The 64,922-nt window shown below is 39.0% G+C and overlaps 1 protein-coding gene across 1 annotated transcript; it reads right to left on the bottom strand.

The window, feature by feature from the left end:
* Nucleotides 1–34,612: 34,612 nt before the first annotated feature.
* olfm3a (olfactomedin 3a) lies at nucleotides 34,613–61,282 on the bottom strand. The gene is made up of 6 exons (XM_063483719.1): nucleotides 61,052–61,282; nucleotides 42,242–42,385; nucleotides 41,682–41,837; nucleotides 40,657–40,876; nucleotides 35,879–35,985; nucleotides 34,613–35,600 (listed from the first exon to the last, which is right to left on the bottom strand). Exons 1-6 carry the CDS (start codon nucleotides 61,169–61,171, stop codon nucleotides 34,923–34,925), a joined length of 1,425 nt encoding a protein of 474 aa, XP_063339789.1. The 5' UTR covers nucleotides 61,172–61,282; the 3' UTR covers nucleotides 34,613–34,922.
* Between the last annotated feature and the right edge of the window lie 3,640 nt (nucleotides 61,283–64,922).

Raw genomic sequence — 64,922 nt, 5'->3', positions numbered from 1 at the left:
TCATATGATTCTGTTACATATTTTAAAACAGAAATCATTTTCCAGTGTCATAGAATGTATTTTTAAACATGTATCGCATATTCTTCCACAGCTGTTCCAGTATTGAGTGGGGAATATTGGATGCTTGTTTTATGTATTGTTTATGTACCCAGAATGTGCCTCAAATCCTGAGGCAATAAATGCAAACTGCTGACTAAAAGTTTAATAGAAATGTCAACACATCTTTAGAATGTGATGATGTTGTTTGCACTAATAAGGAAGCAGGCTTGTGAATTTAAAAAAATGCACAAGTGGTTTTGCATATTTTGGCCCATTAACTAGAAATTGCACACAGTGCTGTCAAACATTTTCCAAAGCATATTCCAAAATTCTCTGTTCTACCTGCTTGGCAGTCATTAGCTTCCATTAATTTGAAATAGTCCATAATAAGTAAACAAATAAATAAATCCACACCAATGGCAGTGAGCCATGCAAGGAGCTGGAGTGAGCACTGTGAGAAATTTGGTCAGAGTTACACAAGGATGCTTGACCTTGTCAACAGCAGAATCTGGTGATCCAGTCCCAAACCACTCCATTGGTGGTTGAGGACTGGAAAAAGTGGATGCTGCACTGGGCCATTATTTATGCCAGAAGAGGCTGTTTGTAAAGGTGACTTTTGGTCACCGCTTGCTTGATGTTATGAGAGCACAAATTATAAGTGCACCGCATCTATCAGCTCTTGAAAGTCTTGAACTGTTGCTGCTAAATGCTCTGCCACACAAAAACAACTATGATAATCTGTTTTATATACCTCTGCCAACTGCATAAGCTGCATGTTTGTCCACACACATATCCAGTTTTGGGTGTAATTAGTTCCAAACTAACGTGTTACTGTGATCATATCTTATTTTTTTTCAGTAATGCAATACTTTAACATGTTACTGTACTAATCTCAGTAATTACATTACAGTTACGATCATGTTTTTACTTGTGTTACAAAAGCTTGTACTTATCTGAAAAAAGATAAAGAAAAAAATCAAACACATATTCCTTTCTCATGCTGTGTACATGTATTGTAATCTGCTGGTTTAAGTTCAAGTGCATTGGTCTATAACTTTTGAGCAATAGAGACATGGACATTACTTTTATTTTCATTACAAGCAAGGACAAGAGCATGATCAAATACAAAGTGTGCATATCAAAATTTGGCTCTTTGCAATCATCAGCAGCCAGATGCTGAACTCCAACAGGCCACAAAGGCAGTAATGAGCAGTCAGGTTTGCAGGACTGCAGCCTCTGTTTCTACCTTTACATGTTTCCAAAGTACACACACTTTGAAGTCTGGTTTGTTTGGGCTGGTATTCAAATTTTCTATGTGTTGTAATTTTTTTGTTCATATGCAAATACTAAAAGAAAGATTGTATGTGTGTCTTCATTAGATAGGGCTCTGTTTTGGTGTGTGTAGCTGCAGCCCCAGGTTTATATATATATATAAATGTGTTTCAGGTCATTTTTCAGATTAATGAGAAGGTAATGTAACGAGAAGTGTAATTCATTCTTTTTTCCAATTAGTAATTAAGTAATGTACTGCATTACTTCTTTTGAGTAATGACCCCAGCACTGCACATGTAATAGATGCAGTAAAGACTATGAAGGAATTCATTTGGTGAAAACGATTCAGTGTATGATTACATTTTAAATGTCTCCACAATCTTCCCCCACGTTCCTCAGTTATTTTCTTTTATATTGTTAATTCTCTAAAAATCACTTCAGTAATTCAGATTTTTGGAGGCTTTACTGGAACACCTGGACAATACATTGTTGGGTAATGGGATTTTCACTGGCAGAGTTGGTTTTGAATGAGTAACACACTGTTAACACTTAGGTCCTCTTTCTACTGTGACAGAGCAGCTGGGATAGTTTCACCGGGTGAAGTAAACGCAGCAAGGCTTTTTTATGCACAGCTGTCTCAGTGACTCTTTTAATTCTAACTGGATTTTCATATGATGCTACATTCTTTGTTTTTTATTTGATCTGTATTGCTAGATTAGTATCGTTCCCCCCGTGCCCTCATTATAAACTTCAAAAATATGTGCCATTGAAAGAAAAAAATTGACCAGCATATGAACTGTTCACTGCACCTTGTAAACATCCACGAGACTCTCAAGATTACTCTGGATTTCGTCACACTTTCTCCAAAAAGTCAAAATGCAATTAAGTCACTGTTAGTGTATATATTTGGAGAATCCAAAAGTCTTGCTTGAGCTTACTGCACTGAAGCTATGGCAGCAGCTGAGGCTCTGACCAACATGCTTTATGAATTCTGCTGTGCTGTGATAATGTCAGCAAGAGTAGAGTACAAAGTGAAGCTCTGACAGCACTGATTAGCATGCTAATTGTTAGCCTTTCCTCAACATTTTAGCTGAACTTAGTTATACACAACAGTATAAAGACTAATCTGAGCATCTGATTCAAAGTGCTCGAGTGCTGTTGTCAACACTGTTAACCCTTGGGGTCTGACAGTAAGAGCTCCCATCTAATAGCCCGAGGCTGTTCTGTGCCTGGGGGTGGGGGATTGATTCAACTGTACTGTCCCTAGCCACGACATAAAAAAATGTCCACCCATTTAGACTCACCCATGGTTTACTCAGGAAGCTGCAAACTCACAGCAGACACACACTATTGATTTTTTTCACAAAGATGAAAGGTGCATGGTATGTCTTTGGGGTGTGGGAGTTCATCACACTGGGTTCTTCTACTTGACACACTGTCAAAGTGTTTGACACTTATCTTCAAGCCAGGATATGGTTATGAATATAAAGCCCACAAGGCTGGGCTGCTGGTGCAGGGGCATATTCCAGTTAAAGCAACAGATATGCCTCATACCATGACAGCCAGAACAAGTGAATACACCTAGACATCAACTACAGTCCATTAATATGGTATCCCTGTAGTGTCGTGTTTTCCCAAGTTTTTATTTAGTTTTTATTGAGTTTTGGGGCCTATTTTTATTTTATTGATAGTCTTTTCTTATGCTTCTAATATTTTGTGTAATTGTTTCCAGGATATTTCCCCGTCTTTTCTTCGCTATGCATAATTGTCTTTGTTTTACTTCCCTTTCTGTGCTTTTGCTTCCTATCTGTCTTTCCTCCTTTGTGATTCCCCCTTTTCTCATTTCCCAATCTCTACAACCTCTTCAACCTATTCCTTTTCTCGACTCCTCCCTCATGTCCTAGATCCTCCCACCAGAGATACTAGCAGAAAGGCGAGGAAGCGACATGAGGAGAGAGAGTAGTCAAGGCCACGTGTCACGGCTAGTGTGGCAGGGCAGGACTCAAACGTGGGACTTTGTCTTAAAAAGTTCAACAGGTTATTTTACACAAGCACAAATACAAAAACAAAGAAAGGAGTAATGATGGTCCAGGGGCCAGGGAGGAAGGTAAAATCCACACAGAAATACTTCTCAATCTCGGGGAAACTCTCACCATGCACCAGAGAAGGAAATAGAGTAGTTCGATCCAGGTAAGACTGAAAGCCAGCCACTACCTTAAAGTGGTGGAGGATGAGTTCATCAGGAACAGGCGGGTGACAAGGGAGGGAACCCAGGTTGACTCCCGCCCTCAAGCACAGACACAACAAGTAAAACACAGAGAGTGTAGAGGACAGACAGAAAAACACAAAACCTGGGTGGATTGCACAAAGAGGACTGGAGGGTCTCAACACCACAGGCATTTAACAAAATGAGACACGTTTGTGTCAGAGCCAATATTTGAAGCAATGTAAAAGAACTTGTAAATGTGACACTGGGCACAACTGCATCACAAATAGTCTAGCCAACAAAGACTGTGTGTGTCTTCTCTTCACCGTCAGTCCATTTGTCATAAATTAACTGTAAAGTATTGTAAATGTCATTGTGATTTTATCTCAAGTTTGTTGCTCTCTTAGCAGGCAGCTAATTTAAATGAAAAAAATGGGACTAACGTACTCTGCAAAACCTGCCAGTAGTAAGCAGTACACAGGCAACATATGCAACAACCTGCTGAACATAATGAAAGATTTGGCAAAAGAGAGGTGAAAACCAAAACAGAGCTGAACTAAAACTCATCTACTAATGAGCTCAGATGAGCTGTAATGCCTGTCATTATGTCCTTATGTCACTATGTACTAAATACTGATGTAATTGCTTTGATACTGATGGATCAGACCGAGTACATATTGGAAACAGATTTTAATTACACACATGTAAAGTTTTGTTTGTCAATTTCTGTTAGAGGTCGTGGGGTTCTGGGAGTATTGTTAGATCCATTCTGTCTTCATTAGGAGTTAGAGGTTACTGCTGCAACATGGGTAAATTTGCAAAATTCTGCATATGATAACTGCTCGTATGTAATAAGGTCAGAAAAAAGACTCCTACAAACAGCTGGAAGCAACAAACTAAATTTTCCTGCTGGCCAGACAAAACCTGGTCGTGCTGTTTACTGCCATTAATCTGACCTGCTGCAGACTATCTTGACCACACTAATTATCTTTTACAGAGGTTTCTGTTTGTAACAGATGTGAAGTTGTAGAGCAAAGTGACTGACAAAAGGTGCCAATTAAAGGCACTCCAAGTAGGTTATTTGCAGTGTCTGCTATTTATGGACAAGTGCCTCCCTCCTCTTTTATATTCCACTGTCTTTTTTACTTTTAATAAATTTTTAGCTCCCTACCTGCAGTATTTTAACCTGATCCATAAACATAATGCTTTAAAACATGTCACATTTGCATTACAAATGATATGGCCCTATTGCATTTTGATGTTTGATGTTTCCGTTTGCAGCTTGTTTTTGCTGCACTGTAGTTGTTTTCCTGCGAACAACCACGGCATTTGCCTGGATTCAAACCCTTGACCTGTTGCACGGATGCTGTTTGAGCCGTGGGCAGAGCTTTCACTGATTGCATATTTCTGTACTAATTTGAATTCTTTTGAGGTATGAGGTATTTTGTAATTTCCACCTGCCAGCCTGACCATATGCTGAATTTCTTTTCTAAACGCAACTTTAATCTTTATCTAAAACTCTTGCTTTAGATAACTGCAGACTTGTTAGACGGGTTGTTAGAAATGTAAACTCAATACATCTAACACTCTCGGAAGCCTGAAAAACCTCACGTTTTAAAATTGTTTCTCTTTTCAGGTTTAAAAAAAGCTATAATGAAATACCTTAATTTACCTACATTTGAAATACTTCAAAGATGTGCCTTCATATCTCATCAAACCAAACTCCTCCCAGCATTATTCCAGAGATAAAGAGAGTTTGACAGTAAAGGTGACCTGTTCTCCCAGTGAAGTCAGATTAAAGCTTTATGTATATAGGATGGAGGTGACCTAGCCTGGAGCTAAATGATCTGTGCACATCCCAAAAGTGATTGTTATCCAGCAGAGAGAGGAACCTGTGGCTGAACTGTCATTTCACACGATTTTTTTAAACCGAGCCACTGAACAGAGTAGAAGCTAACATGGAATGTGCAAATGAAAACCATTCCCTGGAGTTTCTAAGCATCAGTTCCTGCACTACCATGGGCAGCTAATGAGAAGGTTCAAGTGAGAAATAGCTTGCATGTACTGCCATGACCAATGTGCCATTCTGTTTGGAGTTGCCACTGATAGGGAATTGCGCACAGTGAATCCATAATGACACGATGCTCTGTTGTGGCATACCATTATAACTGTATGCTTTTTAAAATGTTTTTATCACAAATAGAAGTCGCCTGCTGTTCTCACACAGCTGTCGCGTGTGAGTGTCTTTCAGAGAGACTGTACGCATAGCAGTATGCTATAAGTTGAATCAGATCCTTACTTTTTCATGCACACCAATCCTTCGAGGATTGTCAGATGTGGGAAAGAAAGGAAAAGACAAAGCGTTGCCTAAAGGCAAAGCAATGCCTGCCTCAGAAAAGAATGATGGAAAAGGCTCTTTCTTGTTTGTCTCATACCTTTAGCTTCCTTGCGTGTAGTGTGGATTCTGTTGAAACTACACAGGTGATTTATTAGCTTGGAAGATGAAGAGATGCTTTTCTCTTTTTGTTTTTTGAAATCCATGATATGAGATGTAGTAACTCCTGAGGCCTCTGATGCATAAATATACATAGTGGGGTTTTTTTTGGCTTACAAATGGAGTTTGTACTATGACCCACACTGCTTAACTTACTGTAGATGTTCATTTCTGTTGATTTCAGCTGTATCTGTGGCATCAAATTTATTTTCCTGTACAAGCAGCTTCAAAATTTTTGGCTTAAATTAGTAATTTATATGAGAAGGAGGACTGGTGAGATGATATTTGAGCTACAGCCTCAACACCTGACGTGCATAAAAACACAAGAAGGCTCTTTCTTCAACTCTGCATTTGTTTCTTTCTCTTTCTAAGCCGTGCGGCTGTTGTAGCATGATAAGGGAGCATAGACCAGGAGAGTAATGATTTTTCTCTAGCTCAGAAATTCCTCTTCTTTTATGGCTGACCCTTAAAAATGTCACTTCAGCCCACAATTCTCTCAGTCATTTCAATCTTCAGCATATAGATTATCTTAAGGGGAAAAGTCTCAGCTCCATAATAATCAGGGAGGAGTGGCACTTTAAGATAACGTTCATACTGAGCAGGCTGGCTGTTCGATTTCCCCATATACCCTGTTTGGGACCACATATGCTGCTTTGCCTCTTGAGCTCAGTCCTCAAAACCTGTGCTGTGATCTTTACTGTAACTGCTCAATATGCACCTCAAAGATGTACTAAACGTTGTTTATTTAATTCCTGGACAAATGATCTGGAGTTGGGTGTGTATATGGGCTAACTTTTTTTTTTTTTTAACTGTTACTGCCCTTTGCTTGCTTTATTTTGTGTTCTCACAGTCTGAAAGTGCAGCTCTGTTACTGAACTTGCTATTTTGGTTAATGCAGGAAGCATACGATGTAAGGTGAGTCCACTGAAGTTTGGATGGAAGGCAATACAAAACTCTTTCTTTTCTTTTTTGATGGTCAAAGCTGAAAAACCTCTATAGGAAACCCTTAGAATTGCAGTAATTTCATATTTGAAAATGTCACAGTCACTTTATCATATACAGTCTAAGGAGCTTGGATAGAAAAGCGTCTGGACTCCCTTAATTTGCTTGAAGACGTTTCACCTCTCATCCGAGAAGCTTCTTCAGTTCTAAGAGCAACTGGTGGAAAGTCACAGATTTTTAAGCCCTATGTGAGTTTTCCCCAAGGGGGTCATGGACCCCCTATTGATCCTCTACCTAATCACACAAGCCAAGGAGTGAAAACGGGTGTGGGTCACAATCAGCCAAGGTTTGGGGTGAAACTATTGTGAAACCTAGCCCCACCCTATTATGTGATTTCCAAAGGTCAGACGGCCCAGGCTGTGAGTGGGTGTCAAGGCGTCTGGGAAGGGATCTCAAAACTGGATTATAGATGACAGACAGTTGGTGTCTGTTCAAAGACGGTCGTTCACAGTGGACATAGATGGCTTCTTTCACTCCTCTTTCAAACCATCTGTCTTCTCTGTCCAAAATGTGAGCATTGGCGTCCTCGAAAGAGTGACCTTTGTCCTTTAGATGCAGATGGACAGCCGAGTCTTGTCCTGTCGAGGTGGCTCTTCTATGTTGTGCCATGCATTTATGGAGTGGCTGTTTGGTCTCTCCAATGTAGAGGTCTGAGCATTCCTCACTGCACTGTATCGCATACATTACGTTGTTAAGTTTGTGTTTAACCTGAGTGTTTGACCTCAGGATTTAATGCTTAGGATTTAATTTATAGTCAAGTCAACACACAGTTCAAGATCAGATCTGTTACAAGAATAAACAGTCTGTCAAGTGGCAATAAACATGAGTAGGGATGGGAGCAGAAAGAAGAGGCACTTTTTTTTTTTCTTCCTTTCAAAAGTAAGTTTTTCTTTCCCACTGTGACCAAGAGGAGGGGAGTGTTGCTTGATTTTTTTTGGGTGTTCTTTCTATTATTGTAGGGTTTTTACCTTACAGTACAAAGTGCCTTGAGGCGACTGTTGTTTTTATTTGACGCTATATGAAGAAAATTTGAATCAAATTGGAAGCATTTTATGAAATTCGGTCTGTAAAATTTCCTTTAAAATATTTTATTTTAGAAATATTTGTCATTACCCTACCTGCTGCTGATAAGCCAGGGTCTTCAAAGTACTCGGTCTTTGTAAGACCTCATCAACTCTGTTTATCAGCCAAAGCTTAGCTTGAAAATTAATGTTTTGCCCTCCTTGCTGATCAGAAGACACCTATAAATCAGAAAAACAATGCTAAATGCATCACATCGCACACAAATGCAGTCTAACAGATAATAAAATAAAGGATACTCCAGCGATTCACCACTTAACATTTCTTAACAACTCCCATAGTGGTAAACTGTTACATTGGGAGAGCTTTTTTGAGCTATTTATTGAAAAGCCCATTGTAACATCTTGCATAGGTGTCTTGCTTCTATAGTGGGTGTGAAATTTTACAATCCTGTAATTATCATAAAAAGTCACAGCAGTCATTTAATGCAGCGATGTTAAACGATCAAACTGGAATCACAATTTTCACGGTCAATAAACCCACTCACAATTCCACAGTGGATTCAGAAACACTTTTACTCACTAGGCACAATAGGCACACGAACAAATAAACCTGGTTAATTGGTGCCAAATGCTGACACACTGGAGAACAGTTACATAACACTGAAACACTGGGTGCAGCTGAAAGCATAAAAAGCTTTGCATGCGGTGTGTTGCAGACAGGATGTGCTGTTTAAAAGTAAGGACAATGCAAAACTTTAAAGTCAAATGAAGTTAGTAAGTCATTTTGGTACTGGCATGAATGTTGCACATCTTAAGTCAATTCGTATGTTTTTTCTGGGCTATATGTGAAGATCAAGGACATTTTGAACGCTTAACTCTTTCAAAGCATGAAACATATGACATTTTGCCATTTTTCGAATCGTCTCTTTTTCTCAACACCCGACAGTCACCAACCTGCCGATGCTGTTGGAAAAAAAAAAGCCATGAAAGTGACTTCAGACTGTCAACTCCTCAGTTTAGGAAGAGCATGGGTGTTGTTAGGAAGACAATTCAGCAGAGACGGGATGATGCCACACTGATGCAACCACAGTTAGCAAAAAAAGGGAGTCTTTTTTTAAAGAAAATCTTCATCTTTACGAATATGATGGGTGATCTTTATAAACCACATATACAAAACTACGAACATATTACTGTTTGTAACAATTGAATATCAAAGTGATGTTTAAAGAGCAAATATCTGACATCAAAACAACAGTTTCGCTAACGAGCCAACTATTTAACACTGAAAAACGAGTTCAGCCTCTATGTTCAATACATTCAGCTAACAGCATCCAGACACTGAAAAGACTGTTACAATTCACAATTTTAAAATATATATCAGGGATTCTTAAGTTTAATATGAAAGTTTAGCAATAAAAAGTAAAAAAAAAAAGCCCCAAACAAAAGCAGAAAAAACTTCTCTGCTTTTTTTTTCTCCCATTAAATAAACTCTTCAGTTGATTACTTTAATTTCCTCAGTGTCACTGAATTAAGCTCTAAAGGGTTACCATTGTCAAACTGGGGTTCTCCTCCTTTAAATCTGAGTTACTGACGATAAAACTGTTAAAAATGATCCCACATTTAAAAAAATAAATAAATAAAATACAGCCTTCCAAGCAAGATAGGGTCACTTGAGTCATTATTTGAAAATAGACAAACTGAAGCTCATAAGTGCACAATAAGCATTTATTTTAAAGTAACTTTTAAAGTTTGAAATGCAGGTTGTGCCTTGTAAGCACTTGTAAGAATTTGAATGTCATGAACATTTGAAAGGACAGGAGCACTAGGCCAGAAAGCAATTTCTTGCAAGATCTTATGGAATTTCCAGTGTGAAGAAAACAGAATAATCAGGCGAATTTCTGCAAACTGCAGGTATTTCACTTTTTTTCAGAAAGTTTGCTCCTCAGTTACCTCAGATCAGCATATTTTTGCATCCTCCAAGAAACGCTCACGCTCTGAGTTTACAGGTCCCAGGAATGCTGGAGTACAAACAAAAGTTTGGCACTTCTGGCTTCCTGTCATCATTATCATGTTTGACTACGGCCAGCTCTGAGCAGACTAACATAAAAATTATTTAAATACTGCTTCCATAGTCTTACCTGGGAGGAAAGCTGAATCATACTGGCAGGTGACACAATGAATCTTTTGAGCATCCATCAGTATTTAAAGAAGCACCTGCTCTAAGTGGGCTGCTCCACCACTCCAGTCCAGATTAATAGAATGACTCCCACTGGACTTTATTTTATGTTAGGGGGCAGGACAGGTTTAAATTGTTTATGATAAGATAAAGTAGGTCTTAAATTTAGCCAATATCACGTAAACAATAATGAAATTATTTTTATTACATGAAAAAAATGGTTGCGCCTCTTCATCTAGGTCCATTTCAGTTTTTAGGTTTCTTGTGAATTTATTTATTTTTATTCTTATCACATTTAGTCATTTTTTCCCTGGATAATGAACAACCCTTTAGGTTTATGTTATTGCCAATAATTGAAGATATTGTTACAGAGAAATCAGTTATTCACATTTCATTTTATGGTGATTTAACAATAAGCTACTTTTTTCCCCCACATAGGTGAAACTGTGATTGTTGCCATCTTAAAATAAAATTTGCATCCATTCGCAGCAACTTTTTCTGTGCTTTGTCATCATCAGCATGTGAAAAACAAAACACTCTTCAGCAGCATTCTGTGTAATTCAAACAAATTGCTGCAACTGTGTGTCCTTTTTCTCTTTTCACTATCACTTCTCTTCTACACAGAAGAGAACTTGCTATCACTCTCTATCATGGAGACCCGAGAAGTAATTTGAGAGAATATAGGAAATCAGGAACTGCAATAGAAGTAGACGAGGTAGGTGGGGTAAAAATGTGGCTCGACCAAGAAAGTAAATTACAACATTTCATCACAAAATGAGCTCTGGGATGCACTGAGGATCCCAGACTGATGAAATATGGCAAATTGAGGAATTCAGTGAGGAATGAGAGGATTCACTATTGTAGACCCTAACCTGAGGTCCATAGCCCAACAGACAGCCTGTGATCTCGTTATATTTATTAGAGATTGAGGCCGCGAGTGCTTGGAAGCTGACGGGAATTTTTCATGTTTATGGTCTAGACATTCCTTTAGAATGCCAAAGCTGGTACAGCACCTGCATAACCTCTATTGAGCCCCGGGTCTTTTTGTTCGAGCCAGCATCTTCACAATTGGGTTGTTTTGTGGCAGAGGAGGAGGAGAAATGAGATAGGGACAGAGGAGAAGGCAAAGAGTGCCGGGCACAGCAGCAGTCTGTTGTGCTTGTACACAAGTGAGAGAGCCTTTTTGTTCTTTTTGGTTCAAACAAAGAGGGTAATTTTTTTTTGTATAGGTGTTGACTATCACAGAATCCACAGATATACTGCCAATCTTTTTAATCTATCGAAGACATAATAATATACAGCATCACATTCACACAATATAATTTCTGTAGCTCAGAACTCAGTTGTTATAATTACAGTATGTCGTACATTAGCATTCGTACTAACAAGCAGGAGTCCTTGGAATTTGTATAAAGCTGGATAATTTCAACCAGTTTTAAACATCTGTTCTCTTTTTGATCCTTATTGTCATGTTTTCCACAGAACAGTGAGGACGCAGAGCAATGCACACAGTGGGTTCGTACAGTTAAATTTCAGATTCTCTGATACGTCTCAGTTAGATTCATTTGATAACTTTTGTTCTATACCCAGACACTAACCTCATGGTCGTGTTGCAGCAGAATAGGGACACAAAACTGCTGCTCTGACAACCCATGGCCATTTTTGAGACCATCCCTATCACTGCTTGCTGAAATACAATGCAGTCCTCTAAATTCACTCCGTGTTTTCCCATTTGTAAAAATACCAAACTTGAGTTGCTATACCCTGTGAGCTTAATGACTCAATTCAATAGATAAAATGCAAAAAATGAAAATAGAAGATCTGAGGCCGTTCAAAAAGGAACCAAAGCTCAAAAGACTGGCTAAGGGTGTACGTTGGCTTTTTACTGCAGCTTAAAAAAAAACAAACAAAAAACCTTTTATGGCTCCAGTAAGATTTGACAGACCGTAAGGCTTGTATAATGGCAATTATGTCCATGCCAAAATGTCTAGAATGGGCACGAGCATGACTAAAAGATCAAACCGTTAACAATCTGTGATGTTGTTTTATGTTTCCTACATTGTCATGAATCCTTTATTATTTCTGAGCCTGCAGAGTATAGTAAGAGTGACGTCCGGACACAGCTTAGGACCTCACACCGCAGCGTTGCACCCTTCTAATCCTTGTTACTACTGAACACATATTTGTCACAGAAACTCTTCTGGTACTTTGAATTCAGAGGGCAAATACTGACAAGCATTGACGGCACGGCATGGAAATATTATTATGAAGACAAAACAGTATTAATCGGCCCCTTAAAGTGCATCCTGCAGATAGCGTCTGTGGTTTGATTTGGGTAGAGAAGAGTCCTTGTATTCTTATTTCCTTGTTGAACTGGATGCTTGCTGCTCTATATTCCTCTCAATTTTCTGCCTTGTGAGCTCCCTCAGTGTGTCTTCTCTTGTCTGAGCTCTTTGGTAAACCATAGCTTGTTGCTGTAGCACACATGAATGCAAATGAGCTCGCTGAAAACACAGGCGTTTGCAACAAGAAAATTATACAGCCCACCGCATCATGTTGTATACTAGTAAGCGAATGAACAGACCTATTAAAAATGGACAAACTCAACCTTTTCCATGTTTTCACGGACAGTCTTCTTTGCGTTTCTATGTTTCCACAGCTTATTTATTTGCAGCTTTTTTCTAATATAAAATCTGCAGCACAAACTGTAAAGATGCATCACATTTATTATTTAATTATTAAAAAACCCTCTAGTGTCAGAATCTGTATGTTTTGAGCCTATTTATCTCCTTTAATAAGACACAGGTCAAGTCCAAATACTTGGATGATGTTTTTCTGTTGCCATCGTCTCTGCACAGAGGGTCAGTTTAGTATTTTCACATTGTGGGCAAAGCTTTCCAACTTTGCCTGCTCGTACTGAATACGGCAACCCTAGCTGTCATAACATTTACTGAGGTCAAAGCTGTTAAATCAGAGGTTAGTATAATCGAAGTGGTTGCGGTTTGGGAGGAAGCCTTGCTCTAAACAAATCGGAGCAGGAGAGCAAGTGATTTTTAGAATGCTTCACTATTTATGTACTGTATGTGGGAGGAGCAGGCTGAAGGAGACAGGCTACAAGCAAATGCTACAATACAGGGACCCAAAGCCAAGTGATTTTGTTCTTAAAACCCAGAATATACATGAGAAACATGCCACAAGAACAAAACATACAGCTGGAACTGTGGACGTTTCATTAGTGCTTGTGCTACAGCTTCCCCAAGTCTCCAATCAAAACCATTGCAACTTTAAACATTGATCATAGAAAGGCTAGTTTGGAGCAGCTACCTTCATTATATGATGCAATTTTGCACGACTATTTGTACACGCAGATTTTTGCATTTTTCTAAATAACAGCAAAAATGTGACTGTGGTAAAAATCTTTTATGCTTTTTCATAACGACAGTTTTTGCATTTCAGAAAGTTACAGTGGGTCACTGTGTTGATTTGATCTGATTCAGTGAGCTCATTGCACATTAGCCCCTGAACTCAAACCACAAAAGGAATCTCCTTTTACCTTCTTTTGCCAAAATCGTGATGACAGTGACTTTATACAATAGTGGTTTCAGCTGAAGAAGCTATGATTGCTTTTTGGACTTTTGCACCATGCAGAATGTTATGTCCAGTGCAGCATGTTGCCTTTTGAACTTTCTTCTTTGTTTCACATGTGCTATTGTTCTGTCTTATTTGCATACCTGTGGGGATCTTAATAATGGGGCTTTGTCACTGAAATTGTTATCATCAAGCTCTGGCTGATGGGTGGTGCTGGCAGAATAAATGAGCTAGGTTTCTGAATAAAGAGGATTCACAACACCGTGATGTAGTCATGCACTGAATGTTAAACTCTAGTATTTATCAGGGGTAGTGGGTAAGATGTGTAAGAATAACTCAAATAGCCTTGATGTGCACTTTGTTCTACTTGTTCAAATGGAAATGAAAACTGTGGACAAGTGCTTTTTGTGGGAGAGAGAGGACACGGGAAGATAGAGTGTTTCCTTACACGCTCCTGACAGATTGTGGGGCTGGTGTAGAAAAATGCCTTCAACAGGCTTCTCAGGTGATTGACATATTTTGACTGGAAGTCAAAGCATTTAACGAGTCTCTCGGCATATAAGGACTTTAAAGAATTAGCACAGGATGCCATCGGGCCATGGTGTCCAAGTCCAGTACTGATACAGGAAAGTTACATGCATGCATACAAAGTTTCAAGCTGATTTCCACAAATAAATACAGTTATGGACTCTGAATTCACATCTATTGGATCTTTGGATTAGATTCACAATGACAGCATTACAGCCTAGGGAGATGTAATGCTTCAGCATGTTAGGTAGTCCAGCATTATTGTATGCCATTCTGAGTTGATGCATGCAGAAAAGTTCAAAGGTTTTTAGTTTTCAGGGAAAAAAGTATTGCGTGTGTGTGTGTGTGTGTGTGTGTGTGTGTGTGTGTGTGTGTGTGTGTGTGTGTGTGTGTGTGTGTGTGTGTGTGTGTGTGTGTGTGTGTGCGCGCGTGTGCGTGTGTGTTTTTAATCTCTCTCTCTCTCTCTCTCTCTCTCCCTCTTTCCCTCTCTCTCTCTATATCTATATCTATATATCTATCGAGAGAGAGAGAGAGATATGCTAAAAGGTTTCTAGTGTGAATTCAAATCAAGTCTTTCTCTCTCTCACACTCTAACCAAGTACTCTTTAGTGCTTAAACCAAAGTAGCTGGTAGAAGCAAAATCAAGAGTAAGTGGAAATAAAATGATCAGGGAGTAGAACCAAGCAAAATCTCAATGTAAAACAGCACCAACCAGGGGACAAACTATGGTCTCTTGACTGACTCTTGATACCCATCAAACCTCCTAACTTGGGCTTTGCAGGTCTTTAAAGTTGATCAAAAGTACCAACACTAAAAGTTTGCAGTTTCTTCCTCTGGAGCATTCAGGTGCATGTTAACACAATGCCAGTGATGACTGACATTAGCAAAGATCGGAGAACAATTCACCCTCAGGGTAGACCATGCAATGACAAATTGGAAAGAACCCAAAGATCTAAATCTCAAACTTTACAAACCTCAGTTAGAATGTTAAAATTCATGCCAGTACAATTAGAAAAAGACATTGAAAAGTATGGCTTATTTGGAAAATGGCTCATTTAGTGTCGTGTCACCCCTTCACCTACTTCTGGTTCCTCAGGTAAAAGTAAGTCAGTACTATTAGAGGCAGTGTCTTCAGCTTACAGGGCCATCTTCTTTGGAACCAACTCCCAGTTTGGATTCAGGACACAGACACCCTCTCTACTTTTAAAATTAGGGTTAAAACTTTCCTCTTAGATAAAGCTTATATTTAGGCCTGGATCAGGTGACCCTGAATACTGACCCTGATTCTGTCGAAGGTTTCTTCTTGTTAAAAGTAAGTTCTTCCTTCAAACTGTCACGAAATGCTTGTTCATAGGAGGTCATCTGATTATTGGAGTTTTCTCTGTTGTTACTCTGTTATGGCAGGTTCTTTACCTTACAATATAAAGCACATTGTTGTGATTTGGTGCTATAATAATAAAATAAAATTGAACTGAAGGGTTACCAAGAGAAAGCCTATTTTCTCTAAAAGGAAAATGGCAGCACATCTTAGATTTGCAAAGTTGGATCTGAACAGACCACAAGACTTCTGGAACAATGCCCTTTGGACAGGCGAGGCTACAGTAGAGATGTGTTGCCATAATGCACAACACCATGTTTGTTGAATACCCAACACAGGATATCTTTGTAAACACCTGATAAGCATGGTGGTAAATGACAGATGACTTGTATATGTTTTGCAGTTACAGGATCTGGGTATTTTGCAGTTATTGATTCAACAATGAACTCCTCTGTATATCAAAATATTCTAGACTCTAATGTGAGACCATCTGTCTGCCAACTAAAGTGTGGCTGACACTGGGGTCATGCAACAGGACAGTGATCCCAAGCACAGCAACAAATCTACAACAGAAAGCCTGAAAAGGAAATGTGTGTCAGTGTCCCACTGAAAGTCCAGACCTCAAACCTGCTGAAATCCTGTGGAGGGACCTTGTGAGCTGTGGACTGCAAACCTCAGTGAACTAAAGCAATTCTGTAAAGAAGAAGGGCCAGGATTCCCCCACAATGATGTGAGATGCTGATAAATAATTACTTCAAGTTATTGCTGTTAAAAGTGGTTCTACAGCCTACTGCACAATGGCATGTACTGTATTTTTCACACACAGCTTCTGCATTTTGGCTTAATTTTTGTTAAATAAACAATGACACAGTGCAATATGTTAAGTGTTGTTGTTATTATGTCGTGAATTGTAAATCCTTGAAACTGACAGATGATGCATTTTCCTTTTACCATTACTATAAAATACATCAAAATATCAACTTTAAAACATTTTTTCCTGTTTCTTATTCATATGGGGGGTGTTAATATTAGCTCAAAGCTACATCAATGTCTTTTTATTGGGCATTAGATGACTGTGAAAATAAGATTTCTAGAATTCAAAGATTCTTCTTACATTTTAAAGATATATTTCAGCTGCTTGGATCAGCTTTGACATCAAAACAGTTTAAAGGAATTATATTTAAAACTTGATGCTTATTGACTTTTTTACGCTTTTTAAAGTATCCTTCTATAAACACAACACAGAAGGAAAAAAGTCACTTTTTTAAAGAATTTGAAAACTTGTTAATTTCATTTCATCACTATCACTGTGAATCACCACCATTATCATTTTTTCTGACATTGTTGATCTCAGTCAAATCCCACCACTAATCGGCATCATTTGAGCTCTCCTTCACTAAGAATGCATCTAGAGGGCAGTCCCAGTGGCCGACTGTGAATTTGGCTGCTGCCTGAGTAAATTTTATACTAATTACATGCAGATTGCAGCAGTAGGTTGGATGCATTTAAATCTGGTACTAAATATTTCTTAAACGTGTACAAAATATTAAGGTTTGCTCAGAAGAATAGAAGCTGGAGACCTGTACTACCTGCCCCGGCCTGGTATATGCAGTAAGCAAGTAGGGCATGTGTCTAATGTAAGACATGTTTGTCAGGGAGCCTTTCCTGTGTTCTCAACTGCGAACTTTTGTTTGCTTATATCAATTAGAAAAGAAAAATATCAGGCTTCTCTTCTAATTAAGAAAGAAACAAGTTAGGATATGGCTTTCTACACGAGGAAATGAACACTATTTGCATTGTTGCCACCCAAATTTGCATTTATAGTGTTTCGGTAAGCTTATTTAGTTGTGTGCTTAATCATCAGGGATATTTCACAGGAACAAAGGGCTCATTAAACTCATGTAAAGCCTTATATCAATACTGTTGGCTTTTATCAAGGCAAACAGGAAGAGAAAACATCTCTAGACTTGAAGTTTTGATGAGGTTGGGCTCATGCAGACCCATGACTTCTCCAAGCTGGAGAGTTTCCAGAATTAGTGAGATTTATGACAATAATTTGGCTGATACAAAAGTGGACACACTGGATGTAAATAACAGCTGGAATGATTAATTTACTCCAAAAAGTGACACACGGAGCAGAGTGTGCACAGAATGGCAAGTAGCATGGTGAATATATTGAGTCACTTTTCATTATCAGTGGAATTACTCTCTCCTCTGTTATTATGAGTGCGATAAAGACCAGCCACAAGGTTGCTGAACTCATCCAGTGCTTTTCTGCAATGCCATGCTTTGTAATCAGATGGCTAAATTACATTAGTGTGGGCAATTGCACTGTGTAACTATAAAAACAATGACAAAATGAGAGCAGGAGTTTTAAAAAAGTATTTATGCCTGATGCTCATTAACTGTAGAGGAGTAGCGCAGTGGTGACTTTAAATCTGAATGACCGAGCTCCTCACCTTACCTATGAGGAAAACTGATGTCTGCTGCTTGTATTTATAATCTCATTCTTGGGTCATCTCTTGTGGTTATAGCTAAGGATGGGGATATTGATCGACTAGTAAACTGACAACTTTGCTTTCATCTTTTTCTCTCTGTTCACCACAGCAGACCAGTACAGCATCCGCACCACTGGGGACGACACACCAGTCAATCCATCAGTCTTGATTTTCATTCCTGCCACTTCAAATAAGCTGTGAACCACTCCAGTGCAAGCTGGAGGTTGGTAACTGTACCAACAGTACCACATCATTTGCAAAAAGCAGAGATGAGTGTTTGAGCCCACCATAAGAGAAACCCTCTACTGCTTGGGTAGGCCTAGAAATTCTGCTTATAAAAATTATAACTAGAATCAGTGACAAAGGCCAGCTCTAGCAGAGTTACCCACACCCATGTGATCCAAACTTTCAGTGCAACTGCACAGGGATCAAATGGTCCACAATAATGGGGATGACTAATAGATGGACTCTTCTTTCTAGTACACTGGCAGAGAATTTCCAAATGAGGCTAAAGAGTGTGTTCCCCTTGTAGCTGCAGCACACAGTAAGCTAATGTAAAATTTTACTAAGTCTTACTAAAGCTTTTAAAATTTTTACCTCCCAAACTACCTTGAATTAGGAGTTAAATGGTTTAAAATACACCCTTTCACAACACTGCAAAACATTTTACATATTTAACTCATAAAGATGGGTCTGTTTCTATACAAACTCCTAAAAATGTAGCCAGGTCATAATTTACAGCTTGTAAAATTGAAAATGCTATGCTGTGTGTTGTTGATCTAGCTTGTGCACATTTTGCTGTTAGATTGAGCTGAGACATACAGGCTGAAAGATAACAGGTCAGGCATAACTTTGAACTGTAATCTATCATAACAAGACAATGCAGTTGTTTTTTTTTTGTTTTTTTACACAATGATCAGATGTCACGGTCTGAATGGAGAATGAGCGGAGGACTCAGGTGTGGACACTGATGAGGAGACGAAATTACTTTAACGAAAAACAAGCCTTTATTTGGGGCTGATAAGAGAGCATACAAAAATTAAACAAACTAGTTGAGACCAGATTAAGAAAACTATGTATAAACTATTACAAGACTAGAGAGACTGTGAAAGTGATGAACGCTGAAAATACTATAAACCAGGCAGGGACACTATGAAGTCTAAACCTAGACATGGGGAAGGGAACACAGACGACACCACACTGAACACAGGAAGACCGAGGGTTTAAATACACACACAGGTGATCAGGGGAAGTGGAGACACATGAGGAAAACAGCTGACTGGAATGAATATAATGGCGCCACAGTGGAAGCGAAAGCTAAGTACATAGAACATGGAAACAAGACTTCCAAAATAAACAGGAAACATTACGAGACGCAGACGTGACATAAATTTAACCAACACCACAGAGACATAAAGCATGACGGGTAGACACGAAGCTGGGAGACTTAGAACAGGGGAGAAGACGCAAAAGGATCTGCAAAGCAAAGGACTGACACAGCAGTCTAGGCACCGTAGCACTTAATAAGGTAAACTAAACTCAAACCAGAACACGAACAGAAAACAAAATACAATGAAACTCAAACACTGGGTCACACGACCCAGTACCGTGACATCAGTCTTTAAATGTTGCATGCAGCCAGACATGTCTGTGTTAAGACAGGTTCAAGAAAAAATGTAATTAGCATAACTGTCATAGTTATTAAGCTATTTGTTATTTTTAATCACATCCCAGGCAACCGTCTTGGGTTTTTTTCCTCTCTCAGAAGCGTTATTAATTTCATGCCCAATTCCCTGTTGTTGCTTTCTGCCCTTGAAGGTGGTCCAAAACCTGATTCCTACCACAGAGGCTCCGCTGGGTTTCATTTCATTTGCAGATGATATGATGTCAATCATACTGCAAAATATCCTGACTAGTAACGAGCAGCTCATCTATGAGAGTTTATTTGATTTGATTTTAAGTTATTACAGACAGGACAGACATGACTGGGGGATAGGAAAGAGAGAAAGAAAGAACGAGAGGGAGGGAAAGAAAAATAGAGTGGAAGAGGGAGAGTGAGAGAGGACACTTAAAAAAATCACCTGGATCACCTGTTGAGAGGGGAAAAAAATAGAAAGCAAGCAAAAAGAGAGGAACACAATACACACAACATTATTGCAATAACCTAAATAAATGTAAGTAACAGTAAATATGCAGCACGCAAGACCGATAGCACGCAACGTGCTTTGAGGTAGCAGTCAAGAAAGGTGTAGTCTGTATCTGTGAACACCCGTGTGTACACCTGTGTGGATGAGTGTGCTTGTATTCAAAAGGTTTCTCCATGTAACGATCTGCTAGAGGGTGTGGGGAGCCATAGGCCTATCCCCCAGGGCATGAGGCAGGCATGGAGGAGATCCTGGCCCCAGACATCCAGAGGCCCCCAGAGTGCGAGAGTCCAAGGAGCACCATTGGAGGGGCAACCATGCCACGGTGCAGAAGCCACAGTGGGCTATAGTGACGTGCCCGTGGGCTCTACTGGCAGCCGGCCGTGCAAAAGTGGCCGGCTGCCCCAGCCCCCGGAAGGGGCCAGACTGAGCCACGAGCACCCGGCCCTGCCAAGCAGCCACCGGGAGTGAGCCGTTACATCCCTTAGCACCCAGCACTGGACACCGAGAACCACCAACATCAGGCTCATGTTGTCATGTCTGTCTCATTATGTTTCCTGTTTTATGTTGAAGATTTTGGTGTTTTCATGTTCATTGTGTTTAGTTTTGCTTCCTCTGTAGCATCATGTTCATTTGTGCCAGCTTTGTTCCCCAGGTGTTTCCACTTCCCTCATTACCCTGCTGTGCATTTAAGTCCTCTGTCTCCCTCTGTTCAGTGTCTGGTTGTCTGTTATGTTCTCGTCACGTCAAGTTTTCATGTTCCAGACCAGGTTTTCATGTTTAGGATCTTTCATGTTTTCTTTCTAGTCTACGCCAGTTTAGGTTTTTGCTCAGCGTTGAATTGTTTTTTAAATCATTCACAATAAACGGCTCGCTTTCAGTTAAGAATCAAGTTTTAGTTTTGCACGTCTGCATTTGGGTCCACCTCCTCACTCCACACAGTCTGCTTCGCCTGACTGTGACACAGGACATGCAGGATAGCAGGACATTTTTGGATTTTCTGTTTGGGCCTTCATTATTTTACAAAATAACCAAAGTGCTGTCTTTAAAATGCACTGTTTTGTTGTCTTAACCCTTTTCAGCTATGACTAAATTTCTATGTTAAGATATTTAAAAAATAGAGATAAAATTTAAGCGATTTGATTAAAATGGTGGATGGCTGATTTTGACATTTTACTAAAACGAGTCTGTGAACGACTAATTATAAGTGACTGTATTGCTCACGGAACGCACACACTCAGTGGATCCGCACCAGTAAGTAACACAGAAAAAAACGAACTCTTCCAAAACTTTATCATCCATGTTTCCTTGTAATTCCGTCTGGATTTAGGTTTACAGATTAATTTCCAACTCTGTGACTGACAAAGTTAAGCTACAGTAAGTGACAGTGACATTGACTGCAGGCTTACCCTTCCACAAAGCCAGTAGAAATGAACATAACGAAAGCAGAGCCGTAGCTGAGACAGCAAAGTAAGAAGAAATCCAATGAGGATGTCTCTATACGAAGGATATTGATGTGCTGTGGTTAATCTCTGGCAGCTTGCCATGAAGAAGTACTGGCTCTGAAACTAATGCACACCTGTGGGAATAAATCAATGTTTGCAATGACAGCTGCTTATTTTTTATGGAACTGAAATGTAGAAAAATAATACCACGGCTGCTGTTAGAGTGATTTGTGTCCATGGTTGTTTTTGCTAATTAATTTCCCTCCTTTTGCTCCAGAGAGATGCACATCTTATTACTCGCTGTATATCTTGCTGTGCTACTAACCATATGAAAGCCATTTATCACCTGATCCAGGCAACAACAGGTGAGGTTGGATAAGCTAATAATAAAAGCACACTAGCAATGTGGATTGGAAAGACAGCAGTACATGAAACAGTGGAATTGTGGATTAAAGTTATTACTTGGGACAGTTATATTAATATTTGTCAATCGGTATTCCAGGAAAACATCGAGGAACAAAGATTGAGCTGCTGATGCAATGAAGGTGAAATATCTGGAGTTACCCTTGCGAAATGAATTATGGGAGAGCATAAAGTCATTTTCTGAGAATCACAAGAAACTGATGATTACAAAGTCTATAAAAGATTAATTTCCTCAGTGCGACTGAATCATTAAACTGTCCAATATCATTTCAATATCCTCTTAACGCTATGTTCAAGTCACATGCCTGTGGTTTTAGAGTGACAACTTGCACCTGCTAAGGAGGCTCTTTGGATTTGAGTAATAAATTTTAACCTTTCGGTTTCTGCTGAGGAATTACTAACAGCTTTGTTGCCAAGTTCAGTAACTATCCTAGAAAATCCATTGATTAATGCTAACGCTAAAAAAACCCCTTCTGACACATGCAACATGTTTCAGCTGTTTACATATTAAAACATGTAATTATACAGTCAGATAATGAAACTGAGTGGTAGTTTTCAGCTGAAAACCAGAAAGTATTTAAAACAAAGACAAGAAAATATACACAATAGGGAGACAATTAAAAAGTAGTATTATGTATATTTTTGTAAAGTGCAGCTGTCCTGTGCATGCCTCAAACACACATGCATATGTCATGCCTTAAAAGACTGCATGTCTATGGAGCGAGGTGATAGAGTTAATAGCTCTGGGGAAAAACTGTCCTTCAGTCTGGTGATTCTTGTTTTTATGATCCTATACCTTCTTCCACGAGGGAGAGGGACAAAAAGTTTGCCATCTGGGTGGGTGGAGACAGCAGCAATGCCGCTGGCCTTCTTCTGGACACAGTCAGCATACATTAAGTCCAGATTTGGGACAGGACTTCCCAAAATCCCCTCTCCTGTTTTAACTGCACCGAGTCCTTTCTGTCCTGTTTCATACAGCTGCCATCCCAAGCTGTCATGTTGAGACAGATGATGCTTTCAATTGCAGTTCTGTAGATGTTTGCCAGCAGAGGAGAGCCCAGCCCTTTAAAGCTTCCTGTGGAAAAAGAGCCTTTTTTGGGCTTTGTATCTCCTCCATGTCGTCTTTTCCCCGGACTTCTGTGGTCCATATCGACCTTCTCGGTCGTACTGCTGTTCAGGATCAGGCTGTTTTCTGAACACCATTGGGTCAGGTGCTGGATCTCTTCCCTGTAGTGATATGAGACCCACTAAGTCTGAAAACTTCACAAGGGTATTAGAAGAGTAGAAGGCAGTAGAGTCATGTGTGAATAGAGTGAAGAGGGCTGGGCTGAGCACATAACCCCGTGGTGTACCTGTGTCCAGGACAAGTGTGGATAATGCATTAACATGTTCTCTATGTGCCTGTGTGGATTTTCCTGGGGTGATCCGATTTTCTCTCACCTTCTGAAGATAGCTGTGCTAAGTTAACAGGTGATTAAACTTACTTTTGCCATAGATGTGATAAATCCCTGTGATGGACTAGCTGTGTGTTTTGCACAGTGTCGGCTGGGTTAGGCTGTAGGCCCTGAAAATGGATGTGTAGATGTTCACACACAGTTACAGTAGGTTTATGCTGTCTGTCTTGGTCTTGGAAGTGAGAGTGTAAACCTTTACAGTTTTACTAGTTTACTAATATTGGGGAAAAATTGAATCAGCTACACTGGTTCAGTGTCCTAAAAGAACATGTTGACAAAAAGGGAAGTAAACACACTTATTCTCCATGCTGAAGGGTTTATTGACATGGATAGTCTTTCAGAGCACTTGAACTCTTATTTACCAGTATGAACAGCTCACAGGCACTTTAATGAATGCAAGTACTCACTCTGCACAATCACACCACTGAAATGGCATTCGGAATGGTCCACTCTTTACTCTTTATCAGTGTTGGGAAGGTTACTTTTAAAATGTATTCCACTACAGATTACAGAATACATGCCCCAAAATGTATTTTGGGGCATGTATTCTGTAATCTGTTGTACATTATTCAATGAGAGTAACGTATTCTGAATACTTTGGATTACTTAATATATTATCATGCTTTTTACAACTACATGAATGTACTATTGCTGTGTGATTTATTACTATTACTGAAGGTTACTCGCCATACCAATACCAACTAGATTTTTAAATCTTAATATAAAATGAGTAACAGTAGGGTGGACATTAGGTAAGGCTGCACTTTTTGCAGCGATCTCGTATAGAAAACTATTCCACGCGTATATAAGACAGGTCCGCAGCTCCGAACCGTAGTAAAGGGACCTCTGGCTAATACGTAGGGTTCTTTGTCGGGCTCGTAGCTGAAAACTAGCTTTACTTTGTTGTCTGGGTCAACTTTGCTTGTGAGAGACAGAGAGAAGCGTTGAAAGGCTGCTCCAACCGAAATTATTGTTTCGGAGGAAAACACGAACACAGTGTACAGTCGAGTCTTAATAGCTTACTTACAACTGGACTACACTGCCCGTGAGGCTACATTCTTTAGGTCTATGCCTGTAACACTCTGCCTATTGCCTTCATATTAAATCATTTTTTGAACAATAATTTGAAAAACCATTCCTTCACGTCATTATGCGGGCCGCAAATAGAGCTGACATGGGTCGCGAGATTGAGACACAGGCATTAGAGCCTCTTAATGCGTGTTTTGTTTGGGTTTCCACCAGCGTGGAATTACCAAAAATAGAGAGGGCATAGTCTAACATAAGAAACAGGAAAAGACCACCGTGTAATCCATTTATTTCAACAAAGTAACTGTATTCTGAATACCACCTTTTAAAATGGTAACTATAACAGAATACAGTTACTCATATTTTGTATTTTAAATACGTAACGCCGGTGTTCTGGGAATCCATCCTACCTGACAAACCATCCTACCTGTTGTTTCTGCGCATGCGCACAACACGAAATTGAGTGGCGAACCGTACTACTTTTGTGAATATTAGCCAGAAAAATACTCTGACGGGTAAAATGAAGTGCCAAACCATCCTACCTTTGTGAATGTGACCTACATGCATGCTAACAGCTAAAATTTAGTAGCAAATCGTCCTACCTTTGTTCATCTGAGCTAGAAGCATATTTTCACAGCTAAAATTCAGTGGCAAACCATCCTACCTTTGTGAATATGAGTTAAAAGCATACTTTAACGGCTAAAATTAAGTGCCAAATCATCCTACCTTTGTTAATAACAGCTAGAAACATACTCTGACAGGTAAAATGAAGTGCCAAACCATGTTACCTTTGTGAATGTTACCTATAAGCATACTTTAACGGGTAAAATGAAGTGGCAAACTGTCCTGGCTTTATAATTATGAGCTACAAGCATACTCTGATGGGCAAAGTTAAGTGGCACACTGTCATACCTACTTAAATTTCTGCTGGACTTACTCGGTGACAGCAGAAATGTGCATAAAGTACTTACGGTAGGACGTTTTGCCAAAGTAGGATGGTTTGTCAGAACACCGGTACATGTATTTTGTTACTCCCCAACACTGCTCTTTATGGAGAGCGCAAAGCTACCAACTTTGAGCTTAAACCTGTTCATCAGTAATTTATCAGTAATTTGTGTCTATATGCCACATAGTTGTGTCTTTTCCCCTGTCTTTTTACTAGCCCTTCATTTGGCAGCTTCTCAGAAACTTGTTTACACCACTTAGGATGCTGCAACAGAATCACAGACAGCTTAATGTTCCAGAGCCTAATTAAAAACCAGTCTATGACAGTGATCCAACTGCTCCCCAGGGACAAGGCTTCCTTCAAGATGTTTGTATGGGTTACTCGAACTCTTCATATTTTTCCAACAAATGTGTTCCTTGCCCTTACAGTGTACACACACAGCATCCTTTAATATGGACAAGTTCAATCCCCAAAGTCCACAGTGTGTGCAAACAGAGATACTGCACTAAGACCAGCAGATGTCTGCACAGGCCAACAGCAAAAGCAAGATAACCAAGTTTCTCTATGATTTATATGGAAATCAGCACAAGACCTAGACTATGCAACAAAAATGGAATCTCGGTGCTGATATGAGATTTCAATTACTTTGTTTTTGTTAAGTAGGGCTCAATCACACTTTCCCTTTCTAGTGTTGGAATGAGGGAAATCATGAAAGGTAGAAATATCTCCCACCTTGTTTTATTCATTTCACCAGCCGTGTTTTTGCAAAGGGTGCTAATAGAGCAGCATGCTGCCTTTCAAACAGATGTTGCCTCTTTTATTTTAGCGTTAACTGCTTTCAAAGAGTTTGCTGTCTAAAGAATAAAGAAGAAACAATGTATTTTTTTCTTCCACTGAATGAGCTTTTTAAAACTCATTTGGCATCCAGATCCAAATGTGCCAGCGAGATTAATGGCGCTCAGTTAAACTTGGCTATTGTGGGTTTCAAAACAAGCTTGTTTATTTAATCTTCAGAGCGAACGGTAATAAACTAGGAGTCAGCTGACGCATCTTCTTCAACCTTGTGGCTGTAGTTTCAAGGCCAACATAAACTTTGATGCATCCTTTGAGACACACTGCTTCATTCCCAAAGGACTCGATGCATTAGATCATTAGGGGATTCTGATGAATGCTTTCAGAAAGCCAATTTACAAGACCAAAGGATTCTTGATAAAAGCTTGTGTCACAGCTGAGGTCAGCTGAGGCTGAGTGACAAATTAAAGGAAAGAAAAGACAGTCGTAAGAAGCATTATTATACAAATCACCTGTGTTTGACTGACACAATGCAATCACACAATATTAGACAGTTACAATGTAATGCATCCTGTTGAAGGGGTTGCTGACAGTGATTAACGGAGTTTTCTTCTTTGGACAGTTCTAAAAAAGAAAGATGTTAGCTGTGAAAGTAGAGCCAATGGCCGTGTGGTTAGCATGTTGATTTCCTGTGTGTCTCCTGTCCAAGACCACAGATTTATCTACAGTGGTTTCATTTTTCCAACCTTCCATGTTTTATATTATCTACGAGTATGAGCTTTACTCTTTGTTTTCCTTTGTTGGCTTGAGAAACTACTCTTGATTTTGGATAGATTGTTCAATTCAGTTTTATTTACTGTATACGGCACCAAATCACAACAACAGTTGCCTCAAGGTGCTTTATATTGTAAGGTAGAGACCCTACAATAATAAAAAGAACATCGAGAAAACCTCAAAAATATTAATTCAATCATAATCCACAATCATATTGTTGTTTGGGATAAAATATGCCTCTTCACGATATTAACCTTGCAGGAAAACAAAAAGCAAAAAATATGCTAATCAACTACAATTAGAGGTCCTCTGCATGTTGCAAGTAGCCACTATTAACATAACGGAGCATGCCCAGTATAAACACCAGTGGATGCCTTATGTGTATCTGTGTGAGATTTAGGGTGATGTCATCCTGGAAGGTACCACTCCCATCAGTCTCGCTGTAACAGTCAGGTTCACATTTCCTTGAATTTGTCATCCATCCCTACGCCTTCTTGTCTTGTACATGAATGAATGTTCCTGCTGTTAATAAGAATGAATTTTAGAGAGCGAGGGGGAATGTTGCATTTATGGAAATTCACAATGGATTTGTAGGTTCAGCTGGGGAAATATAAATCAGTCCTCAACTTCTTTTTCCCTCTTAAATATTAAACAATTGTGACTCAAAATCCTGTTTCAAACACCTCCAGGCTATCAGTGATTAAACAGCTTGTTTTTGAAATCAGTGTAATAAGCATTTTTTAGCTGTTTTACCTATTTACTTTCTGCCATCTTTGGGGAATGATATCATCACTCCATCTCAAGGCACGCCAAGACAGAGAAAGAATCCAAGAGACAAAAATTAGCATGCGATTTCCATGGCACTGTGACTAAACTCACTTGACTGAACTAGTTGTGGATGTCTCTCATAAAATCTATATTACTTTTGGGCTTTGAGACAAACAGGTGGGATTTTGCGATGCAATTAGAATTTATCTAAGATGCTTTAGCCTCTCCTGTTGATGTGCCAGCCTACATAGAGGTTGCATCCTGTTATGTGAACATAAACTATTCCTGGCAGGAAGCCCACCATCATTCCTTTACTTCATGGAAACTATAGTCAGGCAAAACTGTGGCTCACACCAAGTTTTACATCCTGGCTTCTAAGGGAATTGGCATAAATCAAACGGCCCGGAGCAATCAAATGTGGACAGATGACACAGAATACAAAGCGAAGCACAAAACTGAAACATGCGAATAGACACCTTCACGGAACCATTACAGGAAAATCATAGAGGAAATGTCAAGGCACCCGGGTTTGTAGGCGTACTCAATGATGAGGTGAATTTAAAATTAATTATGAGCCCAGTAGGGTTATTGACAGACACCACCTAGTCATTTAACTATGTGAACAAAATGACTTTTCTCAGCAACTTCCATTAATTTAGCTTAAATAAAACAGCATGCAGCAGGATTGCTAAGCTACATTTGAATCGATGAGAAGGAGCAACATAAAACATCTATCTATCTATCTATCTATCTATCTATCTATCTATCTATCTATCTATCTATCTATCTATCTATCTATCTATCTATCTATCTATCTATCTATCTATCTATCTATCTATCTATCTATCTATCTATCTATCTATCTATCTATCTATCTATCTATCTATCTATCTATCTATCTATCTATCTATCTATCTATCTATCTATCTATCTATCTATCTATCTATCTATCTATCTATCTATCTATCTATCTATCTATCTATCTATCTATCTATCTGGTTTTGTATGTTGGTCTGGCTTTTCCACCATAAAAGAATCAAAAACACACCGCCAGTCAGTCTGCTAGTCTGAAGCTAAAGAAGACCTGTTGTGATATACTTTGATATGACAGCCTCTGGACCTTTCTGTGCCCTGTAACAGCCGCTGAGCACAGAAAAAGATGTGTGTGGTCAAACATACAGATTTGGATCTGATGTTTGTACCTCTCTGAATAAGCAGCTAGCTGTCCAAGCAGTCACATGGTGTATACAGTGAGGAAGAGTGGGAAGATCAATACTAACTGAGTTCTCTGCATGAGTCATTTTTGATTCAATTAAAAAACGCTGATGGGAAGTTTTCGGTCTTTTTTTTTTCTTTGCTGTTATTGGTAAACTTGAGTAGACAATGATGATTCATTCACTCTTTTTAAGTGGCACTCGCCTCAAACCCCTGATGGGCAGTCAATAAATGAGGAAAGGCAGTGGTGAGAGCTATTAAAAACCCAATCACATAGTTCTGTAATGTAGTTAAATATATACACTGTGAGTTACATATCGCAAGGTACACATACAGTTATATCCATCCATGACATATGTTGTAAATTTGTCTCACTACACCAATGCAGTGGATTTTCTTTTATGTTGTCACGATGTGACTGAACAGACTGCCAGACTTTCAGCTTTAATTTGGGCAGAGAAACTGTTGAGAAAAGTATTGCATTAACGGTTTAGAAATTACAGTTAAAGTAATACTTTTATTTTTACTGAGAGGCTCAAAATTAACTGAACAACTGACTTGAATGCAGGTCCATGGCCCGATGAGGCATTTTCACTCATTATTCCATCATAAATTAAACAGATAAAAACATCTACAGTCGATCCCAACTGTGGAACTTGCTCCTCAATGGAACGCTATTGGAACCTATAAAAGAGATCAACAAACGCAAAAACAGATCAAGCATGTGGTAATTTTTTTAAAAGGAGGAACTCAACCACCAGCTCACCAAAGAAAACTAAAGTGAAAGCATTTACAGATCTAGTCACCTAATCCCTGTCTGATCCTTGGACGGTCCTTGACCGCCTGTGATGTGGTCATTACCACCTCGAATAGCAACACCCCAAAACAGCATTTAGGAAAACTGGTGGTAATGTCTTGTGTATCCACCAGAAGGAGTAGTGACAAAGAAAGATTCATTTAAAGATTGCTAAACTGAATATTCATGCTTTTTAAATTTGCTCAGGGTTTCTACAATTATCGCAGAATCATAAAGCTTTCTGCAAAATACTTATATAGATATTTACTTACAGCAAATAGAGGTTGTGCACACAGAACAGGCAAGCTAGAAGACAGAAACTAGTGCTTGCTCTGTATGTGATTATTGATGATTAATGTTTCCGAACATGAAAGCATGAAACGATTAATCAACCACACTGCTAATGTTTTTCTACAAACAGTCAAATTCGTAAAGAGTCAGCCCCCCACTGCCTCCAATAAAAAAACCAACCTTTTCTTTGGAGAGATGAAACCAAAATGAAGAAGAAAGTTTGGGGAAGGAAAAGAAATGCTCATAATCCAAAGCACATCACATCATCAGCCAAACAGCGCAGTGCTGAGTGTGTAATGGCATGGGTGTGTATTCCTGCCAACTGATTCAGTTCAGTGCTGATTCAAGTAGCAGAATGAAATCTGAAGTCTATAGGTCTATCCTCCCTGCTCAGATTCAGACTAATCCTGCAAAAATGATTAGATGCTGCTTCACTGTGAAAAGGGATAATGCACTGCAAAAGCAACCCAATATACTAGCCATGGGTTGCTTTTGAATATCCAATTTCTCAAGGCAAAGAAATGGGATATTCTTCAATGGCCAACTCAGTCACTTGATCTCAGCCTAACAGAGCAGAGTTTCTAGTTACTAGAGATAAAACTGAATGCAGTGAGCACCTCAAACAAGCAACAACTGAAAGTGGCTCAAGTGAAGGGATAGCAGAGCATCTCTGGGAAAGAAACATATAGCATTCAGTGATGTCCATGGATTCTAGACTTTAGACAGTTATTGAGAGCGACGGATTTTCATCCAAATATTGAAAACAATCCTCTTACTTATAACAATGTTCATTTTTTCAATTCATTGTGAGCCTTTGAATATGGGGGACTATTCATAACAATGTGTAATGTAATTCTAAAAGACTTCAAGCAATGTTTTTTTTTAACACTATCCTGGGCAATGATGAAATATTCCAGCAATCAGTGTTTTCAGGTGGTGATGTAGTGTTAGAAATCTAACTTTCTGCTCTTTCTTTGAATATATACCATCAATGATTAATGATTTATGAGTCAAAATATTACTCTGGTGTGAGAAAGTGTTAAATCACTTGAATTAAATGTGAAAGTCTGCACTTGAAGCAGATCTTGATTGTTTGATTTAAAATCCACTCTGGCGGTGTACAGAGGTGAAATTACAAAACATGTTTCATTGTTCAAGACCTTAATGACCCAGCTGTAATATATAGAGTGACTCTTGTGTCTCATGTTCGAGCTAAATTGCAGCACTTTAAAACCCAAGAAGTGAATTGCAAAGCTGTATAATACAGCGACAATGGATTACCTTTAGTGTCTAAACATACTGCTTACACAGTGGCTCTTGTAGGTCGTGTCAGGCAGATGACAGTGATGCCTGTGATTTCTGATGGATGCTGATGAAATTAACTGATTGTAGTCCACCCCCAAGCATGTGTCTGTGTTTGTTTATGTGTGCCAGTGCAAATGTATTTTGCCTCAGGCTTGTTTCATTATGTGTGCATGAAAACGTGACTGTTTGTTTACCCATTAAAAAGAGATAGACCACACTGTGACATATTCAAAACTCACCATCGGGGACTGTAAAGTAAACATATTCTTTGTTACTGAAGATAGAGACACAGTGGTAAGGAGAAGGAAATTATAGTGAACATCCCAGCAGTTCATTGCCTTTTTATGCTGCTTGAAATGCCAAAGGATAACTCTTAAGCCATTAGAAAGTCTAATGTTGAGTGCATGAAAATCCTCTTCCCTCTTACTGAGAGATGCTGTTATTACCAGCATCATCATATCTATTCATCTTTACCCCTCATTATAATGAATGAAAAGAGTCATTTTATGTTACGTTAAGCCCCACAATACCTTGCAGCTTCCATCTATTCCTTTCCTGAAGTGGGATCCACACGAGTTAATGGTACGCTGCAAGTGTCTCTGTAAAATAGCTAAGCAAATTTAGCTACTTTACATATTCTATTAGAAGCACTTAAGCTATAACACAATCTGAAATACTCTAGTTTAGGTTATCTTCAAGTGCAAACAATTCCTTCCCTCGCTACTAAAATACAAAGTACTGTGCTAAAGTCTCGACCCACTCCTCTTCATATTTTGCTTCCAAGGAGCCAGACTTTCTTTTCATTTGCTGGAGAAGTCTTCAGCAATACTTCTCCAGGCTTTCTGAAGGTCTTTTGTAGGTTTTGTTTGGCTGCTTGTCACTCATTGTCAGTCCAGCTCTTGTACCGGACCATTTTCAGAGGAATGTTTGTTTTATTTATTTATTTTTGCTTGTTAAGCCATTTGATACTGACTTATGAATCGCTCAAAAAGGCAACAAACACAAGAAATAAACCAGTCTTGTTTCCACACGTAACAGACAACTTAGCAAAGAGCAAATTTTAAATTGCCTCTTCAAGCAGGTTGTTGCTAGTGTTCTGTTGCAAAATTACTTAATTTATTCCCATTTCTATAGTTAAGTAATACAAATGCCAAAGATAATGAAGTCTGACAGGCATAAAATAGTAGTTAGTTATTAGCTGAAAACTTGTCATACAGTATCTCAGCGTGGTGTACAGTGTGTTCTAAAGATATTTGAGGAAACTGAAAGGAGGACAAAAGTAGAAGTGGCAGGGGGCGGCTTAATTTGACTACATGCCATATGGCTGAAAGCGGCCAACCTGGGTTTGAGTCTGACACATGGCCGTTTGCCGCATGTATTCCCCTCTCTCTTTCTCCCTCTGCAGCATGTTTCACAATATGAAAAAAATAGGGTCAAATTTACAGACTCAATATCTGAGTTAAAACCATGAGGACTTACATGTAAGCTTTACATTTCCAGTTTATCAACTGCCACTGAGCAGCCCGTACCTTTAAATATAACCTCTCTTTCTTATCTTTCTCCATCTCTGAGTGAAGTCATTTCCCTCCTTGTGAAATACAGCAGCTGGACTTTTAGCTAGCAACACTCTGTGCGACAAACTGCAAACACACAGTTTGTGTGTTTGCCGATGCTTGTTGAACTGATAGGAACGTTGCATTTGCACACCGGCCAACTTGAACCTCTGACTATGGCACATGTCATTTGTCTTTATGTGACGTACCCTGGTGATTAATATACAAACAGGACTACCTTTCATGTGTTTCTGTTTAGGCTCAAATCAGTTTCATGTTTGAAGGCTCTCAGTGATGTGAAACAATAACTCCCTGCAAATTTGTTAAACCAAAAGTAACTAGCCCATTTTGAAAATATAAGGAGTAGAAAGTACAGATATTTGTTTAAAAATTTAGGGAGTAAAAGTAAAAAGTTGTCAGAGAAAAACTACTCAAATAAAGCGCAGATACTTGAAAATTCTACTTAAGTACAGTAACAAAGTACATCCCACCTCTGGTCATGACAATGATCCCAAACACACTGCTGATAATAAAACATACCTGGTTAGAAAAACACACAATAGAGTCATGGATTGGCCTCCCCATAGCCTGGATCTCAACTTTATTGAAGTAGTGTGGGATCATCTTGACATAGAAAGGAACAGAAGGGAACCAACATCCAAAGAAAAGCTTTGAATGTCCTTTAAGAAGCTTGGAGAACTGTTTCTGAAGACTACTTAAAGAAATAACAAGAAAGCAGACTAAGAGAGTTCAGAATATAAAGAATAAAGATGGTTATTGACTTTCAAGGTTTTAAGAATTGTACAAACCCTGTTTTTGCCTTATATTCTGTATTTCCATGTACGTTTACACAAATCTCAATATGACTCAATATGTCTCAATATTTCCCATTTTCCTAGCAAAATACAGTATAAAGAAATGAGGGACGGCTTAAGACTTGTGTGCAGTACTATACTTCTATTTTTCCATCAACTTTTAGGAGAAGTCATTTAATCAAATTGTCCTGTTTAAGATGATACAGGTTGGGTTTCAAAAGGGAGAGTCATCTGCAGCATACCTCAAACTCTTTTAGATGAGTGCTCATATGCCAATATGAATACTGCATGCCTATGATGGACACAAACCAAACAAGGCAGATGGCTTCCACTGTGGGATGCATCGTTTCCTGATTGGAATAAGCCGAATGACTAGACTAGTCCAGGGAGCTGACTGCTTCTTCATCAGATCAGGGAAGATATTCATTTTAGCAGGCAAAATAATTTGAATGAAATGTACAATAATTCGTTTTAATGAAAATGCGCAGATATCATCTCATGGTTTTGGTTTTATAAAAAATACAAATGTTCTTCCACAGAGACATACATAACAACAATATTTTACAGGGCCATCTTTAAAAGAATGGCAACTACATTTTATAATCATCAATACGTTACTTTCAAGGTTTAAATACTTTTAAATAGAATTTTAATAAGACAAAGAAAGCAAACACTGTAAAGCAAGTAACAATTTTGCAACAAAACAGTCATGTCATAGCAAATCACTGCGGACAAAATGTTAACATTCATGCAAAAGCATCTTCTGCTGGCAGACCTGACACTTAGCAAATAAGGCATACTAGTCTGATCAGCAGCAACGGAAATGTGTATAAACTGTATAGCCTGTTTTTCAGTAAAGCATTAAAGTCCATGCTCAATTCAGCCAAGAATCCAGAGGCAAAAATTAGAAAAGTTCAAGTAATGTCAAGTAAAGAAACCACAGTCCATTTCAAATAGAAGAAAACACGGTCAATAAGGAGGTCCTTGTATCACAAACGATGGTGCTGTAGTTGTAGTTGAAAAGTATCACACTTAAGAATCATCATCAGTTTTTATGACATGAAAAAGGGTCACATTAAATATTACCTGATGCCCATTATTCCAAGCGTACAGCGCCCTCTCTCTGGCATTGTAGTCGAGCATGGAGATGTGAAAGTACTGGTTGTGGAAAGGAATGTCTATGTATTCATAGGTTGAAGTCTTGGTAGAGTAAGCGTAGTAAACCTTTGCTCCCGACAGGTGAGAATTAGTAATATACAGTGTCCCGCAGATCATGAAAGATTCACCTGCGTTCCTTTTGGAATATTCGGTGGTCCAAGTCTTTAGGACCTGCAGGGTGTCAGGGTCGATCTGAGAGATGACAACATTTCCAGCATTTTGATTGGTTGCGTACACAACCCACATTCCCAGTTCATCAGCCATGACGTCGATGTCAGAGTATCCCCCCCACGTATATGGGTACATGTTGTGGAAGCCGGCAAATTCCAAAGCTCGCTGGGCCAGCACGCTGCCCGTCTCGAAGTTATACTTGACAATGATGTTGCTTTGGTACTTGTTGTAATAAAGTGATCCATTGTAGACAATGTGATTTGTTCCCTCCCATTTAAAGGGGAGGCTGTAGGTTCGAGAAACCACCCCTGCTACAAAGTCTTCCATTGTCTTGTATTCACGTACAATCTTGCTATTGGTGTAGCTGTCCATATACCAAACCTAACATGAGACGATGAAGAGGACAGATGGTTAGAATCAGCTCTGCTAACAGCCATCAGCAATACAAAATCAAATCTGAATTATTCTTGATATTATTAAAAAAAAACACATCGTACATCTTTTCAAAATCACCCCCCTCCCAAAAAGAAAGAAATAAGTCAAAACCCCATCTATAAACACAAGTCTTTTCTTAAATTGCTGTGCTATTCTGCCCACTTTAACAACAGAGCACATCGCTGATATTAAATGCATCGCACCCTCATGCTCTCATAACTCACCCTGTTGTTTCTGGTTGATGCGAGAGGATCAGTCATCCATGCCCCAAACCGGGTTCCAGATGTCTTTATTGTAACAGGTCCAGTGATTTTCATTAATTTCCCACACGCTGTTAATAAAGAAATGCAGCGATAAGATGTGCTGTGGTGCTTTTTGTCTCTAACTAGATTTCTGAAGCCAATTTCATGCCTGTTCCACCACAGAGTGTGCCCTCTGTGCATACTAAGGTAGCAATGGAAGCAAGATGCTTAATTTAACTTAAAACAGAATTACACAACTGATGTTTATAGCTAAAGGAAACTCAACTTATGTCTACTCCACAGTTCTTTAGAGTATCTGAAGATTAAAAATGTACACAATCTATATGCAGACCTCCTCCACCTGTTATTTTGGTAAGCTATAACAGGCTTGATTTAAGCACAATTAGTAATGGATGGTTGATCTTCAAGTACGGAACAAGTGTCATTAAAATTGCCATCATATTAAGAAATCCATCTTCTGCTTGTTCACTTTGCCCCCCACTCAAAGCATAAGAAGACAGACCCCCTGAAAGTCACCATGTAATCTGAATGTTGCCTACTGTACTAATTAATAGCTTAACTTCCCGGGAGAAACTGTGCTTGTAGATATTAAAGGCACAAACTGCTTCCATTTTGGCCCATTAGGAAGAAATTAGGCATGGCACATTACTCTCACTTCCCTCAGTTAAAGATTTTAGAACATTTAATGTTAAAGGCCAAACATTACAGCAGTCCTTAAAAAAATGTCTTTCACCAGCATGAATTTTAGATGAAACACACTGACATTCACAAGCTTTTTTATTTCTCACAGTTGTTACATCTCAGAGCAACATCTGTCACTCTGAGATGTAACAAGAAATAAGCAAAGAATAGTAAAAGTATCTGGAGTTAGACATTCAAAAATTTTGGATAATTCTAGCTTTGGTCTGAAGTCACAAGGAATTCTGCTGAGTTAGGCAATGTACCTTATATTAAAGTACTGTGTGAAACTGTGTGCAAGTGTAAAGCCACTGCTCATTTTTTATATATTTTGCTTCCAAAGAGCCAGATGTTTGTGTCATTTTTAAGTGATCTTGAACAATTTACTCCAGATTCTCTTAAAGCCTTCTGGAGGTTTTCTTTGGACATTGGCTGTTTTTTTTCACTCATTTTCAGTCCAGTTCTTGTACCTCACTGATTTTCCTGACACAGGACCCTCAAGTTGCGTCTGGCAGTTCAGCTGATCCATCTACTGTTTGGTGAAGCCTCATCACAAATGGTCTCAGTGGAAGAGTGACTGCCTTTCTTAATGAAGGAAAACGCAGGGAAAGGTCTGAAGTATGCCACGTTACACAAAAACTGGACTGAAAATCTCACGCAACAGGTCTGATGGAGTGATGAATCCACACTTTTGGTTCAATATGTTGTCAATATATATGGAGGAGATCAGAAGAGAATACAGCTATCTGTAAAACACGGTGGGGGCTCTGTCACGGTTTTGGGCTGCATTTCAGTGGTCTTGGGGATTTTGTCAGAACTGATGCAATTATTGATGCAGGCAAGTGATGCTGGATTTTCATGCATCTGGAAAGCATCTAAATGGTAAAGGCTTCATTTTTCAGCATGACAGTGATTCTAAAACTGCTGCCAATGCTGTAAAAGCATGTCTGGATAAGAAAACATACAATATAACTGTGATAGTCCTGACTTTGTTAACTCAGTGTTTTGTATTAATTAACATTATCTTATGTTCTTGTTTATTCTGGTTTTGTATTCTTTTAAAATTTTTCTAGTTCTTTGGTTTTGGTTCTGAGCTTCTTCTCTTTAGTCTAGTCTAGTCATCCCTGCCCGTATGTTCCCTCTGTTCCCTGTCAGTATCTTGTCTCTGATTTCTGTCAGTGTTTTACTTTGAAAGTCTGTGTCTGATGTCAGTATATTCAGTTTGCATCCTCCCTGTCTCGTCATTCTTATTAGGTTCAGCTGTGTATCCCTCCTGTGTACAGTTTCCTCGTTTCCCTTTGTGTATATTAGTGTGTGTTCTCCAGCGCTTGTCGTTGGTTCGTCTGCTTATCATGCCCTGTGTTGCCCCTGCGTTTCGTGTTTTCTGGTTTGTTTTGTTAGTTATCCCAGTTTAGGTTGCTCTGCAACACGTTCTCACTCCCGAAGCGTAACATTTTACGCTAGGTGACAAATCGTCGGTATATTGCGCTTTCGGTCACCCAACAGGTCCCTATTTTACGAGTTTGGAAAAATGAGGCAACATGAGAGGAATGAATCTACACATGTTCGTTTCTGTTACTTAAATCGCTTTGGAAAACAAGGTGGCGGTTAAGATTAGGGATAAGGTTATGGTTAGGGTTACACGGCTGGAACGTGTGTTACCGCGGGAGCGTCATTCTATTCGATTTCATCCACGATCCAGCGTGTAGCATAGGAATGAGGAAGGTCACCTTTCGCATTCCCATGGAACGCCTCGGAATGTGACAAATCGTTGGTATATTACGCGTCAGGAGTGAGAACGGGCTGTGCTCTTAGTTCTGTCCTGGACATTCTCTGCTTCTGTTTGCATTTTCACCTTTTGGAATAAAGCTCACTTGCATCACAGCCTGTGCTTGCATCTTGGGTCCTTCTCATAAACAGTATTAGTCATTAGTCATCACTACCGGCCTTCATGAAGACTACTTAGAAGTTACAATAAAACTTGTCTAAGACTGTTCAGGCTGTGATGAAAAATGAAGGTGGCCATACCAAATAGAACTAGTTACTTTTGTATTCCACATGTTTGAATACAGGGTTCGTACGGGTGCTTGAAATCCTTGAAAATGCTTGAATTCTAATGTCGTCTTTTCAAGGTTTGAAAAGTGCTTGAATTTCAGATGTGGTGCTTAAAAGTGCTTGAAAATGTAACTGTATTTCATTCACAATAAATAGCTATCTGATTCAATTGTTTTCTTATCAGATAGAGAAATAAAATGAGACGCAAAAGCAAAATTTCCCCGCCTGGGCTGCCTTGCGTCTGTTTCAATATGTGACCCCGCCCCTCCCCCGGACAGTCGGGGATGAGTGCGCTAAAATACCTGTAGGTTGCTGTTTTAATGAGTGTTTGATGGAAAACAACAATTGCGGAGTTTGCGTTCTCCAGTCGCATGATAGGTGAGTCCTATTAAATAATTTTCCAGTACACGTACGTTACACATGCTATTTTTTTTAAACTATGATTATTATTTGGCTAGCTATCAAACTCGCTGGAGAAATGATTGAAACGCACTGAGTGTGATGCAGTATGGCAGCGCTATTATGGAATATGCTGTGAACTTAGCTAACATTACTTAGCAGTAATATGAGTTAATTTACTCAAGTGAAAGCTTTAAACATTAGCCCGATACATAACTAGCTAACTTAAGGCTTTCTGATTAACCCTCTGGGGTCGACGGACCAAGAGTCTCCATTTCAACTTGGGTCGAACGTGCGGACTTCAAACTATATACCAGTTTTTAAATTGTGTTGATAGGTCACGTAAAACCGATGTTTTTTTGGGGGGTTTTCTGAATAAAACAGTGGCGTTTACTCCAGGAAGAAACGGTAAAAACGGCGTTTTTTATGGAGAGCGGTAGCAAACACGCTTTGCTTGTGAGTGAAAAAAGAACACTCCTTCCCTATTGGTGGAAAAATGTACCATGTCGACCAATCAAAAAATGATACGGCAACATGTGGTATTTGGTTGTTGGGAAGAGAGGGAAGAGAGAGAGCGAGTGAGCGAAAAAGAGAGAGAAAGTTTTGACACGTGAGAGATTTGTGATGTTTATCATGTTTGGAGTCTCAAGTTAGTATGTTGTCTTGTGTAGTTAGTGTGTAGTGTAGTCGTTTTGTTTTGTTTTGTGTCAGTTCTACTAGTGAACGTCACAGTTGCTGCAAGAAAGCCACCAAAGGCAGATTGCAGTTTAAACGCTGAGTGACACACCTGCTGTCAGACCTGCAGGTTTATCCCTGTGCTGTTCTCATCTGTGTTATAGTGGACACAAACTATTTTTTGGAGTTGCATAAATAATTTGTGTGCCTTCTTATCTGATGCAGCACACCTGATTGTTCTGTAAATAGTTTTGAATGGTTATATAAAAAACGTCTGAGCCTTGGCTGCATTTTTAGGTAAATAGTACCATGTAACTTTGTTGTTTGCAAAACTTGTTCATATTTTTTTTTAAAAATGTCCAATTTCTATTTGCATTTCAAGTTATGAAACTGATTCGTTAAACATGCTTGTGGTTTTTACAGTCAAAAATATCACTTTCTACTTGTATTTTAAATTTTGTCTGAATTTAGATAAATTGTACTGGGGGGGGGGGGGGGGGGGGTGCTGTGCTGGAAAAGCTTAAAAAGGGACCTTGAAAGTGCTTAAAAAGTGCTTGAATTTGACCCTGAAAAAAGCGTACGAACAATGTGAATAAGTTGCTGCACATTTTTCCTATTTTCCTAGCAACATACACAGAAATGAGCGATGGCTCTAGACTTAAGCACAGCACTGTGTATTTCCCTAGGTGGTTAATTTCTTTAGCAGGATTACTCACAAGTACACCATGATGGTAAAACCTATAACATCAATACTCCTATGGGAACTTGTTACAACATACTAATGCCATTTTTTTTGCCACACACAGTAGTATTATTTTTAGATGAGCACAGTTTTCTCAGTACACATGTGGCTTCTTATTTTAGTTTATTGTGATAACACGAAGAATTCAAACTTTTTGTACTATCAGCAAAATGCAGTGCACACTACTCACTCAGCTTGCCCATGCAGCTGCGGAGCCGACTGTCTAGTCGCAGGACTCGCTGATAAAGCTCATCATAGTCATACGCCCCAAGTTCCTCCTGTATGCCTGTCAACACCGCAGACAGGTTTCTGATCTCATCCTTGAACTGAGAGATGAGTGCAGCATCCATCTTATACTGCTCCAACACAGGGATCAATGGCTTCAGCTCGTCCATCTTGTCCTTAAGCTCCTACAGAAATGACAGCAGCAGAGATGAGAAACAAAGGGGAAGAGGTGGGATATCGCGGATAGGTGCAAAAGTTAGGAAGAAACTAAATTACTGTTTGTCAGGAAATGTCCATGGTAGAATTTTATTGTACTGTAGTAGAACAGTCAGCCTTACATGAAAGAGTAAAGTAATGCTAGCACTGGTATCTAGTAGTATTAAACACAAGAAAATGGACCGATTTCCTATTTGCAATGATAAAATGACATTGGAATTTGTTGGTGGTCAACCAACAGCTTGAATTCAGATTTTCCAGCTGCTTGTTGCGAATTTTTCAGTTCATTTGGTGTCAGAGAATTTGCCACACCAGAAATAATCCTACTCCCCTACCAGCTGTCCAGTACAATCCACACAGGGCAGTGACAGCAGCGAAAATAAATCTAAGATTTTAACCCTTTCTGAATGATTTCTGAAGGGTTTGTGGTAAATATGCTATACATTTTTATTATTATGGTGAAAATTCAAGGGAATCTGTAGGGTAGTTATTAGCCAACTGCACTAAATTAAGCCTTGAATAACAGTGGCTTTTCTATTCACAGTGTCAGTTAACTCAACTAGTAAACCCTTTCAAGACTTAGTATTTCTTGATTTTCTCTTCTTTGAAATATATTGAGTTAAAAGAACTGTTAGATTGAATTTATGTAAAGACTTGCGTGAGAAAAAAGACTGAGCCATTTTGCACTTGAACGAATTCATGGTACAAAATGGCATAAAAACAACTAATGCACATAAATGAAAACAAAACAGAAACCAGGTAACAATAAAACACCTGGAAATTTCTGGCCATGATGGATTTCCTGTCATCCTCAATCTGTCTGAACTTGGTTCTCAGACCCTTCATCTGGTTTTCCATCTTCATGACATATTGGAAATCCCTCTGAGTGCGCAGGTTCAGCACCTCAATGGACTGAGACATGTTCTGCACCTAGAATAAAAGAAGCCACGTTAAAACTGGAACGGGGGTTCCAGTGCACAAACTGAGACGCTAGCTACAGTCCATGACATGGTTGTAAAGTAAGTATATGACGTCTTCTGTTCTTGCCTTCTTTCCTGCCAGCGCAGCTAATTGAAAGGCACTTTGATGGGTTTCCCTGGTGAGCCTGTGTGTGCCTGAAATTTGTAATGGGCTATTGTTGAAAAGAGAAAAAAACCCTGGAAAGGCCTAGCAGCACCCCACTTTAGTTAAATTTCACAATAAAATACCTTGTATCGGGAGATGAAAGGAAAATAAAGCTTGTAGAGACTTGTTACGTCTTTATTCCTATCCTTTATAAAACAACATGTGTGTGCAGGTGCGTGCTGCCCAGCGTGGTAAAATCGTTTGTTTACCTTCTCTAGTAGCTGGCGGAGCTGTCTGCTCTTGGCGTCTCTAGAGCACAGGCTTTGTTCTGGTGCCACCACTGTGCAGATGCAGCGCCCATCAGCATCCTGAGCTGAGCTGTACACCTGCCAGCCCTCCTTTGGGCCGATAGTCTGTAAGAACCAACAAATATATGTAGAGTCTAAGGATGGATAATATATTACATATACTCTAACATATATATGGAATATGTATAGACTCACAAGAAAAAACAACTGTTTTTTTTTACTAAGCTCTGACATCCTTCATTTGCTGTAACTACCTATCTCCCATGCAGTATATGATAGCCATGGTAACAGAAACAATCTCATTTATGGTCTATTTTATTGGCTGCTTTTTCATTTACTAGCCAGTGAAGCACATGCTAGCTGGTTAAGAACACACACAACAGCTAAAGATCTCATTTTACGGGATTTCTTAAAAATGTCACTTCAAAACTGTAGATGACACGAGAGGAAAAAAATGTAGCTACAGCTGCATGACTCCGCCAGCATCCTAGCTGAGTACCCACGTAAAATCCTTCCATCAGCCTTCTTAACCATAACTACAGTTTGTTGGGGAGCCACACTCTTACAACCAGAACTCTGCTTTGTGCTAAGCATGTCTTTGGACTGTGGGGTAGAACTGGGTCATCTGGAGAAAAGTCAGTAAGGCGCTTTTGGTAACTTCTCCACATCCAATCCAACCCAGGTAAAAGCATTTTTCTTATATTGTAGTCTAAGGCTTTAGAGTTAAAGTTATAAGTACATTGTATAAATTAGTGTCACTATTTCAGCATCAAACCAAATTCAAAATATGGTCAAAATCTCTCTTACTGAGTTATGGTTCTGAATAATGACCATAAATTTGACCTTTGAACTTTTGTTGTGTTAGACATTTATGAAAAAAAACATTGTCATGATTGATTTTTTTCAGTCATGGCCAAAACTGTTTTATGTGGTCAAAGTGATAACGAACCTTGACCAGTAAAATTTTAAAAGTTTATCCCTGAATACAAGTGAATGTTTTTATAATGTCTTTATTGTAACAGGTCCAGTGATTTGTGAGGTCATAGCAATGTTGACATCCAACAGATACCAATGAAATCTAGCCCCTTCTTACTCGAGGATAAGTCTACATTTTGGAGGGAAATTCTTAAAATTTGATCATTTTAAAATTTGAAAACATTTTTCAAAACCTCTGACCTTGAGGTCAAGGTCACTGATTTTAGAACTAGCTTGAGACTTTTATTAGATGCACCTCTGGTCTTAATTTCAAACTCCTGCATCGCCTCGTTTTTGAGTTCTTACATTCACAAACGTAGGTGTCCATACCGCCTGCCTGACAGGGTAATAACATCAGGCTTTTATGACTGCGGAGTAAAAAAGTGTAAAAACAAGTAAAAATGTATTAAATAATGCAACAATTTAACCCCGTAAAGCCTGAAATATGAAATCATTGCCAGAAAAATTATATTTTTTTGTAAAAGGAGCATTTATTGAACCATCTGATGAATTTGTTAAAAAAATTAATTAAATTTTATTTCCATATATGACTTAATTTGTATTGTATTTGCTAAGCTTTTATAAAAAAAATGCTTAAAAATGTGTTGTGCAATTTATTTCTGTTTTTAAGGGGGAAAAAATCACACTAATTTACAAGTCTGAAAAACTCACAAATAAAACTGTATGTATCAAATATGATACACTAGGTGGTTAAGGGTTGTTTAGAGTGAGAACATTAAAAAATCCAGCGCTTCTTGGCCATAAATCATTACAGATTGGCCCAGAAAGAGAGGTATCATGGTGTATCATGGAGAGGAGAAAAGCTCATTATATTGAGAAATCAGCTAATGTGGGTTGGCGTTGAGATTAGCTATGGATTGCGCTCAGCTGGACTACATGACTTGGCTGAAGTGACGCTCAGCTTGATTTTTATGAACATTTATAGAAATGTAAGTTTGTAATCAAGTGCAGGTAGTTGTAGAATGACAGGAAATGAGAGAAAGCTTAAAAATATTAAATATTACTTTATAATTTTACAAGAGGTAGTTTAAGAGGCATGTGTCCATTGCTCCATCAACTAAAGCTGCAAAAACACTCTTTTGCACTTTCTGTGATTTTATGGACCAATATCAGTAATCAGATTTGTGACTTTTATTTTTTGGGGATGTGCAGTTTGTCTGGCCAGTCTGAGCAGGTGTCTCACACCTAAAGCTTGTGTTGGCTACGCTGGTGTGTAGTATTGTAATCCCCTCTGAATTTAATAACACCTGAAAATCAAAAAGAAATGCTGTTTAGCTTTGGAATTAATCTTGATACTGGGTTTGGTCACTACTGGTAGCAGTAAGCTAGTAAATAAAACTGTTAAACATTAGTAACTTACATTTAGAGCACACATAGCAACTCTTTTTTTGGAAAGGTCAAGAAAGGCCTCTATTCTGCAAGGTTCCTATACACACAGTACAGTATACAGAGTATTGCTCCTGCACCTGTGCACACGTCAACATCAATGTGTGGAGAAACTAAAGCCCTTACTAGCCTGCTGTCATGCTTGCCATGATTGGATAAGGCAATTCAGGGATGTCAATTAACCTGTGTTGAGTGCAATACTCTTCACCACATCTGTCAGAATAGCTTCTAACACATCAATTTGTCAGCAATCCTTTCTGTCTTTTCTTGTTTAATCTCTGCATGGATACATTTTTTGACACTATTCTCTAACTTTTAAGTAACTTTTTTACTGAACTGTTATGTTATCATGTTTAAACTATGGGAATATCTCAGTATAATGCATAATATCTGATCAGAATCAAATACTCTTAATAAAGTAACACAACAGATCTAAAAGTCATCTATGAAACTCTGAAAGCTTTGAACTGTGTGTAACTTACGTAGCTTCAAGTACCTTTTTTCAATTATTCACAGGACTCGGGGCCATGCACTCTCTAGATGTAGAGATTTAGCTGACTCTCCAGTAAAACAAACAGACAGAGGAGCCAGAAGATGCATTTGGAATGATATAAATATTTATGTGCTTGTAAACCTTCTCATTCACTGTAATCTGACATCTGAAGAAAAAAAAATGGGAAGAGGAGGGATATGAATAGACAGAAGAGTTGAAGAGGTGGTTATGTAGGTAAACAACATCTGAAAAAGGGAAAGAAAACAGAACATTGCTGACAAAGAAGTACTTTGTACAGTAAGCACAAAATGCTGAGATGAGGAATAAACAGGTAGGCATTCAAAATGTACTGAGGGAAAATGAAAGAAAATTGACAAAAAGTTGCAAAAGCAAAAACATTAAAAAACTAGGGCAGTGCAGTCCATCTCACTGATGCTTAACTATTGATTGCTAAATATTGATTGATTAAAAGCTGCCTACTAATGCAAGACAGCACAGATATAAAGAAGTGTAACAAATTTTTTACACTAACGTCCAACACGATGTACATATCTAAACCTGGCGAGCTACGAGCTACTCTTTGTTTGTTCAGCACAGTGACATTGTGTTTTACTTATGCTGCCGTGTAGCCGATGAGGCAAACACTAATTTTCCGATATATTCTGCCTCCAAAACACTAAATACAAGAAGATCTTGCTCCAAGGCTACATGGGGTTTCACAGCGCTGCACACCAAAGCTCAGTCATTTATCATCCTTACAAAACAGCATCCAGCAGCCGAAAGCTCTGCCCGCTCATCCAGCGAGGTATCGCTCTCCTTACAGGAATCATAGACATGAGCGCAGAATTGCATGAGTGGTCACATGCAGTATTTAACGCGCACACAAACCCATAGCCAGTTGCCAAAGACACAGTATAAGAACAACTGTTTCCTGCAGTTGTTCTCATACTTGATCTCCCTATGTGTCTTTGCCAAGGTTTGACTCATGGATTTTTGAAAGGATGATTTACAGCAGTCATCGATATTTCTGGAGTTAGGTTGCCAACAGACACTACTTTGTGCCAGCTTTCAATATGTTTACAGTCGAAAGCAGCAAGCAAGCCCAGAGTTTGTTATTTCTCCATGATTTATAACAAAACTGAGTAAAAACCTATGACACATGCTAACATAGGCACAGACGATTTCGTGAAATCACTCAATTTTTAACAAACCTGTTACAAACATTTGTTTTTCTATGTGACTAAGATCGAGGATTTTCTGAGTGACCTCACAAATCCAAAGAAAGTCCTTACTTAATAAATAGCAAATCTTGGTTCATGTCATTTGAAAGAAAGCCCCTTTTAACATTTTATTATATGAATCAATTGTGTCTACTGACAGATTTAGACTGTTTACTACAGCTTCCTGCTTCCTGGGAGATTTGTAAGTTTCTGCACTAAAACACAACATTTAGAAGAGTGTTTAAATGCAGAAAACACATCATGACATAATATAAACACCTGACAACATAACACAGTGAAATGAAAGAACAAACCTTTACTGGACCCATTTAACAACTATGTACCTGTCTCCAAGTCAGATTAGCAATCATCAAAACTTGTAATATTTTAACTTTTATAACAAATGTGTTCATTCAACATAGATGTAAACAATGTTTGCTGGTCTTGATTTACTGACTCAAAGATTATGCAACACCTAAGTAATGAATGAATTGTTTTTGTTGCTTTTATTGCCGCCCACAAAATCAGTCTCACTTCTGGTCCTCTTTATTGTTGGACTTGTGTCAGGCTGCCTGAATGAACAGTGAATTTGCCCCTAAACCTTTTATGCCTTAGTGAATTCCAGAGTGACATTTACAGTACTGGATCTGTCATCAGGCCAACAAGCAATAAGCCGATGACAGGAAAAGAATGGAGGCACCCCTCATATAATATGACATGCAATACTGATGTCATTTCGCCAGCTTCATGTTGATTGTTTTGTCTGATGTTTTCATGGTTTATTGACTAGTTTACTGTAACTGCTTGTTTATCACTTATATTGCTAACAATATTTATTTTTGCCCAGCGGTCCTGCACAGCTGCATCTTCTGCTGAAACAAAGCTTGCTGCTCATGCAAAGGGCTGTGCAGTTGCAATGGTTTGATCATTTTAGCACAAAACATCTCACAATCTCATGGAAGAATGGTGGGATTTCTTAAAATGTAATGTAGATAATGAATCTTAGTTATTACGTTAATTATCCCCTGCCCTTTTCTTACTGTGGGATTGACATTTGTGAGTTTGAGAAAAACAAGGCTTTCAGTAAAGGCTGAACATATGCTGGTCAACAACCTTCTAATATCATTCTTTACATTTATAGTAACTGGTTAATGTATACACAGAAAAAGCAGGTCAGTGTCATCTGCCTAAAATACCTCAGTACAATACACTGTGCTTTACAAAAGCCCAACGCGACCACCAAATTGCAAACAGTGATGATATAAACTAATCATGGTTAATACATCTCAATTTACTTGTCGCTGCTGAGTGAACCAATGTGTGTCCATTATATACAGAACAGTGAGTGAGTAAACAAGGAGATGATTAAACACAAATCTCCAGTCACATCTCACATTAGTGCATACATTTTGTTCTACACCTCATGGGAAATTCACAAGAAATCACAAAGAGAAAAAAAGTAATTGCCTGTTTGTTGCCTTGCACCACCAGAATCAAGTGTGTATGCTGAAATGTCCTTTCATGGTCCAAGGGCTTTGCTGTTTTATTTTCAATTTGGATTCTTGGTTAATATACTGTATTCGAGTTTTGGGTTTCTGTTTGGTTCTCAGTTGTGGATTTAGTGTTTCGAATAGTTTTTGAATTTTGATTCTTGCTTTAGTTTGTCATTCAAATCATGAGTTTTGATTTTAGTGATTTTGAGTCTTAGTTCTTGTGAAATTATTAAGTTCTGATGTTTGTTTGGCTTCTTGTTGTCATTCGAGCCTTGTGAGTATCTCCCTATTTGTGTTTCCTCTGTCTCGTTCATCTGTTTGTGTCTTCTGTGTGACACTGTCTGTTATCACTCTTAGGTTAGCCTCTGGTGTCAATTATCTTTTGTTTATTTCCTGCTTGATTACTTTAAGATTACGAAGGTTACGTTAGACTGGTTTTACGTGCTTCTCTTCTGTTTTGTCTTTATAACGTGTTCCCCATTCATTTTTGGTATTTGTGACTTTTTGCTTGGGTACTAGTTCAATTCTCCCTGTTCTCCTTTAATGTTTAGTATTCTCTTGCATTTTGCTTTTGGATACCCTTTAAGGTTAAATGATTGCAAATAATTATTACACATCTTCAATGGTCCTTATAGATTCCCTTTAAAAAGAAACAGATCCCTGGGGCTTATTCTTTTCCTGGCCACTAAAGTAATAAGCTAGCCAAATACACTGGTTCTCATATAGTATTGTGCGTTTCTATCCTACAAAAAGCACTTTATACAACATACTTCATTGCCCCCCATTTACGCAAGCAGTTTTTTCAATGCCCAAGTACTTGCTTCCTAACATTCATACCCTGATACACATAACGGAGAGCAGTAGGAGTTCAGTATTGTGCAAGGATCTAGGATGCAGACTGGAGCAGCCAGGGATTGAACCATCAACCTGTCAAATAGTGAATGAGCTGCTCTACCGCCTGAGCCGCAGCCATGGAGAGGAACTGATGCATTGGACTTGACCAGCAAGGCTACTTGGGGAGAGTTTCGCCAAAAGATTAGCGGGGTCAGCATCCAGAGGTAGACTGTCAGAGCTAGACTCACCTTAGCACCGGCTTAAACCAGTTTCTACATGGCCTGCCAAGGAAGAACACCCCTTGGAATCAGAAATTCCCTTTAAATAGAGAGCCGGTCCATACTTATCCCTATCCCCCTAACCTTAACCCCTGTATATGGGTAACTGACAGATCCACACACCTCCCTGTTTGACTTTATTGACTGCATTTCCCACCTCTGTCTATTCTGAATTTAGCCTTCAGTGTAGATAGTCCTGTCTTAGTTGTAGTCTTTTCTGCATTATCTGTGAATGTGTCTGTCTTGCTCCCTTTGTGCTGTAAATATATCAAGTCATGGATGAGCAAGTGCCATATGGGAAACTGGGACTGTTGTGGTTGGACCAATAAACTTAAAAAAAAAATAATAATAATTTTGAGCAAAACTGATTCCATCTTAACAGAGTTTATCTTGAGTTTAGTTGATATAACCATGAATAGTATAATCATGAATACTTTATAACTATACCATGAGAAGATGCCATACATTCTGCCAGCTTCACACGTAAGTGAACCTCCACCTTGGCTACTACTCATTTACCTTTAATTGTTTCTTCATTAACCTTTTTAATTCAAACGATTTGGGAGAGTTAGCTAGAGTCCTGATCTGGTCTCTACCCTCTCGCACTTTTCTTTTGCATTTGAAAATTTTTTCCCCTTTTTTGTGAGTTGTGATCAGTTTATCCAGATAAATTTGCACGTTGAATTCTGGCCTTTTTTTTCTTTGCAAGCATTTCTATAAAGTCACAGCAGGTATAACTTGATAGAGGATACTGTTTTTTTTTAAGTGCACCCTTGTGTGCAAAACTAGCTGGGCTCTAGCAGCGGAATGATTTTGTTCAGTGCTGAGTAGATCTGTATTAGCCGCTGCCAAGATTCACAGCAAGTCTATATACCATAGCTGACTGTCTGCACTAAATAAACCCCCTTCCCCCTGCTGTGTATCGCTTTGGTCTCTTGATATAATTTCTTTAGCCATTTTCATGATGGCTTATTCTATTTGCTACGCTGTAGCGGTATGAGTCTGTGAGGAACCCTTCAGAGGAATAAACCAGGTGAGATGCTGGGGCTGAAAAAATTTAAAAGCTCGTCATTGACAGCAGCAGAAATCAATGCGTTATAAATACAGCTTAGATTAATAGCAAGGTAACTGACTCCCTCAACAGTATCAGTCAGAGCTGCAGAGAAGCCACAAATAGTCTAATTCTGATAAGCTGTCATCACTTGTTTGTCACAGTACTGTAAAATATGGAGTTATGACTATATGAGGTTCATTCTCAGATGGTAATGTCTCAAGTGGCACTTCCGTCTCCACAGTGTGAAGTCTTGACAAAAGAAGGTGACAGACTGGAAATGGCTTCACTGTCACACACCTTAACTTTACTAGTTGTCACTACAGCTCGTCTTTGTCCATTACGTTGTCGAACATTTGAATTCAGTGAAGTCACGCCGAACATACATGTTTGAAAAGTTTCCCATATTCTTTGCATTTCCTGTCTTTAAACTCATATTAAAGCTGGCATTGTGTGACATTAAAAGACCCGTTAATATGTATAGAAACAAATCTAGCTGCCAGTGATGCCGGCAAAGCTAAATCTCATATCACAATAATGCTGCCGTTCTGCCTGCCACAAGACAGAGACCTAAACAGATGCTATCTCTCCAGTCATCTATCAGCCTGTCCAAACAAAAAGCCACCAGGGTATTGGAGGCAAGTGGAGTGGAATGCGCATGTCGGTGCTGTAACTGATGATCATACAGCTTAAATGACTTAACATTTTAACTCTAATGGCAGGGGAAGATGAACTTGCATGTGCAGCTGGCTCTGTAAGCAGTCTAATGCAGACATCCAAGACAGCGCTGACAAACGGTGACACCCCTAAACACAGGAGAAACAGCAGCAATAATCCTGAGACCACTAAAGTCTCAGGATTACTAAAGATAAAGATAGTGACAAAGAGATGCTGCATACTGTGGAGTAAAAGAGGGAGGAAAAGAAGGCGCAGCAAAAGCCATCTTTTCTCTCAGATGTGACTATAGTGAAAGACATGCAGGGAGATTAATTTCCTAGAGGCGTGCTACCTTCTTGCCTTTTCTGACCCCAGTGAAGAGAAGATTGAATAGATAATTTTGCAGGCGCTCTGCACATTCTGCCCTAGACAGTCTCTGAATGAACCACAGCATTATCTTGTTCACACCCCTGTGCTTCTTCTCCGGGGGTGCTTCAATGAGTCTTCTGACTGAACAAGATGACATGTCAGTCATAGGCACCACGGAGGATGATAATGAAACGGTCATCAAACATTATCAGTGAAGTAAGGCCAGTGGACAGCTTCAGGCCACTGTGAATGGCACATGCATACACAAGCAGAATACTAAGGAGATCTCCCATGTAAATTTATTTTTGTGATACGCTGAGAAAAGCATGTGGATGCTGGGAGCCAAGACTAGAATCTTTGTTCTTTCGGTCTTTGTCAGGAGCGTCCACATTCAGCTGATTCATAAGAGCTAAATCTATGGAGCCTTTTTGAAATGCCACTCACATCTGAAGCATTACTTTTACCCAACGAGGTCCTGAGACTGGATTATTTTAAAGTTAATGTGTAGTAAATCTTGTAAAGCAGTCTGCCACAAAAAGAATCTCCCTTTAATTGATGTTCAAATCAAATCTGTGTCATTAGCAATTACATGTCTTGGTAGCTTCTAAGGGTAAAAATGAGAGCATGCTCATTAGTATTACATAAGAAGGTTGAATCTTTGAAAAAGGACACTGCTGCCATATTAATGTCACAGAATCTGTAGATGGTCACATTTTACGAATTCTTGCTCTTTAGTACCCTTTGAATTCTCGCCTCCTAATTATCCTCTACGGTGGTGTCAGTAGGATGGGTAGGATGCTGAAGCTACAACACAGATTCTTCTAGTACAAATTTAGACCTGGGTGCTGTGCAGCCCCTGGGCCACATCTGGTCTTCTGATTCTCCATAACCAGTCGGTGTGTAGTCAGGAAAATTAGGATTAAAATGTAAATAAGTATACATCAAGCAGTTTGTCCCATTTCAGTCAATAAACACTCTTTGAGAAACTCCCCATCAGAGAATGCCTACTGTTATTTGCAGTTTTGTGGGAAATCCCAATCACAATACGGTTATGTTGCTTTTATTTTGAAGGTGAGAGCTCGCCATACAGTGCTTTAGAAATTTATAAGATTTCAAATCTTTTAGAAATATGTTTAAAACTTAAAAACAGTGAATTCACTGAACTATGTTTTCATACCAACATTTGAGCAGCCACACGGGATTCCTGTAAAAAGTCAGAAATTAATGAAGTTTAATATTCAACCACTAAACCAAATGATTCTGATCAGGAATGCAAGCAAATAACTGTAATTTTGCATATTTATCAAAACAATAACATGCTGTACTATTTTTTCTGTTTTTTTTTTGTAAAACACATCACCAAACAAAAATGTCACAAAAAGCATATTGATAAACTTTTCCCCGTGCACCAGGCATAGCGGAATTGGCTCGGTTTGTCCCCAGTGTACCTTTTCTGCTTTCTGCTGACCACTACTCATGCTAGGGCCTTCATCTGGGTCGGAATTTTCTTCAGGACCCAGGTCATATTGACTAATTTTTCTTCTCAAATATTTATCTATTGCTATTATGTATTTTCTTACTCACAGAATGACAATTATGTAATTTCTTCTTCTTCTTCTGTTTTACTAGCAGTTGGCATCCCATTTAATTAGAGCAGGTAGTTGTACTGCCCCTTAGTGGTAGAGAATGTAATTGTTCTCCCTCTACCCACGCTGGTCGCTTAGAGTACTAACCGCTGGAACCAAACAATCTTCAACGGCACACCTGATCATTTCTTATGGCACACCTATGTGCCGCGGGATAGTGGTTGAGAAACACTGGTCTAAGTACTCACTCAAAGAAGCAAGAGGTAACGCTGTGTGATTGTGTGTTTAAGGATTTTACAATCTGGATCTCCATTACAAGACTAAAGACAGAGAAGCAGAATAAGTTGACCAATAATGTAGAGCAAAAATAGAGATCTGAATCTTTGCTAGCAAAACTGTAAAAGCAGCAAGCACTATTTTTTTTTTTTTACCAAGCTTTGCACTTCAGGGATGTAGCGGTCAATTTATCAAAGAGTATTTGGTGGACTCTGATGTGCTAATAGAAAAAAAAGAAGAATTTCTAATGTATTTGCCTCTCCAGGCAAAGCGTAACAAGGTGGTCCAAGGAGCTTTAGCTGAAAATGTTGTCTTTTTCGTCTCATCTCTGGGTGAAAGCTGTGATGTAGTGTCCCTTACACAACCCAGTTACTCATCTTCGTACATAGGATAATAAAACATTTGAGATTAGGAAGAGCTAGCAGCAGTATGATCAGTGAAAGAGAATAGGACAGGGAGTAATTTGTTCAGCTGCATGCATGGACAGGCTTGGGCTGAAATGGGACAAACTAGTAGGTTTTACAACTGCTGGGTGTCTGAATCTGACTGGAAAATGTAGGACTTTTGAAGCAGATACAATAGAAGATAAAAGGACTGAAATGAACCCTGAAATTGGTATTGTTTAATTCTATTATACACCAGGATGTGTCGTGCATGTCGCTGATGTTAACAAATTAACTTAATCAGGGCAAGAGAATCACAAATACTTTGTTGCACTACGAGATTGAACATGGTGACATAGGCCACCACGTAGCTGTCAGGTAGCTCAGGATGGGCAAAGTACTAAAAAGAGCATAGGACCTCAGTTTTGTGAGAAAAAATTATGGATTTACAGAGCTCTCAGATGCAGAATGGAAGGCAGATATTGTTCAGACAATGAACCTGACTTTTCAGTCCCAAAAAAAATTGGATTTTACTCAGTAACAAAGGAAAAGGAACTGAAAAACAGCAGATGAAGTAATTAAACTACAAGAACAACAGCAATAGCACACTGGATAAAGTTAAAAGTCTTCTAAATTTTGAACATTTTGCTTATTTCATATTTTTATTTGCTTATTGTAACATCTACTCTCACCAGTAACTGTTTATAAAGAGATAAAATTAACATTGAGCAGAACTGAGTTCAGCTTATTCATGCAGCCCATCATAACACTCCCAGTTTCTCATGTGACCCCTTGGGAAGAGAAATATCCGCCTCTGGTCCAAATCCTGATGTAAAAGCAAGAGAGCACAAAGTCTAAAAACTGCCTTTTACTCACGAAAACCATCATATTAGTATGTTCAGTGTGTTTCAGGCAGTTCTTTGAAGTTGTGTTGCAATTTATTTGCTCTAACTACTTTCCTTAAACTGAACTCCAACATTTCTACTTCAGTTAATGAGTTCCTTAAAATGTATCTTAACAACTTTTTGGGAATATGCTTATACTAGTTGGTTCCGATAAAGCAGAATACATAGATATGGACAGTACTGCAAGTGTATAGCAGTATGTAGCTTGGTAAATACTTTTTAAACTCTTTAAGGTTGTCTGAGGCTACTGCCAATGAAGGAATTGGTAAGATTCTCTTTTCTGAAAGCTGGGCGTGTGTGCTGAAGAGTGGAAGAAGAAAGAAATGCCTGTTCTATGATTTTGAAGAAAAAAAGCAATACCTGATGGTTAAACTTCCGACTTTGGACTTGTACTGATCTATTTTGTACACAATTAATTCAAATGACTCTTTGCTTAACCTTAACCCTAAACAATCTTTGTCCTATTATAGCTTAACCTGTTAAACTCTGTATTTTGTCACATGTTAAAAATGAGTACACTGGACTGTACTAAGATCAGTCATTGATATCGAAGAGTTTCTGGAATTATATTATAAGAACAAGCATGTAACACTGATTGTGTGCCTGTCTGCTGTAATGTGCTCTACAACATCTGTTATCAGTTACATACACAACATTGGTTGCAGACCGAAACAAACATGTTGAATCAGGCTTGGAATTTAACTTCATCTGGTAAAATACAGAGAGACGGCCTCCGATAAAATCATTCCCACCTCCGCTGAAGCCACCAAAGCTGTTGGCAAGGTTATCTACAAGCTGAATGTTAGCTGACTGGTATGAATTTCCATGTATCCTTTCCCAAAGGGTCTGTCATCAACCACACTATCTGGAAAAGCCCGCTAAGTACAGCAACATTAAGAAAGCTGCCGAGGCTGCTGCTGAGGAACCCATGAAAGGAATCCTCTGATACACAGAAGACAAGGTGGCATCTACAGGCTTCAACGGTGACCCTCACTTCTCCATCTTTGATGCTGGAGCTGCAACTGCACTCAAACAACCACAGCAACTACAGAAACCTGCTGTGTGACCCATTCGTGCATAAGGAGTCAACTCCTGAGTCATCATTCTGGATTCTAGATGTTACAGCATCTGCACCAAGAGCAAACTCATATACCTGATGAATGGGGAAATACCTTTTAAAGGATTGTTATCTTTTCTGTTCAGTACTAAAGAATGTACAGATTCATTGTTGTAATGTTACTGATCTTGCGGCTCTTTTGCACTTTGAATAAAAGACCCAAATTTATGGGCTGTAAGGTAGTTTACATCTTTACCTAAAAAGCAAAAGGTCCCCAGTTGGATTCCAACATTAGCACCCATTCAAGTTCAAGTTCCAAAAATATAAAGAACAATTTCACGGCACATTTATTCCTCCTGCTCCAGTGCCTATGTACTGGGCAAAACGCTTGTGAACAAGTGTATTAAATAAACACTGACAGTAAAGCACATGAGTGGCTTTATAATGATGCACATTTGAGGTCCATGAAAGTTTCAGCTGTGTTGTAGCAGGCAACAGTCATATGAAAACAAATATTAAGCCAAATAAAGCCCTGACTCAAAAGCTAGTAGAACCCTGTTAAACATAACAGCAAAAACTAAAAGTGATTGTTGTGACTGTTTTTTTGGTTTTTTTTACAGCATTGCTTGAGTGCTTGAGTCCGGCTTCCTCCCACAGTCCAAAGACATGCAATTAGTGGGGTTAGGTTAATTGATCAACCTAAATTGCCCATAGGTGTGAATGTGGAAGTGAATGTGAGAGCGAATGGTTGTCTGTCTCTGTGTGTTAACCCTGCGACAGACTGGCGACCTGTCCAGGGTGTACCCCGCCTCTCGCCCTATGACAGCTGGGATAGGCTCCAGCCCCCCCCCCCCCCCCCCCCCCGCGACCCTGAAAAGGATAAGCGGAAACGAATGGATGGATGCTTGAGTTCATTGAGGTTTAAGGGCTTTTGTTTACACATAGCTCTCTCAAGGTCCCACCATAGCATTTCAGTTTGGTTGAGGTCTGGACTTTGACTGGGTCATTGCAACACTTTGATTCTTCTCTTTTTCGGCCATGCTGTTGGAGTTTTGCTGCTGTGCTTGGGATCATTGTCTTCCTCCAAGACCCACTCTAGATCACGCCTTAACTGTCACAGATGACCTCACAGTTGGCTGTAGCATTGGTATTCTGGTATACAGAGGAGTTCATGGCTTAGTCACCGACTGCAATATGCCCAGATTCTCATCAAATCATTACCCCTCCATCACGGTGCTTGACAGCTGGTATGAGGTGGTGCACATTAAAACATCTCCACTTTGGTCTTTTCTGCCCATGGATGTTGTTCCAAATGTCTTTTGAAATATCTTGTGGTTTGTTCAGAGGCAACCTTTCAAACCTAAGCCGTGCTGCCATGTTCTTTTTGGAGACATGCCTATCTCTACTAAGAACAATCCTATTATTGGCCCATTTTAAAAACACATCTGGTAAACACCGCTTATAATATCTGCCTGGAAATTTTTAGCCTACTTTGCAAGAATGGTAGGCTTAGTAAGTCAGAGAAAAGGTTTAGCAAACGATCAGCTGGTGCGCATAGTAATCATGTAGTTAAAAAAAAGAAATTCATGCATTCTGATGCATGTTTACTTTGACTCCAATGAGTATTTAAATTATTGACATCAGTCTAAAAACTTAACTCTGCTCCAGTTTGTCAGCGTCTAAATCTGCTATTACTAAGAAATCAGGAATTATTGTCTTTATCTGGCTCTCAATACCTCTGAAAGTATAACATCCATTTTTCCAGGCCAAAAATGTCTTTCACTCCTCTCATGTTAAGCCTTTCAGCTCTTATCCAGTAATATGCAGCTGATATACAGACCGCTTGGGCTGTAATTATAGTAATCAAAAGGGGAACAGGGAGAGGGCTGTAACTATGCCCCTGGTAGTTTCAACATCATGTTTCAACTCCTGTAATTATGCTTAGACTTATTATTAACTAAGCTGCAGTCACTCAGAGGAGGGCAAAAAAACTAAAAGTAAAATAAAACAAGGAAATGTCACTTCAAAGAGTTATAACCATCACCTATATAAAAAAGATGGAAACTTTAAGCAATTCATAATTGCCCACATAACTGCGATCTCTTTGTAGGTATCTGTTTTTGAGTGAATATGATGGCTAGTCGCCAGAAAAGGGAGAAGCAAAGGTGCAAAAGTAAAAACTTCTTCAGAGCTTGTTTGTGGGTGTCTATAGCTGTCTGTATTTAGACACCGTGCTGCTAAACAAAAGGATGAATTCAACCGCTACAAACACAAGGTCAACTGAATTCTTCCGTCAGCCTGCCACATACTTCTCAACAGACGGGTACAAAACTATTTATTTTTTTTAAAAAAGCTGACAGAAAAGTCATTACAACCTCTCAGTGGCTCCAAAGGTCTAACATCTCTTAGTCCAAAAAGTGCCTCATATTTATCCTGCTGTTTGCACAAACTGTTCCCATCCATCATCGGTGACTTGCTTTCTTTATTTCCAGTCCATGAGCCCTGACAACCTCCTTCCTGCTTCCATCATGAAACAAGCAGAATCAGACTAATGACTTTGCGTGCCGACTTGAGGCTAACAGTTTGGTTGGTTTATGTTGACACATAGTTAGAAGATGTCATTTTTAATTTAGCTCCTGGTGGAAATAGTTATGTGAAATGTAAAACCTCCATTGTTTAATGACTGTGTGGATATGAGTAGGTGTGTGATTATGGCACCTCTCATCTTTTAATATGGCATCTGTGCTCAACAAATTTCCCTGAGTGTATCATCCATATAAATGCTAATCCAAGCTGAAAAACTGATTTCAAACAAGCAAGAGACAACATCAGTTCCTGACAGATAGCCCCCTTCAGCCCCGCGAAACAATAGCTACATAAATGCCTTTCTGTGTTTAAGATGATTAATGATCAGTGGGATGTTGGATCAGTCACAGTATGCTCTCCCATGCACCCATGATCATTTTTCATTTCATATTTTTCATATGTGATCAAAACCTGATTATGTGACCTGAAACATTTCAGCAAAAACTGAGGCTGAAAACAGCATCTCTGTAAACTGACAAACCTGGCTTTTATATTAATAAAAGGGACTATTTGGGCTGTGTGTGTGTGTGTGTGTGTGTGTGTGTGTGTGTGTGTGTGTGTGTGTGTGTGTGTGTGTGTGTGTGCGCGCGCGTGTGTGTGAGTTCCTGTAGGTTGTGTACTCCTGCCTGCCACCTACTCACAATGGCTACCAGAGAGGGCAAGTGCCTACACAAAGCTCCATCCCACTGGTGTTGTAACAAAATCCCCAGAAAAATTCACATTATTCACACCAGTTATGTTTTGTGCAGTCGTGCACATCATTTGTCATTTATATACAAAGAGGAATTAATTATTCTAAGGAAACTGGCAGGGATTTGCTGTTTTTGTCTCACCAAGAAAAAACTTTCCACAGGAAACGGCATTGCCCCTTTTGTCACAAAAGACATGTCAGTCAATGATTACTTTAAGCCTCGCCCTGAAAAAAAAAAGCCTATCGTGTTAAGCACTCGCTAAAACATGTTAACACGTAACACCTTACATAAAAGCACTGTGTGATTATTTTTAGACAAAATTGCTGCTATTAGCTTGGACTATGAGGAAAGATATGGGTGTTGAATTTGAAGTGGGCAGTTGAATTTTTGGCATCAGGACTGACATCAGACTCTTCAGGTCAATTACGTCTCTCGTTCTTCTTCAATCGATACGTCCTCTGGGTGCAGACTATCACGTGTAATCATAAAACACAAATCCCAGTCATCATTTTGATCATAATGAGAGTAACACTGTGCCGTTAGCAGCCACTGTGTAATTACCCGGCTGGCACAGACCATAAGGGAAAACTACACTATGCAAATATTTCATTTTCTCACAAAAGCTCTTTAGGGATCCATTGTCTACACTGCAGAGGTAATATCTGCCAAACCAGATTGTGCCACTCCACAACAAAGGAAAATTCATACCATTAGCCTTAGTTCTAGCCTCTTTGTCCAAGGTCTGGTTTGTAAAAGGTTATTTTCAAGTTGCCCAACTGAACATGTGAGGGGTAATGAAGGCAGAATGAACAAATAAACTTAAATGCCAAGAAGTAACAGCTGCCACCACTTACTAAACTGAAGAAAGCATTCTGTATAAGGTCTGAAAGCTTGTGAGTGACAGCTTAATAATTTCCAGCTTAGTGTAATACCATAAAAGGTTTCCCTTTCCAGATAATTTTTAAACACTGAAGCTGAAAGGCCTTTGGGGCCATGCAAGCAATTTGCATGCAGCTCTTGATCAAGCACTATATCTCACATTCCTCAATGGCAACGGTGTATTCATCGATTTAATCACAAAGAGATAAAAGATAGAGAGCGAACTGAATGATAGTCAGAGGAAACCACAACTACCTTTGCAGAAAAAACGTCTAAAATATAGAGAATACCAACGAGCAGATTTACAGAGTTCACTAGTGATTAAATAATGAAAACATATGCAGTATATAGCAGGGATGGGCTAATCAACTGATTAACTTATAAAGTATACAGATAAAAGTTACAGATGAAGAACAAAGGAATCATGAAATCATGTGAAGGAGAAAAAGGAGGCAGTATTTTGAGGAGGTATATGCAGGAGACATTGTCATCTTGATGACATAAAGAATGAACTCATTAAAAAAACCTGCCACCTATTCATTTTCTGTCTGTGCGCTAATTGATTAATCACCTAATTGTTCCAAGACTAGTAAAGGATCAAGGAACTCACCCCTATGAATAAAGCATAGAGTGTTCTTATTGCGCTTTTGGAAACTGCATACAAATGTTGGATGAAGTCGATTTTCTGGTTTTCCAGTTGGGAAGAACCACAGTTTCAGCACCACAGAGTGGACAGCTCCACAGAAAACCTTGAGCCCGATAAACTGAGCTTCAGACTTGAATTTTTGAGCAAAAAACTGCACTTGAAATTCTACTTTCCTCCAATTTTCTGAAGGTTAAACGCAAAGACAAACCAACAAATCCTGACAGAAACAGCGTCACTGACAAAAGAGCGAGACGCTCCTTTGTGGAGAATTTTGCTGCTAAAGTATTCACCATATAGGGCACGAATGGTGGCTTAGGGCTGAAGCTTCACCATCGATTAGACAGGAAACAGCCCATAGCTTACGGTGAAATGCTGTGCACCTTCTCTCACAACTGCATTACAACCTGTTCAGCTTTCAAACGAAATGACATTCACAAGTGGCCAAGATGGGTGACGAACCAAAATGTATTATTCACAAAAGAATGATTTCCTTTTATTTTCATAAAGAAATTGAACAAATTAACTACGTGGCCGTTTTCTGGCTTATTGGGAAAACAGACCCAGGTGAATTTAAAAAAAGAAAAGAATGCACGATGTATTTGGTAATTAGCCATACGCATTTTCTACTAACTAGCACTGTACTTAGAAAAAATGTGGGACGGCTTCAGTTTACATTTTAGAGAATGGCTCCAGGCATTATATTTATTCAAAGTTTTCATGGAAATAAGGGCAGCTATGTGCACCAAACCTAAACCGACGTGCTGTACTTCCTGCACATTCGTGAACCTCATTAAATCCCGTTAAACCACTGCGACTTTAGAGTGAAGTTGGGCATACCTCCGTAGAACAAACTGTGGCATCTATCAGTGCGAGGGTTACTGTGGAGAAACTACAGGTTGTGCATCCTCACCCCTTAGCAGGCTAGTGCGCGGAAAACGACATCCTCGCTCTGTAACGGAACAAGTGTCAAAAAATCAAACTCACCATAGAGGGATACAATCCGAAGATGGTGAGAGAAAGGACCGGGTACAGGACGCTCAACAGGACCCGCATGCTGACGGGCTCCGGCCAGCCACTTTTCTCCAAGGTACAGTCCTTTATCATGGAGCTCCTGTCCTCTTGTTCACCTCACCGCGTTTTTCTTTCTTTTTCTTATTGCTGTGGAACCGCAGAGAGAGCGCTCCGACCGCGGCACTGCAACCACGCGTTCACCGACATCACACACACATCTCCCCAGCGCTCCGGCTGAGGGCAGTGCCGAGGAAAAAAAAGTTTTGAGACAGGGGGAAATATTCAAATATTTCAGTTCCAGCAAGCTGCAGGGGAGGCGCTCCAACCATGTGACTGCACTTCTATATATCTACCTGCGCTGAATGCCTTGTGAAAAGCGACCACATTTTTCATTTACACAACCTTCACGCAGATAATGTCTTAAATGGCTAATGAGGCTATTGTGGGACAAGGGGTTTCAGGTGTGAGACAGCACTTTCAGGGATAACATCATTATCCAAATGCTGAAGAGGTACTGGTTTATCAGTTTAGTAATGATGGAGGAATGATTGTTCAGTAGGAAATATATATATATATATATATATATATATATATATATATATGTGGATGGATGGATGGATGGATGGATATATATATATCCATCCATCCATCCACATATATATATATATATATATATGTATATATATATATATATATATATATATATATATATATATATATGTATGTGTGTGTGTGTGTGTGTGTGTGTGTGTATATGCAGTTGTGGTGCACAGCGCACTTGTTGAAAGGAAAAACGCGAAATTAAATTAAAATAAAAAGCTGAGGAAAGCAGTGCAGATGCACGACTGAACTGATGAGAGAGAGAGAAGCTTTAACAGTAAATGGAGAAATCTGTCCATGTTGAATATCTAAATATTTCAGGTACAGTGCACTGTATCTGTACACAGGTGATTCAGCTAGAGATCTGTGGATATAGTGGATGGTGGATTATGAGTGAAAAAGAAAGTTTTTACTGGACTCTGTGAAGTCCTGTGAGAATCTAAGTACATCCCATGATTTAGAATCACTCATAGCAACAACAGCTTTAAGTAATCATTGTCTATATCATCATTGTGGGGGAATTTTGGTCCACTTTTCTTTACAACATTATTGAGCATTGGGACATTGCAGCACCTCAGTTCTCCTTTGCAGCCATTTTTGTGTAGATACTGTGCTTGGAATCATTGTCCTGTAGCATGACCCAATTTGGGCTAAGCTTTAGCTGTTGGACAGATGGCTTCACATTTGACACTAGAATACTTTGACATAAAAAGAAGTTCCTGGTCAACTCAATGGCTGCAGGGTACCTGGCTCCTGCAGCTGCAAAAACACACCCAAATGATCAACCCTTTACCTGGTGCGTGGCACTTGGTGCTGGGTGTTTGTGTAATATGTAATTATGGTGCTATGCATTACGGCTAAACATCTCTGCTTTGGTCTGGTCTGTCCAAAGGTCATTCTTTTGTGGGTTGTTCAGATGTAACTTTGCAAACCTACCATCCTCTTGTTAGAAAGAAGAAGCTTTCACATGGAAACCCTCCTAAGCAAGCCATTCAGTCTTTTTCTAATATTTTTGTCATGATCTTTAATGTTTAACATGCTAACTGATGCCTGTAGCATCTGAGCTGTAGCTCTTGGATTCAGAACACTACATGGTCTGACTTTGGGCTAGAATTGCTGGCATGTCCACTCCTGGGAACATTGTGGTGTTGTTTTAACACACTCCATGCTGCAGACCAACGAACAAAAGGTGCTCACACTTGCTGATGATCAAATAATCAAATGCATTTAATTAACAGAACCTGGTTGCAACTTGCTGCAACTTTTAATTACTATGGAAACAGTAAGGGTGCATTTACTTTTTCACAATACTGCATAAAACTCCTGTGAAAACTTTCTTTTTCACATAACTGTATGTTCAAAAAACAAATTCCCACTTTACTAGAAAAGTAAAGTGGGAGATTTACTAGAAAATAGCTCTTGAGCAAGAGCTATTTCAATGAGAAAATACCCATTTAATTTGACTTGAAACACTGTTTAAGAGAAACAGTTTTAAGAGTGTTTTGAAACACTCATTTTTCATAACATCAGAGAATTTGTTTATGAGTACTAACCAGTATCACCGGTATGTCTCCATACTGGTTACTTAAATGCCACCAGGACAAATAATAATGCTAATTATTTTTTATATATAAACAGAAACTTAGTATTGGTCCATATTGTCTACTTTTGTTCTTTCGGTTCAGGTATCATACTTGAGAGCTGTGACTCACACACTTAAAATATATGTATAAAAAATCATGCTGGAATAGATATGTATTGTGTTGGCTGTAAGACTGTGGCTCAGACTTTGCTAAAAGAGTATATCTACTTGATGCAAAATAGCTTTTCCAGCCTAAGAAGGTTTTTTTCTCCCACCTCATGCATTTATATGATATACTAAACTTTAGGGGGGAAAAAAGCAGATGCAAAACAGGCTTTGTAATAATAAAAAGCCATCATTGAGAATAGACTGTGGTTCCTTACATTTTCTTGAGAAGATGAGGGCCTCTGTTTCTTTATGACTCTCATTTAAAACCCGGGCTGAGAGATTTTTATTTACAAAGTTGGTTACTGCACAGCTCTGTGGTTACATTCATATAGTTTCATGAATATATCATGTCTGAGATATTCATAACTGAAGCAGCAGTAGGGAGATGAGATGCTGGTGCAGGGTACAGTGATGAGAGGAAAGCAGCAGTATAATGCCATGCTGGCAGTGGTAGTCAGCAGGGCTGTTGATGATCTGGTCATCTGGTTTGTGACACTGTGTTGGGGGTTCTCGTCGAGTTCTGTCAGTCTCAGTCTATCCAGACTGCTTCTCTCGCTCTTCACTGTCTTACACTGATCTATGTTTCTAGACCCGCTTAACCAGATGAGACAACAAGCCGGTTGTTACGAGCATCCTTTATTCTTCAGGATGTTTGAAAGCTTTTGAGCTCTGTTCTCAAGTTTCTAAATTTCTTATTTTTTTATTGAAGCAGCTACACACACTCACTTTCTAAGTTTGCAGCTCCCCATGTTAAGATAAATATTTCAAAAAGCAAAGCACTAAAAGTGAAAAGTTCATCCTTGCTATTTTATGAATTGGAGATCATGGTGAGAATGCTGAAGCATACTTTGAAGTAAACTAAAAGTATTGACATAAATCAGTAAAATGTTCTTCACAGGGTCATCAGTTTGATGCTTTAATACATTTGTACTTGAACTTGTACAAACTTTAACCTTTAAATAACACGCAGAGGATTATGGATAATGTACATGCACATGATGATTAAAATAAGGTCATTTTGATTCAGTTGCAACACAGATCAAACAGACATGCAATTCAACCTTATCTTTCTTAGCCCTCTCAGGCTCAAATTAAGTTTTAGTTGCTAATGCACAACCAAGTCCTGCAGTGGTACTTCTGAGTAAAAAAAACTCATAAAATATGTATGTGGGGTAATCAGGTTGTTAGTGTTTTAACTGTTGCAAATCTGCAACGCCTGCCTTGAGAGGGTTAGACCGATCTTAATACGTATTTCATGGATGGATTTCCATGAAATCTTGCACAAACATTCATGGTCCACATGCCAAAGACTTTAGTGATACACTGGCTTTTGCTTTGGTTTAACCTTCACGTTCATGTTATCTTTAGATTAGACAAAGTATTGCAGACTTCTGGGCATTGTAACGGTGGTGCAGTGGTTAGCACTTTGACCTCAGAGCAATGAGCTTCCAGTTTCAAGTGTCCTCTCTGTGTGTAGTCAGCATTTTCTACCTG

This window comes from Pelmatolapia mariae, linkage group LG9 (genome assembly GCF_036321145.2).
Source record: "Pelmatolapia mariae isolate MD_Pm_ZW linkage group LG9, Pm_UMD_F_2, whole genome shotgun sequence".
In the NCBI taxonomy this organism is placed as follows: domain Eukaryota; kingdom Metazoa; phylum Chordata; class Actinopteri; order Cichliformes; family Cichlidae; genus Pelmatolapia; species Pelmatolapia mariae.
The sequence above is the reverse complement of the archived record's forward strand: the minus strand, read 5'-3'. Positions and strand labels throughout refer to the sequence as shown.

Excerpts from the sequence above, each read along its gene's own strand:
- olfm3a (XM_063483719.1), bottom strand. The coding sequence starts at position 61,171 with ATGATAAAGGACTGTACCTTGGAGAAAAGTGGCTGGCCGGAGCCCGTC. Across the intron at positions 42,386-61,051 it reads TCGGATTGTATCCCTCTATG|ACTATCGGCCCAAAGGAGGG; the intron begins GTGAGTTTGATT and ends TGGTTCTTACAG. Across the intron at positions 40,877-41,681 it reads TCATGGCCAGAAATTTCCAG|GAGCTTAAGGACAAGATGGA; the intron begins GTGTTTTATTGT and ends TCATTTCTGTAG.